The sequence below is a fragment of the Vicugna pacos genome, chromosome 4 (assembly GCF_048564905.1).
Source record: "Vicugna pacos chromosome 4, VicPac4, whole genome shotgun sequence".
In the NCBI taxonomy this organism is placed as follows: domain Eukaryota; kingdom Metazoa; phylum Chordata; class Mammalia; order Artiodactyla; family Camelidae; genus Vicugna; species Vicugna pacos.
The window spans coordinates 35443560-35515356 of record NC_132990.1 but is presented as its reverse complement, the minus strand read 5'-3'; the positions used below and the strand labels follow the sequence as shown (position 1 = coordinate 35515356).

The 71797-nt window shown below is 43.5% G+C and overlaps 1 protein-coding gene across 8 annotated transcripts; it reads left to right on the top strand.

Annotated features, from left to right (window-relative positions):
• The first annotated feature begins 12714 nt into the window (after nucleotides 1–12714).
• On the top strand, nucleotides 12715–53574 carry DMRT2 (doublesex and mab-3 related transcription factor 2). 8 transcript variants are annotated; one of them, XM_072959556.1, is made up of 7 exons: nucleotides 12757–12790; nucleotides 13357–13461; nucleotides 47013–47157; nucleotides 47897–48465; nucleotides 50064–50166; nucleotides 51775–51855; nucleotides 52241–53574. In XM_072959556.1, the coding sequence occupies exons 4-6, from the start codon at nucleotides 47941–47943 to the stop codon at nucleotides 51828–51830; spliced, it is 684 nt and encodes a 227-aa protein (XP_072815657.1). In that variant the 5' UTR covers nucleotides 12757–12790; nucleotides 13357–13461; nucleotides 47013–47157; nucleotides 47897–47940; the 3' UTR covers nucleotides 51831–51855; nucleotides 52241–53574. The 8 variants fall into 8 exon arrangements, with proteins under 8 accessions (XP_072815652.1, XP_072815654.1, XP_072815656.1 ...); XM_072959550.1 differs by lacking the exon at nucleotides 51775–51855; XM_072959552.1 differs by lacking the exons at nucleotides 47013–47157; nucleotides 47897–48465; nucleotides 51775–51855 and adding exons at nucleotides 19062–19231; nucleotides 19606–19723 and having other exon boundaries at nucleotides 12773–12790.
• The last annotated feature ends 18223 nt before the right edge of the window (nucleotides 53575–71797 follow it).

Genomic DNA, 71797 nt, shown 5'->3' with positions numbered 1-71797 from the left:
TTCGTTCACGCCCTAGGGCTAGTGCGGGGAGCTTTAGTGTCACTGTTAATGCTTAGACTGAGTATACATTTGGGATCAGAAATGTCTGTTTCTGGAGTTTCTGGAAACTCCTGGTTGGTAAAGGACCAGATATTAGCATAAGTGTATTACCCTTCCCCCTCAGGGGAGTGCTGCTTAAAGTGTCGCCGGTTGTCGGTGCTGCCAGTTTTTCAGTTGTTCTGTGCTTTTCTGGTTTAGTAGTGACACCTTGAAACAGGCTTGGCCCTGGAGCTTTGAGAGAGAGCAACAGACCCTCCCCTCCCACCAGCTTTAGCAAACTGGAATTGACGTACAGCATTGCTAAAGATGGACAGTGTGATGACTTGATATATGCACATTATTGCAAGATGATTACCATAGTAAGGCTAGTCACTCCATCCGTCACTTCACACTTTTGTGTGTGTGTGTGGTGAGAACATTTAAAACCTGCTCTCTTAGCCGCTTTCAAGTACACAATATGGTTCCGTGAAGTATAATCACTGTCTGCACATTAGATCCCCAAAATTCACTCATCTTATAAATGGAAGTCTCTACAACTCTGACCAACATCTACCCATTTACTCCACCCCTCAGCCCCTGGCATCCACCAAGCTACTCTCTGTTTCTATCAGTTTGGCTTCTTTAGATTCCACGTGTAAGTGAGATCATGTAATACTTGTCTTTTTGTGGCTGGCTTATTTCTCTCAATAAGTAACATGTTCTTTATTGATTTGCCCATTGACTGGCCCGGGCTGTGTCCACATCTGGTGAATGATGCTGCAGTGTGCGTGGAGTACAGGTGTCTCTTTGAGTTAGTGTTTTCCTTCGGGTGTGTTCCCAGGAGTAGAATTGCTGGATCCTATGGTAGTTGTATTTTTAATTTTTTGAGGACCCTCCATACTGTTGTCCATGGCGGCTACACCAGTTTTCATTCCCACTAACAGTGCACAAGGGCTTCCTTTTCTTCAGTCTCGCCAGCACTTGCTCGTTAGCTCTTGTCGTTTTGGTAACAGTCATTCTAACAGGTGTGAGGTGATAGCTCGTTGTGAAATAGCAACACTTGATGATGGGGAAAGCAAAAGTAGTCTCACAGATGTATTGAGAAGCAAGGCCTTTGTTAGCCAGGCTCTTGGCTGTGGTTGAAATGAACAGTAGAGCAACCTGGAAAGGCGACAGGTATCAGGGAAAACGGGCGGTGATTCTGGACCTCTGGTTTAGGCGCTTACAGGTAATTGACTGGCTTCTGAGAGCCTAGGAACATCTAAACTGCATGAAAAGAAGAGGACCGGGGAAGGGGTACGCAGTGTAGCGGTCACATGTTGTGGGCTTTGCTCTTCAGGGACTCGTGTTCCAAGGTCCCCAGGTTGCCCTGTGGCTGGATCGGTGGGAGGTATTGGGAGGGGATGTGTCTCAGGAACATTTGTTGGGTGCCCAGAAAACAGACGCTGACTGCATTTGAACTGACATCTTTGAAAAATGAACTTGATTTCGCTGCATACTGTTTCAGTGATTCATTCTTTATATGTGCATTTACTCAGCAGAAGTGAGTTGAAAATAAGATGGATGCTAAATTTATATGTTAATTTTAATACTGAAGCTATCCTGTATTTGAAGAATAAGATCAGTGCTTCAATTTCATTTCTTATGTGGTGCTGAGCGTTGTCATTACTGGGAAGAAAAATCATTTCTGAATGCATCCTCCCCAAATTCCAATCTTAGAGGGCAGAGGAGTCTTGGAAGAGGCAATTTTGTCTTTTGCAGATGGTCTCTTCAGTGATGGGTTCATTGTCCCCACAGTATCATTTACAATTTCAGGGTGAAGGGTGGAAAGCAAGGATAGTGGTTTTTCCTTCAAGTACAATGGGGTTTATTTACTATCGGATTCTGAGAGCTTGCTGGGGTGGTTAGGCTGTGTCAGGAGATTCATATATCCCATCGGCAAAGCCACTGGACTTAAGCAAAAGTACACTCAGCAGTTGTTCAGAAAAGTTATCCCTCCAGAGGACTTGAGTCACTGCTTGGTGGTTTTAGATGTGACCTCATACTTACACTGTGATTTAAGTGAAAGATTCCAGAGGCCTGTGGAAGGTTGTGTTGGGGGAAGATGGAATCGCTTGTCTTCCAGCCAAATATGGTGGAACCAGAAGCGTGCCGGCTTCTCCCGAGGGAGGGCAGGTGAGCTCGGCTTGGGACCTGGGGTGATACAAGTGGGCTCTGTGTGCACCAGCAGACCACTGGCTCTCCATGCAGGGCCTGGCCTTCCTCACAGGCTCTGCCTTTGAGGGGGCACTGGGCGACACTGGCTGCTGTGGCTGGTTGTGTATTTTGTGTTTTGCAACAAGGGGCTCAGCCAAGAGGGCACGTGGGAGCTCAGATCCAGAATGAGTGTTCTTTCCTAATTTGCCAGACCAGGAAAGGTGCTGTTTTGGGAGATGCCTTTTTCTGTTCTGCACAAAGCTGTAGTAAAGCGTGGCAGGGACTTTGGGGAAAGAGAGAGAGAAGGAAACAGGGAATGAGTTGCAAAAGAACAGCTCGAAGTATACAAAGAATTGGTGACCAGTCTTTGCCGCCCCATCTCCTCAACCTGTCCTCTTTGACAAAATAGGAAGTCGTTTCAGTTCACTGAGTGTCCAGAAAAATCTCACTCCCTGGAGTTGAGATTAGAAATATGATGTTGGATGTTGGAAGGAAGGGGGAGAACTAGCCTTTGGTGAATGCTTCCCGCTGGCATTTGTTGTTTCTGGCCGCCATTCTGATCTCATTGTGTCTCTAAGGACTGTCCCTGCACCAAAACCAGCTCAGGCCACCAGCCACCAGGCAGACAGAGGTCATATGGGGCTGCCTGAGTAGACAACAGTATACGGAAAACAGAGCTGGTGAAGGAATCAGAACGCCCACAGCAAATACTGACATACGCGGTTTCCTCCCTCCCAGAGAGCTCTGTGAACCCGCCCGCCAGACATCTCCAACACAGCAATAGCCGTGATTCACTGCACACCCTGAGCTTTCAAGAAACATCGTGTCTAATGTGGTTTAGTATGAAAGATATTTTTTATTATATAGAGAGTCCTGGGAATTGGCGGCTGGGCTTGATGCATACAGAACTCCCTATTAAATGGAGTATTTGATTTGCCGAAGTACCCTGTGTGCATCTCTCAGCAACATGTTCTATAAATCCATGTTTATACCCGTAGACAAAATCTTGTTAATCCAACACTGACTTACTCAAATTAGCAATTCAAAGCACCTGTTAGATGGTATTATTGTAAAAGCTCTGTCTAGAGCCAATCCAAAAGCAACAGAAATCAACGCTACCCAGACTCCAGCATTTTCCAAAAATGGTTTGACTCAGGAGCAATCGGTTATAAAGCCCTGACACTGTGCTGGCCATTCTTCTACAAGATTCCTGCTATTCACTCACTTCATTACTGTTCCCCTGTGCTAGATGAGGAAGCAGAGAAGTGACCTGCCCGAGGGCACTACCCGGAAGTGCTGGCTTCGGGTTTCAGTCTCAGCAGTTCAGGTTCATTCTTTGGGCTTGGAATTCACAGCGTGTTTTAGAGGTCTTGTGCCTTTCTTTGCTCAGCCCCCTGGTTTTTCCTGGGGTCTGGAGATGCCTCCCTTAGAGGTGGGAAATGCAGATGGGGCTGCAGAATCCTGGGGATTCAAGCACCCAGAACCCTCGCTGCCCTCCCTGTCAGCCATCCTGTCAGTACAGTGGGACAGGCGATGTCCTGCGGCTGACATGAGTGAATGTTCTTCCCGGCTCTGCTGCCCCCTGGAGGTCTGTGGAGGTAAAGTGGATGAAGTCAGCATTTTCCCTCTGCTCTTGGGTCATAATCCCTTGGCTAAACAAGAAAGGTGTGAGTCTGTATCAGAGGCATCTTTGCTAAGTTCTGTTTAACTCGCGTTCTAGGATCTCTCCTCCAGGACAGTTGTGACTGTGGACTAAGGCATTCACACCCCCAGCCCTGAGACACTGGACCTGCAGGGGACTCCTGAGACACCCCAGCCTATTAAGGAGTGAACTTACCGCTGAGTGAGTTTCCATGTTGCTGGTGTTTGTGCTGTTGACTAGAGATTCCCCAAGAAGGGATCACAGGTAAACGGTCAGTAAAATGGCTCCCGAATTATAATCGCATATGAGTTCTCTAAAGTCACCAGGAACGAGATAATTTAAAATCACATCTCTATTGAACCTTCTAGACAAATAATAGAAAACCAGAAAGATAATTTAATGCAAAGTTTCTCCGAGTGTTGTCTGTGAATCACTGGATTTGGAATGCCCTGAGATGTCAGTAGGCAATCTAGATCCCAGATTTCTCCTCAAACCTTCTCAATTGAAACCTCTGGGAGGGGACATCCCCCTCCCCCAAGAGAATCTACAGTGGCAACAAGAATCACCAAAAGCCACTCCTGTCTGGAGAGCAGCCTTCTAGACCCTAGTCCAGCCCTCCAGAGAGAGAGAGGAGAAGACAGAGTTTACTGGTCATAATATGTGAGAAGAGACTGCCCGTCTTTCCATGACCCACCTGGGTGAAGGAAATACTCTCTTAGGGTATCTGCACATGTGAACTTTCCACATCACTGTGGTGGGGCTCCAGGTGGGGCGTGGTCAGTACTAATGCTCAGAAGTAACTCACCCAAACAGGGCTGGAGGTGAGGGGACAGTTACTTACCTTTCATGGTTATGTATTGGTTTGATCAGTTACAAGAAAAATGTCTCAAGGGGAATTTCCCCCCGCTGAACTTGGAATTAGACCCACTCAGTAAGGGTTTTGAAATGTAGGTGGAGGACACCATTGCCTTACAGGGGGTTCCTTGTGAGGGAGGGAAGGCGTGGGGGAGGAGGCAGTGGAGATGGAGGTTCAGGGGCAGGGCAGGGCTTCCACCAGGTTTCCTTGTGCATTTCAGACCCCACTCAATGGTGGGAGGTCCATGGTCTGTGCATAAGTTTGGGGGTGGGGGTGTCTGGGACCTCCGCTTGGCTTCTTGGCCAACAGGAATAGCCACCACGGCTCCACCTGCAGCAGGGTGGGGAAGGGGATCAGTATATGCCACCCTCAAATATGCCACTTTGGCATAAGGATTATTTTGAGCTGAAAGCAACTGAGAATCAACAGATGCGGGAAGAGTTCTCTGCCCTCCTCATATCTGCCTGAAAGCGGAGACTAAATTTCCCCTTGAAGAAGGCACCTGCCCTGTACCAGGGAGGCAAGAGCAACTCTTACCATTGACAATGGGGAGTCAACACTAAGGTGAGTCTGCATAAACAGCCCTTACTACAACAGCCCTATCTTCCAACAGCCCCCGCCGTGTCCCCTACACTTTATTGCCTTTTGAAGCTCAAACCCTTTCCTTTGTTAAAAAGGTATGTAAGCCCCTAAGTCTAACCACTTCTTTGAGTTTCACTTTTTTCTGTGAACCCATACACGTGTAAATATTTTAAAGATTGTGTGCCTTTTCTCCTGTTAATCCATCTTTCATTATTTTAATTTGCAGGTCCCCAGTGACTTAACATAAGAGCTTAGAGGAAAAGCTTTTCCTTCCTGACGATGGACAGTGTCAGACAGTGAAGTCTGCAAGAAGGAGGACTGTGGTTTCTGAGCTGGCCTCCTTCTCACAGGGAGTGGGGGGATGGTCCCCAAGTAACCCCAGCAGAGCTCCACTTGCCACCAGCTCCCACCAGGTCCTATGGGCAGGAGGAGTGTTCAGAGGGTGTTGGAGGTGGGCAGTCCTCCCGGAAGAGACAGGAATGGATTACGGATGCTGGGGGTAGCCTGCAGAGAATCAACCCGTGGTCAGTGGCCTGGGCCCGCAGTGGGTCAGACGGATGGGAGAGTAACGCGTCTTCCCATTGTGGCCTGAGGCCTGCCCCAGAGGGAAACCAGCTGGCGTAGGGGTACCTGACCTGACAGCCACTTCCAGTGTTGGGGCCCCACTTGCCCAAGGAGTGCCTCTCTCTGTGACGGGATTAAGTTCATTCCTCCCCGCCCTGCCCCAGGCAGCCATTCACCCTGCAGAGCTTTGGTGACTTGCTCTGAGCCTAGTTGGCTTCCAACACTGTTGGCGTCCAGATTTCCTGGCCAGCTGAAGCTGAATTAAGGCGAGCTCACTGTTGAGCTGCCTTGGTCAGGAGCCAGGTATATTACACCAGTTGAACTTGAATCTCATATAAACAGTGAGTAATTTTTTAGTGTGTGTCCTAGGCAATATTTGTTATCAGGATCTGTGTATATGTATGTGTATATGTGTTAAATATTTGTAGAGGATGTATAAATACATTGCAGGCAATATTACATAAATACTGCCTGGGACATACTTATATTCTTCAATATAAGTATCACCTACACATACTTATGTTTAAAAATTACTCATTTTTTATCTGGAGTCCAATTTAACTGGGTATCTTGTGTTTTCATTTGCTAAATCTGGCAACCCTGCCAGGAGAAGGATGCTTTCGTGGCCATGGCCGGGGGCAGACCCCTGCAGTCAAGGAAACAGGAGAGGTGAGGTTCTATGTTGGGCTGGAGACCTCATCCAGCCCTCAGATGTATTTTGTTTGACCAATACAGTGTTTTTATTTTCATTTTCAAATCATTGCCAGCATTTAAAAATTGGGAGGACTCACCTTTAACAAGGCTTTGGGGCTATTCTGGAAACAGTGAGAGATCTGGCTTCCAATATTGCATGAAAACAAGTTAGTTGGACCTGTCTTATCGCATTCATCTGTGCCTGGTTCCTGCAGCTGAGTTTGAGACCGGCTCATCCAGAGCATTTAGTTTCTTAAATCTCGCGCCAGCACGGGGAGGCATCTCTTTGGTCCTGAAAACCCAGAGTGACCGCTGACCCTGACCAGGTGCGTCTGAGGCGTGGGGGCTGCTTATCCCTCAGCCTCCACTTTGACCTGGAAACTTGCTCCTTGGAAGGGCTTAGGTGTGACATGCGCCAGTGTTGGAGACTCCAAGTCTGTTTCTGTCTCTAAAGCAAGAGGGAAGCAAATCCATGTGTCCCAACTTTTTTTTTTTGTACCAGAAGTGTTTTATCAACCTCAGGTCACTGTGGAAACCTCATGTCTGAAAGATCTTGTTTACCCGAGCAAATGACATATACTACAAACAGCCTGTGAATTCTGGCCAGCCTGAAAGCGAACCAGTGTCACCACACCTCATCGATCAAATTCCCTCTACAAGCAAAAACATTCCATGAGCTCATGTAACTGAAAACACGTCCAGATCCCCTAGGCTACCTGTAGAGCCCCTAGGGGTTGGGGCCGTATCAGTCAGCTTAGTCCAGGCTGTGCTGAAGGAACACGTAAAGTCCAAAAGGCCGGCGGCTTCCCACGTGAAAGTTCAAGTCCATGCGAAATGTGCTCTGAGGGTTCCAACACAAGGGTTCAATTTCCTTCTCTCTCGTGGCTCCACCATCTCAACACGTGGCTTCTGTGGCAGGAGGAGAGATTGTTGGCGGGCTTTTCAGGGCCCCTCCTCTGTTCACATTTCGTGGGCAGGATCTAGTCTCAGGCCTCACTTAAGAGCAAGGGCCTGGGAATTACGGTTTTCTGTGTGCTTGGGAAGGAGCAGAAAAATGCATAGGATGAGCCCTAAGGGACGCCCCCAGGGACACAGGATGACCTATGGGGCCCCATTCAGCCCCCAGGTCCTACATCCTGTCCTTCCGAGCTGACCTAGGGTGTGGTTTGTAGATACAGCCGCTCACACTGTGTGATGACTGACAGCCGTCAAGCAGTACAGATGCTCCAGGTCCTCTGATCTTTACGTATCTCCAGTCCCATCTTTTTCTTCCTGGTAATGGTAGCTAAACTTCATGTTAATTCTTATTGTGTGCGTGAACTGACCGATTTATCCTCACGACAGCCCTACCAGGCAGATGCTTTTTTCTCTATTTGTATTTTATTTCTTTACGGGTATATGTTTCATTGATTTAAAAAACAGGCACTGTCTGGATTTGAACTGACATATCTGAAAAATGAACTTGATTCCACCGCGCTCTGTTTCGGTGGTTCCTTCTTTGTATGTGCATTTACCCAGCAGAAGGCCTCAAGTCACTGGAGTCGCTTGCTCGGATCACACAGCAGGTTGGTGAGGACTTGGGGAGGACCGGACCCTTTCCCCCCCAGGTTGCATCACAGAGCCTGGCCCCCGCTGCTTTCGCCTTTGCTGGCACTAGAATCACTAGGCTTTGGGGCTGGGGCAGGTCCAGCTTGCTTCCAGGATCCCCTCCTCAGGGTCTCAGAGACCTTTACATCTGGAAACTCCATTCTGAGTGAAGAGGAAACTGGCATTAGTTTGCCCAGCTATAGTGACAAGGCTTTGATTTAAAATGGATTAAATGTCACCCCTACAGGGGGCTTGAACTGGGTTTTGTTCTTTACACGGCCCAGTGGCCCACATTCCAGCAGACACATTTGCCTGCTGTCTGAGGCTCTGGCCCAGCCCAGCCCTGAATCCAAATAACTACTGTTTCCCTTTAAACTTGATTTCAAAGTCAACTGATTCCTTTTGTTGTTGTTGTTGTTAGGAAATTGTTTTTAATCTTTACTTTTTGAATAGGTCATACATTTACAGAGTTTAAAAGTCAAGAGAAAAATCTCCCTCCTCCTGGCTACCTGAAGGTGACGTCTTAATGTGTTGGGCATCCTTCCAGAAATATTTTATGCACACACAAGCAGAGGTATTGTTTTTTCCTTTCCTGCAGCAATGATTGCATACTATATACACAGTTGCTTTATTTTGCTTTTTCCCCTCACTTAATATGTCTTGGAGATAGTTTGATATAATTATAGAAATGATTTCTTCATTTACAAAAAGTTACATGGTATTCTGTTGTGTGTAGCTGTCCATTTAGGGTTCCCTTTGGACAGGTGTTTACGCTTTCCTATCACCTGCTATCACAAGTGATGTGGCAATGAGTAAACTTAGACAAATGTGGATGGAGGTGGGAGCAGGCGTAAGTTGGATAGATTCATAGAAGAGGAATTCCTGGGTCAAAAAGCATATGCATGTATAATTTTACTTGATGCTGCAAATGGTCCCCCTATAGGTGTTGTTCCAGGTTATACTCCCGCTAGTAACCTCTGAGAATTATCCATTTCCCTGTGTCTTCAGTAAAATGTGTTTCATATTATCCTGATTTTCCACAACCTGAAAATCTCTGTTTTAATGTGCATTCTTTTATTATGAATGAGAGCAAGCATCTTTTGTAGGTTTTAGATTCTCCTGTATCAACCAGTATATCTTTCTTGGTGTTCTGGGGGAACACTTGGCTTTAAACAGGCCCCTGACCTGCACTCAAAGCTGGCAGGACTCGTTGCTGCCAGTAACCCAGATTCATAGGTGAATGTCTTGGGGAACAAGCTGCTTGCAGTGCGTTCCCCTGAAAGTGCTTGTGGGTGCAGAGTCCAGTCGTATCCAGGCTGAGGGCGCCATGTGTCCTGAGATGGATAAACAGAATGCAGTGCAGTTTGATAAGGGGAGTGTTTGGGCCTATTAACACCGATGGAGCTCTGGTGTTGGCCTGGGGAGTGCCCCATCAAAGCCGAAAATCTCACTGACCTACTGAATTTTCTTTTGTCCCACTGAGTATCTCGGAAGTGGGCATACCTTTTTACTTTTTGATTATTAAAAAAAATCTTTTTATTATGAAACAAAAAATGCAGATCTAGAGAGTAGCAAAGTGAACCCCAGTGTGTAAATCACCAAGATTAAACTGTTATGAAGATTATGCCGATTTTAGGGCATATAGTTTCATTTGACCCTCATATACCTCAGTAAACACCTCTAAAAAATGGACGTCTTCCTACATAACTGGCATGACACTGTCATCTCTGACAAAATTAACAGTAACTCCTTGGTATCATCAAATACCCAGTTCTTGCAAAAATTCCCCAACTGTCTCACATCTCTCTCCCTTTACTGTTGGTTGGTTTGATTCAGGGTACACACACTGCATTTGGTTTTGTGTTTCTTAAAGACTGTATTTCAGAGAAGACCCTCTCTCCCTGTGTGAAGAAACAAAGTCCACTGCCATCCACTTGGCAGAATGTCATCTGTTCTAAATTTGCATATCTGCTGCCTGTGGAGTCCTTTAATTTGTTCCTGTATCCCCTATATTTCCGGTAAAGTGGAAGCTAGTTCTTGAAGCTTATTTGCTATGGGTTCAGATATTTGGGTGAGTCCATAGGATGTCCTGGGACCTCTTACTGTGTCATTTCAGAGGGCACATAGTGGGTCTTCTTTCCACTAAGCAAGATCAGTGGCATCAGGTGATGTCAGCAGACCTCTGCATTGACCATTCCCTTCCATCTTCCCCTCAGCCTTCCACATAATGGTCTTATCTACCAACTGTGCTGCCTGAATCAGTTAATTCATTAGGGGTTGAAAGATGGCGATTTTCAAGTTCTGTCATTTCTTTCACATTTATTAGCTAGATGTTTTTTAATATAAAGAAAACCAGGGCTATTTGGTCTCTCTGAAATTGTTTGTTCCATTCTTAAAATGGCCAATGATTTTCTCAAGTTTTTTTTTTTTTTTTGCTTCTTAACTAGTCTATCCTTTTCCACTTGAGAAGGAACAATAACTAAACAGAAAAGAGGACCATCTCATCCTCAGACTATGAAACTAGCCTAGGAGGGAGCTTTCTTCTCTGCTTTACTCATTACTATTGAATGTTCAGCCCCAACTGTGTGTGTAATTTCATAATTACTAGTTGATTCTTTCAAACTGCTGGTCTTACCCTTTCTCCCCGCCTTGTGTCTTCGTCTCAGGATCTGTCTCCTTGAATAAACAGAAGTCTTGAGATATAAGCATGTAGACTGAAATATCATCACCAAGTATTCTTTTAGACTGAAGGCCAACACTTCTTGTTTAGATTATACACTGCAGTGACTATCAGTCTTATACACTTTAGTGAGAATTAATGCAGCCAGCTTGCTTTCCATCTCACAGATTAGTTTATTGAGGGAAAAATAAATTTGGGAGTTAGTGAGGAGAAACAGTCCAGGAAGGAAGCAGTGAACAGAGGGAGTTTAGTTACTGATAGCAGGCCACAGCCTAGGTGATTGTGAGAAGGTTGAGCTTGGAGTTAATAGAGGCAGCTGAGGGCATTGCTGGCTATAAAGAAGTACCAGGAAGGAGAGAAAGAGAAAAAGATGTGCCAGGGAGTTTGCTGCTCGGGAATGGGTTAGGTGCCCCTGTTATGGGTACTTAGAGTGCCTATTCTTCCCCTGCCTCGCTGCATCATGAAATATGTTTTGGCTGCAAGTCACAGAATGCCAGATTAAGAAGGATCACTATGTGGACATGGGCATTGGTGAATGATTATTGACTGACAGGTAATAATAGCACAGTGTTTAAGTTCACAGGACTTCATCACTTGGACAAGCTGCTTTAATCGCTTCAGCCCTCAGTTTCCCCACCTGTAAAATGGGGATAGTAATAAGGCTAGAAGGCAGTTATATGAAGATAAGTGAAAAATGCACTTAAAGCACTAAACACATTTCCATTGACATAAACCCTCAATGCATAATAACTTTGAAAAAGAGTTTAAAAACAAAAGATAGAAGAGTTTTTTGTTTTCCACTTCACAAAGGATTCTACTAGTGTTTGTAAGAAGAGGTTTCATTGTCATTAATCCAGTGGGCACACAACTCCTCCCGGGATCCTTCTGTCGGGTAAACAAGAGTGACCTGGATGCCCCTTAGACATTGCTAGATTGTTCCAGATGTCAAAGGTTCCTGGCCAGATGACAAGCAGCTTCTAGCAGCCCTGACTTTTCACTCCTATCGTTTTCATTCCACCTGTCTGAGGATTGTTCCCTCAAGTAGGGCTGAAACAAAATCCACCCCGCACCGTTAGGCGACACGGTATGTTCCTCGATCCAATAGCTCCATCTTGTGGTGAAATGACGCTAACACAGTTTGGCACCCATCCCAGGTTTTGTGTCAGATTTACCAAGTGCGGTCTTAAAGAGTTCCTTTTTATGACATCACCTTGACTTTAATACTTAACAGAGAAAGTGGTCAGGTGCCTAGGCGCCACTGGCTCTGGAGATGACGGCCACATTGCAACCCGTTCTTCTCTCTCTCATACCGTATGCTTTATTTCAAGAGAAGCTGTAATTCTGAAATTTTTTGTGGAACTTCCAAAATTTTAAATGTTGGTAACAAATTTGCATTTTGTAGAAAATACCGAGTGAACAAAACAAAATACATGATTGTTTCACATCTGTTTGATGTAGAACATCTGGATGAAATTGCCCATGTTAGGCATGAACAAGATGAAAAGAAATGACACGGCAAATGTATAAAATACTACAGAAAAGAAAGGGAATGAGAGAGGCAGAACATGTAAAGATAGATGAACAACTCAGTCTAGGAGGGAAAAAAATGCCCAAAGGAAAAGGGAACTCAGAAATGAGGTCACGCAGTGGCTAGAAAATGAAGCCATTACACTTACAACTGAGATTTGAGCTCTGTTTGAGCCCAGCTTTTAAAACCCGTCAACGGATCAACCACAGTGGAATTCATGCTCTTACAAGCTGACCTTTGGGCGCCAGCGCCTCCCTTCTGAGCGTCAGCCAAGCTGGGAGGGACTCGCTCCAGGTAACGAGCCGCTGAGAGCCAACCAATCGGCGACAGCCTCGCCCGGTGACGTCATCCACACACGCCCCTGAGCGCCCGCTTCCCCCAGCGCGTAGGTGCGCTCGCCAGCCCGGTCCGCTGGGGGAGACCCTGAAAAAGCGATCACTCCAGGTTTGTTTCTTTATTTCAGATATTGAGTGGTGGTCTCATATCCTTTGACGAATTCAGGAATGACCATGTCGAAGTGGAGTAAAGATATCGGTGGTGAAAAGTGAATGATATAAACCGGAACAGAGGATAGAACAACCATGAGGTTGTGATTATTGAACAGGACGTAAAAGTTATAAGATGACGAAGTAAAATAAAATGAACGACAACAAAAACAGAAGGGGGAGGGGCGAGGGGAGGTGGAAGGAAATTTAAGAGTTTAATTTCCTGAATTTTTTAACCTGATATCATTAAGCAATATCTAAAACTCAACCAAGGTGTTGAAAAGTAATTCTACTCTATTAGTCTTCCCCGCTAATGTCTTTAAAAATTATTTTTGTTATAAGGTAATTTAAATGTGTACTGACACGACTAGATATTATCTTCATAACCCTCATAGTTCATATGCAAAGTATATACCAACAAAACCAGTCAAATCCAGATGAGCAACAATTTGAAAATAGATTCTGAGTATAACAGACCTACCGAAAAGAGCATAGATCACTGTGTAGCAAAATGATTTTTCACAGGATAAACACGCTCATTGTCAGCACCTGAATCAAGACTTAAAACATTGGCGGTACCTCAGAGCCACTTCCTTTTCGACCTTCCCATCGTCAGCTTCCCCAACAAAGGTAACCCCAAATCTACTTTCTCACACTAGTTTTGTTTTGCCTTTTTTTGAACTTTATAAATAATGGAACCATACAGTGCGCCCTCTTTTGTGACTGGCTTTTTTCACTCAATATTACATCTGTGACGTTCATCCATGGTGTTGCATGTGGTTGTAGTTTATCTTCATTTTAACAATATTCTATTGTTTGAATAATACCGCAGTTTATCCATGCTACGGTTAATGGACATTGGAGCTATTTCTGGATTTTGGCCACTAGGAACAGTGCTTCTGTGAACGTTCTTACACATGTCTTTTGGTGAACATCTGTACACTTATTTGTTACGTATATTCCTAGAAGTGGAGTTGCTCGGGCAGAGAATACATATGTTCAGTTTAAGTAGATGCTGCCAAACTGTTATCCAAAGGAGTTGTAGCAATTTATACTCCCACCAGCAATGCATGAAAGTTGCAGATGTTCCGTATTCTTGCCAACAGTTGGTACTGTCAGTCTTTTTTATTTTAACTATTCTGGTGGGTGTTCAGTGATTACCTCACCGTAATTTTATGTGCATTTCCCTGACTGCTAATGATGCCGAGCACTTTTTCACATGTTTATTAACCATTTGGGTATTCTCTTTCATGCAGTGTCTATTCACAGTTTTTTCATTACTGTTGGATTATCTGTCTTTTTCTTACTGATTTGTAGAAGTTTTTGTATATTGTGAATTCAGGTCTATTGTTGGATGTATTAATAACAGAAGCTCTTAATTTTAGTGAAATCCAAGGTTATGAAGGTATTCTCCTATGATTCCATCGAGGGGCTTTATTGTTTTACATTTCATATTTAGATTTGCAGTTCATCTGGAATTGATTTTTGTGTATGGGATGAGGTAGGGGTCAAGACTGATTTTTTCCCTCAAATAGGTTTCCAGTTGACCCGGTGTCTCTTACTGAAAAGACCATCTTCCCTTCACTGTCTTGAGTTCTATCACAAATCACATGCCTGTGTGAAGGTTTGTTTCTGGACTATTTTAGGTCCTTGGGTCAATCTGTTTATCCCTCTGTTGGTATTATATTGTTTTAATTATTGTAGCTTTACAGTCTTGACATCTTGCCATAGAATTCCTTTAGTTTCCTTCTTTGAGGCTTTATTGACTTTTCATGGTCATTTGTGTTTCCATATAAATTTTAGCTTTAGATTGTCAGTGTTGGGGTTTTGATTGTGAATAGATTGAATCTATAGATCATGTTGGGGAGAACTGATACCTTTACAATATTGTGTCTTCCAGCTCATTTATGTAAGTCTTTTCTAATTACACTCAGTAATATTTTGTAGTTTTCTCTATAAAGGTCTTGCATGTCTTTGGATGGATTTATTCCAGACATTTGATGTTTTGATGCTATTATAAATAGTACAGTTTTAAATATTTCATTTGAAATACTTCCTTAGTGATATATAGAAATACAACTGGTTTTTGTAGCTTTCTAACTAAATTCACTTATTACTAGTTTATCTGTTGATTCTTTGTTTTTTTTTTGTTACTTGTTTGTTTGTTGTTTAACTTCCATGATCATGTGATCTAATTCTGGCCAGCAGATGGGCTAAGTGTGGATTACTTTATCCAATTTGAATTTGAGCTAATTAGGTTTATTTGTGTGTTAGTGAGAACTGGCCATTTCCATTGTCCTTAATTCTAGAGGAGATGCTTTTAGGGCTCCTAACAAAACCTGCGGTATTTCACAGGGCCTCTCCTCCTAAACCCCAGTTTTGTCTCCCCAGCTCCAAAAACCCTGTTTAGCTTCTCAGCCTCTTGGTCACCAGTTAGTTTTGTACTGGAGAATTCCTGAGGGGAAAGGAGCTGAATGTCAGGGTCTCCCTCCATGCCCCCTTCCTCCTGGCACCTTGGCTCAAGTAATCACCACATCCTTTCCATTACTATTTTTAAAATTATAGCCATCTTAGTGGATGTGTGGTGGTGTTTCATTGTGACTTTGATTTTCATTTATTTAATGGCTAATTATATTGAGCACCTTTTCATGTGCTTTTTGGTTATTTGTATATCTTCTTTGAAGAAATATCTACTCAGATCCTCTATTTTAAAATTGTGTCGTCTTTTTATCATTGAGTTGTAGGAGTTCTTTCTGTGTTCTGGATACTGTCTCTTGAACAGATATGCAGTTTGCAAACACCCTCTCCCATTCTGTGGGCTGTCTCTTCTTGACAGTATTATTTGCAGCACAACAGTTTTTAGTTTTGATGAAGTCCAATTTATTTATCTTTCCTTTTATTGCTTGTGCTTTTGGTGTTGTATCGAAGAAGGCTTTGCCTCCTGCAAGGTCACAGGAGGCTTACTCCTGTTTTCTCCTTAGAGTTTTATAGTTTTACCTCTGCATTTAGGTCTCTGATCCATTTTGAGTTAACTTTTGTGTAAGGAAGGGGCCCGCCTTCGTTCTTCTGCACGCGGATACCCAGTTGTCCCAGTGCTGTGTGTCCCACATCTTCTAAATAGTCCCTTCATCATGTATTCCTCAGTGACCCCAGGACCCTCAATACTGTGTGGCCTCATGCTTACCTACAGACTGCTGATTCCTGGGATGCCTCCCTCATGCTGCTGTTGGTTCTTAACCATTTCCTCCCCGGGATGTGGAGTAGATTAGAGATTACTTCACTCAAGAATGTTGGGCTCTGCTGCCTTCATGACTTAGTACAAGGAAGGCATATAAGAGTTTGGTATAGAATATATATAATTTCTTGGAAGGCTGGGGTGGGCAGAGGTCAGGCTACTACATTACGAAAGAGACCCAGAGCGCAGCCCCACTGCGTTGGCTATGGTGGAAGAAAGCTGGTGGTCTGGTGGAACCCCTGCAGCGTTGCTCTTTCTACCCAAGCCCTACCGTCCGAGCTGTTCCCCTAGTGGGGGGCCTGATGGGGTGCTGACTCTTGCCACTATGGTCATTAAAGCAAAATGACTTCTTTCCCCAAAAGGAACATCATAAATGCAACCAAGTGCCTGAAGATTTCCTGGGTGTCTAGTGCTCACCCACCAGGAGACCTGCTTGTTAATACTCTTTAGAACTTTCCATGTCACTTTGAGCATGGATACTTCTGTTTCTTCTGGAAAGTGGGGGCTTTTAGTATCTGTCTTGAAGCATAGATGAAAATACCACGACTCTCCTGAAATTTGGGATGAATTCTTTAATCTGGACACTGTTAATGAAGTGTATCAAGATATCCGGATGGTAACCTGATGACTATATAGAACTCTCTTCCTGCGATTTTTTCCTGTCCCACGTTCAACAGTCACTTACAATTGTAAATGGCTTTTCTTCTGGAAGAGTTACAAAAACACTTTATGGTTAGGAAGGACCTCATCCACCCTTATAACTATACTCTCCTCGTGTTAAAAAAGCAGAAAACGTTTTGTTTTCATGTGCCTATTGGCCGTTTATATATCTTCATTGGAGAATTGCTTATTTAGGTCTTCTGCCCCTTTTTAGATACTGTATAGTATTGGGAACCATATTCAATATCTTGTAGTAACCTATAATGAAGAAGAATATGAATACAAATGTGTGTAAGTATATATATGACTGAAACATTACGCTGTACACCAGAAATTGACACAGCATTGTAAACTGACTATACTTCAATTAAAAAAAAAAAAAAAAAAGCAGAAAGCGGAACCAGCACTAGCAGGGATTGTTTCGCCAGCAGAGGGCAGACTTTCCGGCAAGGATCGTTGATATTCTGAAGGCTCAGAGCTGAGGCAGACAGTCCACTGAGTAGTGGAGCCGGTGGGATCAAATGTTGCTTTGTCTCTGAAGAATACCAAAAGAAAAATAAGAAGAAATTGAGATAAATCATTTGTAACAAGTTGAAAAAATGTGGCTGAAAAACTGTACCTTTCACTGAATTATTCTGTTTCTAGCATCTTACCTGATCTTGAACTGCCAGTGGAATTTCATATTTATTCAGTTACTGATTCAGTCAACAGATATTTATTGCGTGCCTCCTGTGTGCCAGGCGTGGTGCCTGGGCTAGTAGGGAACAAGAGTCCAGCTGCCATGGAGTTTATAGTCTGGTGGGGGATATCTGGGAATAGATATAAATCTGGAAATAAATATAAATACAGATAAAAATAGACTGCATATTGATAACTATCATGAAGAAAAGCAAAGGACTAGGATTAGGATAGCAGAGTCTGATAAATTGGGGGAAGGTTTTTCTGAGTGTGATGGTTAATTTTATGTGTCTACATAACTGGGCTAAGGGATGCCCAGATAGCAGGTAAAGCAGTATTTCTGGGTGTGTCTGTGAGGTGTTTCTGGAAGAGATTAGCATTTGAATTGGTGAATTGAGCCCTCCTTATGTGGATGGGCATCACCCAGTCTCTTGAAGGCCTGAGTTAGAACAAAAATGCAGAGGAAGGGTAAATTTATGCTCTCTCTGCTTGATCTGAGACACCCATCTCCTGCTTTTGGACAGGAGCAGTCATGTTCTTGGGCTTTCAGACTCAGGCTTCCGCCATCAACCCCCCGCTCCCAGGCTTTAGGATGTAGCTTAAATGACACCACCAGCTTTCTTGCTTCTCCAGCTCGCAGACAGCAGATCATGGGACTTTTTGGCCTCCACAACCACATGAGCCAATTCCTGTAACACATCTCCTCTCATATATATGTGTATCTTACTGGTCCTGGTCCTCTGGAGAACTCTGATTGTTGCATGACTGTGTGACAGACTTGAAGCGGTTATAGTGGGAGGAAAAATGTACTAGGAGAGGGAATGGCAGGTGCTAAGGGCTTGGGGTTGGAATGAACTGGATGCATTTGGAGAAGTGAAGAAGCTAGTGTGCCTGAGTGAACATGCAGAGAGTGATGGCCTGAGACTAAAAGGCTTAGTGCGATGTGGTAAATGTTCTGACTGTTTATCCTGAGTGCAGTGGGAAACCATTCTCGGGCTTTCAGTAGGGGACTGATGCAATCAGGTTTTGTATGCACATCCTGAGTGTCTCTATGAAGACAGTAAACTCTTCAAAGCAGGGCCAGAGCCTTACGTTTGTTTATCTGCTTCAGACCCAGCACTGCGCTGTGCATATCACAGGGGCCCGGCTGGGTGTGTTGTGATGGTGATTCACGTAGGAATTCATTTACCTTGAAGCTTAAAAGTTTGCTTGGTTGCATTACATCAAAATAGAATATCTATGTTCCCTGTGACACAGTCTGGGAAAACTAGGGTTATTTTAGTGTACTAAAAGGATAGGTGCCTTTCTCATCATATGTATACACACATATATGTAATATATATATGTGTGTGTGTATGTGTATGTATATGTATATACATATGTATAAAGTTTTTTCAAGTGAGACCATTTCTTACTGCTGGAAATCCATAAATAATTTATTACTTTTTCTAATCCTTCTCTATTTCTAGTTGAAGACTGTTTCTTTTTTCAATTCATCTAAAAAAATTGTCCAGCTAATAAGTAGGTTCAAAGGCAGACAAAAGGAGCTTCCACAGGTTATGAGAAAATGCTGGGCTCTTGAAAGACCTCCACAGATATAAAAACATAAATCTCAAGAAAGCTCTTTTGAAATGTCATTGACCTTCTTTTCTCATAGGAAATCCGGGCCCAGAGAGAAATGAACTCACGTTAGAGTTCATCTGGACCTGCTTACTCAAACCAGGCAGTGTGAGGATGGTGGAGGAGGATGAACCCAGCAGAAGCAAATCCATTTGGAGTTTTATAGTTTCCCATTTAAAAAAAAAACAAAACCTCTTGAGCTTTCTGGTAAGACAAATGTATTTACGCAACATTCAGCACCTGGAAAATATTATTCACTGATGACAATCTAACAAGTTATCTATTAGCCTGCATTGGCATGGCAGACTTAATGCAGGAACAGAAGTCGTCATTTGGTTCTGAGGCAGTAGAGCCCCTAACAGGACGTAAAGCTATCAGGGATGTTTTCACATTGTGAAGCCTGCGGTCTTAGCAGGCTGGGGAAGGTTGCTTCTTAGCATCACTTCTGGTTGCTGTCATTTGTATTTAAGAAAATATGCATTCATTCATTTAGTCACTCATTTTCTCTCTCCCTTCTCTCCTCTTCCCTCCTGCTCCCCCTTCCTCCCTCCCTCCCTCCCTTCCTTCTTTCCATGCAGCAGATACATTCTGTTCCTAATGTAGAGGGTATGCTGAGGTGGACACACAGAAGCTTAAGCAGGTCCTGCCTTTCTGGAGTAGCTGTGACTCAGACCCACGGGAAATAGAAGTTCCCAGGAGGTACTCCAGCTTATTAGTTTGCTTTGGGAAGGGGCTGACTCACGCACGGCTTGTTTAGGAAGATTTCCGAGGTCAGGCAGTTTTTTTTGGGTATCAGTAATGTTGCCTGGTACCGGGGTTCGCCTCCCTTGATCCCTCCCAAGAGGAGCTTTGTATGCTCCTGTAAGGGCACTGAGAGTTTATTTTCTCATCTTCCTGCTTAGTCCCCTCTGCACACAGAGGAGTCTCCAGGCACCACCTCTCTCACATGGGCTGTTTTCTGTATCCTGGGGACCTGTGGGCCCTTCCTGTCTCATGTTTGTCCTTGAGTGTTTTTTTTTTTTTTGGTTCCCCTTCTTGGATGCACTAGTTTGGAACTCAATATGTTGGCCCAGGTATGTGTCTTCTTTTCCCAGGATACAAATATACTTTCTGATAACCTCCAGCAGAGGCAAGGCATGGGGAAGGGCTTTCAGAGGTTATTTGAATCTGTTCTCCTGCCCCCAGAAAAGAATTCCCTATAAGCAGATGCCCGTTCTTTTTCAGAAAATCTTCTCAGGAAAATCTGTCTGTCCCTGTTGGGCGGTCCCCCAGCCCCATCTGCTATCCAGAACTACTCTTACTTCTGTCTCTGTTCCTCAGACGTCGCTTTTATTCTGGGAATTTAAAGTCTCTGGGACCAAAACATGATCTGCTCCAAGAGGCAGTGTAGCAAAGTGGTTAAGGAAGCAGACTCCTGGATCGACACTGTGTCCAAATCCTGGTCCTGCCATGTACCAGCTCAGACACTCACTAGGCAGGGCATCCTCTCTGTACCTCAGTCTTCTCGACGATGCGGTATGTGCCTCAGAGGCTCCTGAGAGCATTCCATACCCGAAGGGTCTAGAAAGGGCCCTGACAAAGAATAAACATAAGTTTACTCCATTGTTATGTCACCTTGGACAATAGGAAAAATCTTTTCTTAGACTAAATTCTCATTAGCAATTAGCAACTTTATTTTATATTTCTCACTTGGTAAGAAGTTTCTGATAAGGAAAATAAATCCATATTCTTCAAGCTGAAGAGATACATAGACTGAAAACCACTGACTTTCTTACGTCCCTTCCCAGTCAGTCACCACCAGCCCCAGCCGTGTGCAACCACTGCCCTCCCTCCTGTCACTGTACCTCCCATTTGTCTTTCTAGAGTGTCATATAAATAGAAGCAGACAGTGTGGCCTCTTCTGTGTCTGATTTTGTTTGCTCAGGGTTTGTTTTCCAGGTTCAACTAGGTAGTCCCGTGTATTAGTTCATTTCTTTGTAGTGCGGGGTAGTAGTCCACGGTGGGGACATAGCCAGATCGCACCTTGTTCATCCGTTCGCCTGTTGATGGACATTTGTTTTATTCCCCGTTTGGGCTATTATAAGTAAGGTTGCTCTGAGCATTCACGTAGATGTCTTTATGCAGACACGTGTTTTCATTTCTCTTGACTAAATACCCAGGAGTGGAATTGCTGGCTCCTATGGCCAGTGGACGTTTTACTTCGTAAGCAACTTCCAAGATGTTTTCCAAAATGTTACCATTTTTCATCCTCATCAGCAATATATGAGAGTTCCAGTGACTCCAGATTGCCAACACTTGGCATTTAAATTTTTTTTTACCTACTCTAATCGCTACGTAAGGCTTATGGTTCATTATGGTTTTTGTTTGCATTTCACTGATGACCAGCCATGTGAGGCGTCATTTCATGTGCTTATTAAGAATCTGTATATCTTCTTTGGTGAAGTGTCTGTTAAAATCTTTTACTCATTTCTTCTTTTTGTTGGATTGTTTGCCTTTTTGTTATTGAATTGCAGGAGTTCTTTATATATTTTAGTTACAAGTCCATTGTCAAATATCTGTATATGATTATTTTCTTCCAAGATTACTTTTAACACTTGTACTCCTTCCAAGCTGTATCAGGTATTGATCAAGAGTTAAACTACCCTCAAGTAGTCCTAAACCAGGGGATCTCTTAAAGAAATGCTAGTTAATTGCTTGCCCCTGCCACCTAGTATTTCTTCCATTCTTGGAGCTAAATGTTTACATTTGGAGTTGAAAAGACACCCTGTGTGAGCCTGGAAACAGCATTCCATCTAATGCTGTCAGAAAAAACAGCTGTCAGGCCCAGCACTCCCAAATCTGCAAGATGGAACAAACAGATGTTTTGTCCATCACAGGAGGGGGTCTATCACATTTCTGAAAAGTTGTCTCTTTCTTCTGTTGCATCCTGGCTTTTATTAGTGAGCAGTCTGACCAGATGGGCCATCCCTGGCCTCTTTGATTCTCTTCCAATCAAGAGTGAAGTTACCCACAATGGGCAAAGTACATCCCATAGGGTTGGAGGATGGATGCTGGAGGCCACTCTGGCCTCACAGGAGGAGGACCCAGGAGGCATTTATCTAGACCAGGAAGATAAACCTCTGAGCCAAAAGCACATGAAGGAGAAAGGGGTGGTTTAGGCAATTGGACCACTTCTCATTTCTGTCATTCTCTAATAGGTAGGAAAATAATAAAAATACTGTCTAATGTTAATCGAGTACTTAACTAGTTGCCCAACACTGTGCTAAACAGTTCACCCAGATCTTCTCCTTGAATCTTCATAAGAACCCAAAGAGGGAGGCACTTTTATTATCCTCATTTCAGAGAAGGAAACTGGGGCTTAGAGAGATTCTATAACCAACCATGGCAGGGCTGGGACATTAACTCAGATTTGACACCAGACCTGTGCTTTGAGATACCTCAGAAAACCTTTTCCCTTACAGACAGGTGTTATCTTTGTTGTTGGCTTACACTGTCATTTTCCTTCCTGGCTGCCTTTTCTTTGCTGGTCCCACAAGTTCCCAGAGGAAGGCATGGGGCCCATTGCTTTTCTGACTCCTTTGCTTAGGATAGAATTCCTGATCTGGTGGGACCTGTACGTGCTGACTTACTGACTGATCCGTTGCAGTTTGTACTGTGAACACAGCTCACAGAACCAAATCCCTCACCCCCAGCCATGCTAAGGATCTAGATCCTGGCTTCTTTGTGATAGTGAGAGAGAAGGCTGACCCCTGACGTTCTACAGATACATTCCAAGAACTTCATGAAAGTCCCATATATATCACTATCTTTCCTTCTTCCATAGAATGCATTCTAGATTTTGAGATGAGAGCCACACAGCTGAGCCAAGGTGCACACAATGGGTGCTCAGCTGGACTCACTCATGTAATTAATGGGCTCCTATCTGCACATCAGCCAATGCAGTGAGTCTGACTCAAGTTTGTGCCCCAGAAAAATCATGTGTCAACACATCCTGTTCTTCAAGTTTGCCCACAGAGAGCTGGAACCATGAATGTTACAAGTTGGAATGCCAAGAGTCCATACTACTGAATCCAAGATAGCCCTTGATTTCTGTGCTAAATAACTCTATCCACATCCTTGGATCTTAAATTAAAGAAGGAATTAGAAAAGGTCTTTTCAAAAGTAAAAGAGGGAAATACCCAAATTCATATGGGAGCAGAAGCTCAGGAAGGCGTCGCCTGGGGCCCTAGACACCTCTCAGCAGAACCGCAGGGAGGCTGTGCTCTTCAGCAGTGAGAATCATGGAGGAGAAAGAGGGGACAGACCAGGGAAGGACAGTGCTCATGTGCATGCACACAAGTTCACTCTGCAGCCAGCCTTGGGGGCAGGATGGGGAGTGTGTGTCCGTGGCCATTGCAGTGGGAGGTCAGTCCTCTCTGTGCTCTGTGCCCTGGCCTGGCCCTGGCCTGAGGAAAAGGCTTTGAATATGAGGAAGCCCACTTTGGGAGTGCCGCTCAGTAGCTGGGATTGTGGGAATCTGCTAGGCTCTTGGGTAGCTCAGCTTGAGGCTTTTGATCACTGGTCACACCAAAAGCTGCTCCCAAGTTCCTTTACCAGCCCTAGGCAGTGGAGAGTTTTATTATGGTTTAGATTAGCTTAGTGGTTCTAAGACTTTTCAGGAGAATAAAAGCACAATTATTTCCTTAAAAGAATTAGGCCAGTACCTAGTACCTGTTTATTTTTGACTTTGAAGAAGAGGAGGAGGGGGAGAGGTAGAGTTTGATTCTGGGAAGGAACGCGGCACCCGCAGCCCGTTAAGGCAGAACGTGACGTCAGCAACGCGCGTTGTCTGAGCCCTGATCCTAACAGCGCCTACAGGGTCCCCCATCTCTCAGCTTTAGTTTCTCCAAACTGCTTTCAGGAAGGGCTCTGCATATCAGCCACTTACCCATGTGTACTCTTGGGGGGTTAGTCTCTTTCTAAGGAGGCAGGGTGGTGTAGTGGTTCATGTACTAGCGCCAGCCTGCCTGAGTCCAAATCCCTTAATAAATGAGTACATTTCTTAGCCGTCTTCCCCTTGTTACTCTTCCTAGATTGCTTCCAACTTCTTCCCATGGTACATAAATGCCATCACATATACACTTGTATATGGGATTTTTCCTGTGGATTAGTTTATTCCCAGAAGTGGGCTCGCTGGGTCAGAAGGCATTCCATTAGTGTGTAAACTTGACAAGTTACTCGGTATCTCGGTGCTTACGTTTCCTGGGGTGTAAAGTGGGATCGGTCATATGAGTACTTTCCTCGCAGGTTTGTTGTGAGAATTAAATATTACCATACGTAAAACACTTGGAAGAATTATCTGGCATATAGCAAGTATTATACTTAATACTTGATTTATTGTTATTATCTCTGCTGGGTATCAATTTTAAGCCTTATCTCTAATTGTGAAATGAAGGGTTATCCCCTATTGAAAAAAAATCTTAGTTTTTAGGGAATGATGGAAAAGTGGCTTTAGAGGAAGGCATCTTAGCTGATACCTTGATTGGTAGCCAGGGGCTGCCCTCTTTGCCAGGGAGATGGGTGCTGCTCACGGAAGAGCTCTCTTTGGCCAGCCCAGGGAACTGAGCAGCGCAGGGTCCCGAGGCAGGTCAGCTTCCTTGACCACATCACACTCAGTGTTCTCGGACTCTCCTGCTGGCCAGTAAGAGGGGCCTCCAGCGACCTGGGGGTGTGTTTGAGAAAAGGAGTCCCATTAGGGAATAAGGCTGTTTCATCACATGCTTCTGCCTGTCACTTATGCTGCCCCCAAGACCCTGGTGTCACATAAACATTTATAGGGCTCTTTGAAGACAAGTGGTTGCTCAGGTCTGGGAGTGCCATACACTTAAGTTCAAGTTCTTAAAAAAATTTTTTTTTAATTATTATATTTTTTTGTAGGGGGAGGGTGGTAATTAGGTTTATTTATTTATTTATTTTTAATAGAGGTACTGGGGATTGAACCCAGAATCTTGTGCACGCTAAACACGCACTCTACCACTGAGCCATACCCTCCCCCTTAAGTTCAGTTTCTTAAAGCAGTGGACTGAGAATTCTGCGCAACTGGGAACCCTTGCGTTGCTGTCTGCCATGATTTTCCCAAGGCTCACATCCAGATGCCCTAAATAGTTGAGTGGACCTCAGGGACAGTTGCCATCAGTTTCCTTGATTTCACATTGAGCATTTTATTTAAACTTTCAAAATTTCATTTTATTTTATTTTTATTTATTTTCAGCTTTATTAAGATATATTTACATACAGCACTGCTTAAGTTTAAAGTGTACAGTGTATTCATTGAAACACTTAGTGTGAAATGATTACCACCTTAGCATTAGCTAACACCTCTATCACGTCACATGTCTTTTTTTGTGGTGAGAATATTGAAGATTTACTACTCTCTTAGCAAATTTCAAGTATATAATACAGTATTATTAACTGTAATCACCATACTGTACATCAGATCCCCAGAACTCAATTCATTTTATAACTAGAAGTTGGCACCCTTTCACCACCATCTCCCCATTTCCCTCACCCACAGCCCCGGATAACCACCATTCTACTATTTCAATGAGTTCGGATTTTTTTTTAGATTCTGCATATAAGTGAGATCATACAGTATTTGTCTTTCTCTGTCTTATTTCACGTAGCATAATGCCCTTAGGGTTTATCCATGTCGTCACAGCTGGCAGAATTTCCTGCTTTCTCATGGCTGAATAACATTCCATTGTGTGTATACCACATAATCGTTATCCATTCATCTGCCACTGGACACTTAGGTTGTTTCCATGTCTTGGTTATTGTGAATAATGCTGTAAAGAACAGGGGGGTGCAGATATCTTTTTGAGTTAGCACTTTCATTTTCTTCAGATAAATACCCAAAAGTGAAATTGCTGGATTGTATGGTAGTTCTGTTTTTAATTTTTTGAGGAACCTCCATACTGTATTCCTCAGCAGCTGCACCAGCTTCCATTCCCACTAACAGTGCACAGTGGTTCCCTTTCCTCTACCTTCTGGACAGCACTTGTTATTGTTGTCTTTCTGATGATAACCATTCTAACAGTACCCCGGGCATTTATCTCCCTGATGATTTGGTAGTGATTTACATGATTATACATGGTCCAGGCTCTGCATGGTCCACCAAAGACTGACATTTCTTGATTTAGAGGGAACAAATCTAAATGTATATTTTATCTCACTTACCTATTACTGATTTCCCTTAGAATTTGACACTGGAAAGGATTCACTGGCACATGGAAGGTGATTAATAAATGCGTGTTGAATAAATGATGGATGAACGTACCGTAGTTTACTTGGCTGTTCCTATCGTTGGGCTTTTAGGTTGCTTCCTTTTTAGAAAATTATAGATAATGGTACCTTGAATATATTTGTGTGTGTAGCTTTTTTTGCTTTGGGATTATTTCCTCTTTTTAAAGTGGTATTTCTGAATCAAAGGGTATGAATAATTTTATGGCTCTTGATATGTATTTCTAAACTTCTTTGTCCAAGGTTTGTACCAGTTTCCCAGCAGTGCCTGAGTGCGAGTTTCACACTACCCTTACTGACTTTGGGTATTTGCATAAAATGTTTTGCTACTTTTTTAGATGAATAAGAGTACTCTATATTTTAATTTTGCATTTTTAAAATTTCCAGTGAGGCTGACAATTTTTCTGTTTTTGATTACTAGTTGAATTTATTATTCTGTGAATTCTGTTCACTACTGTGTTCTGTTATCCAAGAAATAAGATTCATACCTAATAAAGTTACTAGCCGTTTGTCCTATTCACTATAAATGTTTTCCCTAGTCTATTTTTTTCTTTCCTCTTTCTTTCTCCTTCCTTACCCTCCTTTCTTTTTTCCTTCTATTGTTTTAATATTCAAGTCGTCAAATCTGTTGATCTTTTCCTTGACTTCTTTATTTATAAGCCACAAGAATGTGAATACTAGTAGCAGAGGGGAAACATAAGCGCCTAATACACAATGTGGGAAATTTTCTCTAATTTTGTGTTGTGGCTAGTTTATACCTCACTCCATACTTACTTTGGGAATTTTTCAGTTGTATGTTTAGTTCATAGCGTGAAGGGGATGATATAGTTTCAACACTTTTGGCATCATGCCTTTGTTATATGGGATTTAGCTCACTTTCTTCCTCCCTCCACACCCCCTTTGTGAAAACGGCAGGAGAGGAGAGAGGCAGTTGATTTGAGTGTTGGAGGAGGGGAGATTATCACAGTGAAATGCGCCTCACGACCTACCAAGTGAAAAATGTGAAAAGGAGGAAGGCTGGAGTCAGTGTTACTTGGCTCATGCAAAGCTGGCTTTTAGGGTTGAGTTAGGGGGTCTGTGTGTGGTGGGAATGTTTGTGTTGGCACCAGTGTGCAAACGCATTACACAAAGGGAAGAAAATGAGCCATTAAACGAGATGCCATTGCTAGGTCAGGCTTCCCCTGTATCCAAAAGTGAGAATATTGGGGCTTCAAAATCCTAGTTCCGTGCAAGATCTGTAGAGCTGCCTCCCCAGGGTTTCCCACCTGTGCTTACCGTGGCGGCCGTGTGCGGGGCGGGGACCGTGCTAGTTGTTACGTAACCAAACAGAGCGCGGGCCCCAGCTCGCCAGTGCTGGGAACTCCCCTCCGGGCAGTTCACGTGGGAATGAGGGGGCCAGAAAAATTCTCTTTCTCAGTGGGTGAGTCCTACTTTCCCTTGTGTTATTTTAAACATTACACTGTCATTGCCCTATGATCTGACTATAGCGTGTGGCTTGTGCGATGGATTTTAGCAAAAAACAATTACTTGATAAACCAGCACATTTGACCTAAAAAGCCATTGAGATTGAGCCATTCCCCCTTCTCCTTTCATGCAGTGAATACAGCGCACTTAGAGCAGTTAGTAACTGTGATGAGAGGTGAATGTGAGAAGTTACATCATTTTGATGTCAGTGCAGTGTGACACTCAGAATGGGACACAGCAGATGAACTTAGTGCTTCACTTAAGGTTCAGTCATGTCTGACGCCGAGTGGCCCCTGTCGTTACCAATGAATGTTAGTGCTGTCCAGGCATATGTGTATGATTAACTACGGAAAAACAAGCAAATGGGCAAATCTGAATGCCCGATGGAAGGACAGCTGCCCTTCAGGGGTTTCTCCTTGTGGCTGGAGACCTCAGCAAGTGATCATTTTTGATTCCTGCCTCTTTAATGGATGTACCTTTAGCCCTACCTGGTCTTTATCTGTTTGAGCTGGTCCACAGAAGGCCCTGGGGTTAGGGGTGCCTTAATGACTGATAGAGGGAGCAGCAAGGGAAGAATGGATGCTCTCCTGCTCTTCCTTGCTTGAGGGCAGCCGGGGTTGCTTGTAGATCCTGAGAAGCCCTTCTGAGATTGTATGTTCGTTTAGGAAGGGCCTGGGGTCTTCCTGGTCTGGTCTTTATCTAGAGGCAATGTTGGCTCTGACCTCTTAGAATTGACAATATAACAGCCAACATTTAATGGATTCTAGATGCCATACTGAAGCCCTTAGGGTACTGTTTCTCCTAGTGTGAGCTCTGAACCAACCATATCATCAGCACCTGGGAATTTGTTAGAAATGTGCATTCTCTGGCCCCAGCTGAGACCAACTGAATCGGAAGGTTTGGGGGTGAGGCTCAGCCGACTCTGTCTCAGCTGGCCGTGTAGGGGGTCCTGATGCACACTGAAGTTTGAGTATCTCTGTTTTAGACATTATTTCATCCACACAATATCCCTATGGAGTATAACCTATTTTAAAAAGTCTTAATTTTGTAGACGGGGAAAGACAAAGGAATTCACCCAAGATTTCACACCAGCAGAGCTGGGATTTGAACCAGATACACTGACCTAGGGCCCGAGATCTTAAGCATGACACTGAGATGTGGGGACAATAACAGAAGGGAGAGGAGAAGGACAAACTTGGCAGATAATGAGAAACAAGGATGATTTTCGTTTAGTTTATATCTATCCAGCTTATGACAGGGTGCTGGAGCCTGTTCCTGCCAGCTTGTGAGAACCAGTTGTGAACTTCTCTTCCCAGCTCTGAGTTCAGTGAAATCAGATTGGCTGCTCAGAATTTGTTATGGTGGGAATATTTACACCCCAGAAACTATTAGGCATTGCAAATCGTGTGTGTGTGTGTGTGTGTGTGTGTATAGTTTATATTTCTTAGTTGATACTACATACCAATTATACAGGCTAACTTAAAGCAAGCACCATTCATGGATTTATTAATATTTGAGCCACAGCTCTGTTTCCTCATGTCTACAAAATTGCTTTGATAGCATTAAAACTCTGGAACCTTAGAGTGAAAAGGGAAGTTGGCATTTATCTTCTCAAAGTCCTTGGAGTTTAAAAAAAACAGTAATATCACCTGCCTCGGAGGAGCTCCAGGATTTGAGACATCTTTTGGGCCTTTTTGGTATCCATCGGGGCTGAGGTGGGGGTAGATACAGCTGGTCCAGGCCTGAGAGGCAGCAGCTGGTGGAAAATCTGGTGAGAAGGAGGGCAGAATGGGAGTTCCCTTCCCTGTGGCCTGGCAAGGGTGTGGGAGAGATGGGGTTGAGGGTTCCCTGCTTCTGGAACAGGGTAATGAATTGAAATGTCAACACAGAGCCTTCTGTGAACTTCTGTCTCAGAGGGATTCATGTAGGAACAACTGAGGATTTGAGATTTCAGGGTTTCCAGGCCAGGCGGCCGGGGCTTTCTGTAGTTTCCCGCCAGCCTATCATTCCATCTCTGTCTTAGGTGACGGCTTACACCACTCACTGGCCGATAGGGTGTCCCTCTCCCCAGACGGTATCAGGAATGAATTAGCATGTTTCCCTCTTGTAAGTGATCCTCTTTTTGAGTAAACATCCCCTGGGTTTCTGTGATGTGTAACTAATGGAGTGCTAAACTCTCAGGGCTGGTTTAAGACTCAGAGCACACACGTGTTGCCAATCCATCATGCTCCTAATACTAATTAACATAGCAGGGACACAATAAAGCCACAGATCCTACACACATTACCCGGCTCGGGTTACGCTCTCATAACAATCTCGCTATTGACCCAAGGAGAGCACACGTTGGGAAAAGGAGCTCCGGCCCCTTCTCCCCGGGCTAGGCCTGCCCACCAAATACAGAATGCCGCTGTGCATCATTATGACTGTGGTGGCCACCATCCCCTTGGTGTTTCAGCTTCAGGGATGGTGCCCGAGTTCACAGGGCTGGGGGGTGGGGCTCCCCAGCTGTGCCTGATGGGGGGCTGTTTCTCTAACGCCCTGGCTACTGTTCAGACTAGGATTTTGGGCCCCACCTGGTTCACAACTCTTAAGCAGGCCTCTCAGGAAGATTTTCTGAGGACTGAAAACTGGCTTACCTGCACACTGCCAAAAGCACTTACCCCTCACCTCAAAATCAGCCAAACAGATAGGCATCTCGATCTTGATTGGGGTGTTAGTTGCACGGGTGCACACCTCTATCAAAAATCATTGGATTGGACACTTAATGCCAATGCATTTCACTGTAAATAAATTCTCCCTCCTTTAAGAAGTTCTAAAAATTACCCTGCAGCTTCCTGTCTGAATGACTCAGGAGTTTGAGTGTCTCACAGTCCAAAGAAGACACAGAAACAGATGCCAAAGTTAGCAGAATAGGCGTCTCTAACCTTGTCAAATCTTGTGATCATTATTCTCTAATAACATTATTCTCATTAATTTAAATGATTTCGGTTGTGAACTTAGAAAATAAATTATTCAAAAAAATAAAAGGAAGGACACGTTCAAAGCCCATCATGATGGAGCCTCATAAAATATTACAAATTCCTGCTTCAGAGAGGCCTCTCGTAAAGGGGTGATTGATCCAAGGGAAACATGATAAAGCGTTTGGAGTCTGGTGCTGAAACGCTCAGCAAACACATTCTGTGTGATCTAGCGTCCAGCTAAGCCTCCCTTTCCTCAGTTTCCATGATTTAGGGACCGCTGCGCTGGGCTGGGCTGGGCTGGGCTGGGCTGGGGGAAGTGGAGCCGCTGGAACACACAGGGCCCCCGCCCCTGTTCCAATCAGGGTGGCTCAGAATGTAACCATTTTACCTCCAGGCCTTGTGGGAAGCTTGCTTTTGTTTTTTCCCCTAATGATAAGTCTTCATTAGAAAATAAATAAATAATTAAAACGCGTGCATTTTTCAACAATGATTTGGGTGAAAACAGTATTCTGGGAAATTTTATTTTATTGTTATTTATTTTATTTTATTTTTAAAATGTTTTAATTTTTGATATACAATGTTATATTAGTTTTTGGTATATAGCATAGGGATTCAGTTATACACATGCACACACATATATATACACACACATATTCTTTCTCATTACGGTTACTACAAGCCATTGAATATAGTTCCCTGTGCTATATAGTAGGACCTTGTTGTTTATCTATTCTGTACATAGTAGTTTGTATCCACCAATCCCAAACTCCTAATTTATCCCTCACTCTCCTCTTCCCCCCCATTCTGGGCCCCATAACCATAAGTTTGTTTTCTATGTCTGAGTCTCTTGTAGAAAGGTTCTTAAACTAAAATATGTTTGAAAACCATGAGCAAATGATCCCAGCTCTCAGTTTAATGTTTTTATCATTCTATAAGTGGGCTATATTAGGTAATAGTTCCATGATACCACATTATTATGTGAGATGTCCTTTATTATCTTTACAGAGTCAGCAAATCTTTTCATGTTGAAGTATGCCTAACATATAATATACAAAAAGTAATAGTTACGCATACTATAAGATGCTGTATTTTTAAAAGCCACATATACTTAGTTGCATGAGATACATGATAAATATGCATAATCTACAATATTATATTTTAAAAATTATGTATGACAAGTTATTCCATAAAAATAGGAGAAAAAGTAAAAATAATTTTGAGTTGTAGTGCATGGAGAGAGAAAGATGACCTAAAAATGGTTTGTTTGTGTCTCTCCCTGCCGAAGTATTTTTAAAGACCAGATTATTGGTAGATGATGGCTTCTTTTTCACATATTCTCAGCCTAGGGATTTGCTTATTTAACTGTGGAACAAGTAGGCAAGTGAAGAGAATAATAAGACAAAAACAAACAAACAGTGTCACATAGTCAGGTTCAAGAAATATCAGAGGAGGAAGCTAAAAGCTCATAATGGAGACAGTAGACAGTCAAATAAACAAACTATTAGATTAAGGAGGGTGGTGTTAGCACACTGGTCATTTGATAATTGGCTAATTGTTGATGGCTTTGCTCCACCTGTAGGATTACACTAAATTATAACTTCATTACCCATGATATGCTTGCTAAACCATCTGATAATTAAATTTATCCTTCCTTTTAAATATTAGCATTATTAGGTAAGTTAATACATAATGTTATAAAGACTGGGCTTTCTGTTGAGATCTCATTCTGAATACTCTGATGGTTAAGCAGAGAATTGATGAATTTTTACCTACTAAATATCAATTTTGATGTTTCTTGCAATTTCATTTCCTTTTTTGGGTCAGGTACGACACCTTTTGCTAACGTGATATTCTCCCACGTAACTCTTGTAAAGTGTGCTGTGTCATCTGCGCATCCATGGTAGTCATTGCTAAGCCATCACTCCGCTCTTTGCTGCTCAGCCTCAGAATCATTTGCACAGTGCAGTGCTCTTGGCAGCCACAAACTGGCAATCTGAGTTAGTGCTGGAACCGAAACCCATTTGCCCTCCTGCCTCTGACCACTGCTGCTTTCTGATTCTGGGATCCATTTTCCCAGTGGGTCTCTCTCTTTATAGTGACAACACTCCCTACTCATTTTTTGCTTATTAAAGTATGCTTCACGAACTCCTCCTTTCACATGTGCAGATCCAAATATGGAGCCTAGAAGTGCATCTGATAGACACATGTCTTATGATTCTGAAATGAAACAGAAAAAAAGAGAATTTGTTAGATATTTATTTATCAAGTAAGCCTTTCAGTTACTAAGTCAGAGCTGGACCAAGTTCCTGGATATCATGGCTCTACCAGACTATTTGAGCCCCTAGGTCAGTGATTCTTAATCTTTGATGGCCTTCAAAGTGCCTGGTTTCTACTTGAGATGTGCTGCTTCAGCACCTGCAGGGATGCTGGCCCAGGCACTTCTTTGCAGGAGACGGAAAGCAGAATTTTGCAGGTGGTTACTATCTGTTCTGGAAGTTGAAAACATCTACCCTCGGGATATGTGCAGTATTTGCCCCTTTGGGTCTTGTTGAGGCCAAAGGAGTAGCTTCAGTAACAGGACACTCGGGCCTGGATGCTGTGGAATTCTAAGTACTGGACTCTTGCTCTCAAGCCTCCACACACCTTAGTTCCACGAGAGAATTGCTAGTAATATGTTAACAGCAGTTAACTTACCATTTATTGACGCATAGTGTCACTTGCCAACAGTCTATATCCAGTTCTCAAGCGTTAGCGATACTAAAAGCACTCATATAGGTAACATTGGCCATTTATATATAAGTTGTCTGGACTCAAGTATAATGTATGTTTGACACTTCTGCAGTTTCCACCAACAGTGGTTGAAGGAATGGACTCTGGAGTTAGATCTGCCTAATTTTGAATTCCAGGCCCACCAATAATCGATCATATGTGTCTCCATGGGAAAAACTTTAAAACTCTGCACATCTGCAAAATGGGCATATTGCTCAACTCAGAGAAACAGATAATCTATAAATGCATCTAGCCTAGGTGGGTGCTTATAAATGTAGCAGCAATTTTATTTCACACAGATAGTCCGAGTGTTCATCTAATTTTAGTCACTGGCATTCATGCTAAAGATAGAAATTGCGTTAATGCTTTACACTTCCGTTTACGTTCCCCGTCTTCCTCAGAGTGAAAGCCCAGGTCCTCTAGGTGCTGTGTGATGTGTCCCTCCTGCCTCTCACTCGCTCACCGCCATTGTCTCCCTCACTGACTCTGATACAGCTGCATTTGTGCCATTTCTTGTTCATTAAAACACCAGGCACATTTACCTCAGGGCCTTTGCATGTGTCACTTTCTCTGGTTGGAATGTTCTTCCATCAGATATGAACACCTCTTTGGGTCTCTGCTCAAATGTTTCTGATCAGTGAAGCTACTCTATATAAAATAGCACCCATTCCAGACACTCCTTATTCTTCTTACTTAGGTTTTTTGTTTGTTTGCTTGGCAGTTACTACCATTTGTCATATTATGTACTTTCCTGTTTGTTTGTAATTGTCTGCTTTCCTTCCATAAGGCCAGGGGATTTTGTCTGTTTTGTTCACTGCTGCATCTCCAGAGCTTAGAACTGGGCTTACCACATAAGGACTTAGTAAGTGTCTGTTAAATTAATAAACGAAAGACCTTTATTTGCCACTCAGAAACTAATGACTTAATCATTTAAGTAACAAATATCCACTGACCACATACCTTCTGTAAGGTATTGTTCTAGGTGCTGTTGGAAACAAAGAGTTTTAAGATATGGTCCCTCCTCTTAAGGAGCTTACAGCCTAGATTTGGAAATATGAGCTACCAAAATGATAAAAAAGAAATAAGACAATACAAAAATAACTAAAAATATAAGGTAGAGAATAAAGAGCATAGATATTGAGATAAATCAGAAGTCAAAGGAGAAAGGCAATCTTTGCATAGGGTAGGCGGAGAAGGTTTCTCATAAAATGTGAACAAATCCTTAAGAAATGGTAGATTGTGATTGGTGGGGTACTGAGGGGCAGGCAGCAGTGAACAGATGTGGAGGAGTAGTCAGTAAAGACCTGCAGGTTCACTAGAGGGCATTGGGCAGCCCGGTGTGGGTGGGTTCTCAAAGACAAAAGTGGGAATTGAGATTGTGGACAGCTTTGCAAGCTGTTCAGGAGTTAGGGCTGGTGGCACGGGACTAGGGCACTGAGGAGGGAGTGACAGCATTGGAGGCTGGGCCACAGTGATGTCTTCAGATGATGCATCTGCTCATGTAAAGGAGGACTGAACCTGGAGTTGTTTGCCAATAGAGGAGGCTGTGGAGACAGGCCAGGCTCAGGGCATGGGAGATGGAGCCACACATCAGACAGGAAGGCTGGCCTTGAAAATCAACTCTTGATTACACAGAGGCTGATTAGAGAGCTTGGGGATTATCCAGACCTGTTGTGGCATTTTATCTTTCTTATATTAATCGTTAGTTTTGTGGTGATTTCATGGCTCATTGGCACCTTTAACCAGATAAGGGTGAAACCTAGTCTTTTAAAACTTTTCTCAACCCCCCATTTCGAAATTGGTTTGCTGGAGACTTGGATCCAGAGCTTTTATAAATATTTAAAAAATAAACATTATGAGCATGAATGTTAATGTTTTATAAACATTAATTACATCAGGCTGCCTATTGGTCAAGATTACTTCACATTACCTGCCCATCCCCAGAGTGCCCAGAGGACTCTCTCCTATAAACTGTTTCACTGTCTTACTACAGTGCTCTCAAGTGTGTTTTGCTTAGAAACTGCTCCACTGGCAAGGTGTAATACCAGAGTCAAACAAATGTTTGGCTAGTCTCTGAGGTCATGTCAGGTCAATGGACTACTGCTTGCGCCTGTGAGAATGATCTATTTGTGTCTGTTTTGAGACATGGCCTGCTCCCGCTTCCCCAAACCAAAGTGATCGAGGCAGAGCACTTTGAGTGTGAATTTCTTAGCTTGTTGCCTCAACTTTTTGGGTGTTAATAGCCTATGTGATGGACGTGACTTTAATTTCTCAAACATATTAGAATATTCTAGTTATGATTTGGACTCTTGGAGAGCTATCAAATATAGAATTATGGTTCTTACAATTTCATTGACAGTTGAATAAAAAACTCTTTGCATAAAAAGGAAGGAAGCCCCTTCAACGTTTTGAACCTAAGTAAGAATGAAAAAAATGCATTCACAGAAAAAGCCCATTAAGATCTGCTTTCCAGGAGGCAATGAATGGTGCAGTATTCTGTGTAGCTTTCCCTTCCATTCTGATTTTGCTGTAAGTGGCTGTCCCAAACTTTAGAACTTCAGCATGGCTCTCCTGAAGCTTAGTAGGGCTGACTTGGATTGAGATTAATTATCTCTTTGTTGGATGAGGTAGGACTGGGACTCAGGTACCTGGGGATGGTTATCAAATAACATAAGCATAAAGCAGGCAGAATCACATGAAAAATCTCTTGCCTGTCACTCCTGAACTCTATTGCACATGATAAATTGTACTCCCAAGTTTCTTTGTTAGAGTATTATAATTATTGAGTAATTTAAAGGTAGCCTCTTCTGGCTGTTTTCATTTAAAGGTTTGCAAGCAATTAATAAGAAATAGAAATGAAATAGGTGGCACCACTGAGTTAAGTCTCTTTCCCCAAACCAGGCACCACCGACTTTGTACTTTTCATAGCAATTTGATTAATTTTATAGGTTTTAGAGAAATTAATTTTACAACAGAAGTAAAAGCTAAATTTTACTTATAAAGAACTTTTAAATTCTATTTCTGTAATTTGTACTGAGTATGAGACATTTGGTTAATAAAACTTTAGTGCTTTACAAACACAGACACAGACAAACTAGGGGTAATCTCATTATGATGTAAATTGATCAACATTTCTAGATAAAATTCCACACCTAGTATCTTCCCAGAAAATTTATATGTAACGTAGATTTTTAAGTGAATGTTCTAAAATTTCCTGAAACTTATTTTATTTTTCTGTGTACTAAATGGAGTAATTAATTTCTTTTGCTTTTTTTTTGAATAGAGGAGTTGTTAAAAGCTTTTTGCTTTTTTCCCCCTTTGCTTTGTTTTTTAAATAGAGGAGTTGTTAAATCCAATATATATACCCTTATAGCAATAAATGTTCATGGAACTTAGAAAAATGGAAATCTGTCGTGTTGTAGAATCTGTGATCTAAAATGGCTTTAAAAACACTTTTGCTTTTACTGAGTATTTGGTAACTTCCAAAAGACTCGAGTCTTTCTCATCACAGGCTAAATGCATGGATTTTTCTCTTTCACTTTTTAACTATCAACATGCTCAATGCTAGGTTTAAAAACCAGTGTTACGTGTTCTGTCCCTGAAATAACTAAGAGTTGGTTTTCTCAAACTTTGTTTGAAAAAAGTCACTGGTTGAGCTGAGTTTATGCTTGAAAAATTTCACCCCAGAAGGATAATATTTTTGGAAAGGAGAGAAAACAGGGCTTTGAATGGAAGCGTGTGTGTAACTGAAGAGGAGGGCGAGGCAGTTGTAACTGACAGGTCCCTTCTGTGGTGCAGAAGCCACCATTACAGTAACATTAAGCTGCACTCAGTTAGGCAGTTTCTCTACTTGTGTCTTGACTTGAAAACATTTGAAATTCAGGAACTGTGATCCTGTAACCAGAAAGGAACATTAAAACGTGTTAAGTGAGGAAGTCCACTGATCTTTAAACTGTTTCATCTTTAGTCAGGAACAGACATATCAGAAAGATTTTAAGAAAATGTTTCAAAACACCAACAATCCACAGGGACAAACTGAAAAAAAAAAAAGGAAAACAGTACATTGAAATTCTGCATCTGGTTGACATTTAAATAAAGCTGCCAGAGTACAAACAAATTTCAGGACGACAACTCTAGCGACATATTTTTAAAAGAGAGTGCAGAAAAAAAAGTTTGGCTGAGCAAATCTTAACACCACATGTAAGGGAACCATCAATATTTATTACATTATAGATTTGCCAAATGATGCGGAGCATCTGGGAATACTAGCAAGAATGCCATAACTGGAACTTGATGATGTGCTTTCATATATTGGACTGTGTGCTGAGGCCAGTTCTAGTTCTTTTGGAAAAGATAAGCCAAGTCTATTGACTTGCAGCTCTTAAGTAGATGAAAGTTAAGTGTACAGATGTCTGCATGCACTGGGCAAACTGGGATGAAGGAAAACCATAGAAAAAGAAACAATGACAACAAAAATCCCTGTTCTTTGAGCTTCTGTTCTTGAGGTCTGTCAGTGTAAATAAGAGGTAGGTGAAGATGTCTTAGGCTGGGCTCAAGATGTTTCCTGGGCAAAGAGTAAAATTCTCTGAGTGTGGAGGAGTCCAACAGGGTCATAGATCTAAAACCAAAGCTGAGGTTAAACTCTCTGCTAAAGTAACTAAATCTAGGCCCTTACAGTGTAAGAATTCTAAACCTTTTGGAGCAGTAATTAATTACTGTGTGTTTAAGGTGGTTAGAAAAGCAGGCTACACTAGAAAGGCAGGAATTCAGTTTCTAGACTCTAGAATCTAGAGCCATGGTTCACTTCTGCCACTTCTGTCTCTGGTTCCAGTCCACTGGCATCAAGCCAAGTGCTCAAATAATGAATACTTTGCTGGAATGATTTATCACAAAGTTGTGAATTCTAGAAGGTATCAGATCTGAGGCCCAAGAAATACATCCAGTTCATATAATTAAATCTTACCTACTCAGTCAATGGGGCTGCAGCTTTAATTGACAGAAATGCAGTGGGCTTTTTGGAGTATTCTGAGGAAGGAGGGGCAGAAAGAATGGCCCATGACAACTGTTAAATCCAGCTCATGGATATATAGATATCGTATATCCATATGGGTGTATGAATAGCATGGATATTATACTGTTGGAGTATTCTAATGGATATTATACTATTTGGCCAGATTTTGTGTATTGTTTAACATTTCTATTATTAAAAGTGTAAGAAAAAGAAAGAAAGAGAAAAGAGCTCAGCTGGATACCATCTGACTGAGATAAGAGAGTTAAAGATGAACCTGTTCTTTCCTGCACAATAGCACAAAGTTTCTTTGGAAGAAAAATGAAAAGCCTTTGGGTTAACCTGTTTATTTAGCAAGGTTTTATTCTTTCTGCATCCCTCCTGCTTTTCAAAGTGAGAATAATATTTCCTTCTCAACGCTTCTGCAGGGATAAAGAAATCTACAGAAGCATCCCAAAGCTTTGTTCCCTGTTGGCCAACACTGAAGTTTTTATTTGGCTAATGAAGGAACAAAATGGCAGCTTCATTTGAGAGAATAGTATTGCTTGAACAACCGTTAATACAACAGCACAATGTTTCCCTCAGTGGCCTTTCACAGCCATCATCTTATTTGATCTTGCCAACTTGCTTCCCAGGGCATGATGTTCCTGATTTGACAAACAAAGACCTCATTAATACCTTATGCTCAAAATACCTTATGATTTTCAAAGAATTCCAGTTTTTTTTCTATTTTGAACTTAGAAGTATGAGTCAGAACCCCCCAGAGAAGCACAAGACCCCCCCCAATCTCCCTTTCCTCGGCTGATGACCCTTCAGACTTCCAAATCGATCACTGTTCGCTACGCACCACCGACTCCACCTGGAAAAGAGGGTGGGAGGGCGCGAGGATTTCACTCTGCAGGTGCGCGGTGCTGCTGGGGTTCCCGCGGGGCCCCGCGCCTCTGGGTCTCAGTTGGGTCCGTCCCACAGCGCCCCCGCGCGGCCTCTTGCGGCAGGGAGGACGCACCCACTACAAGTTGGGGGAAGCTGGGTCCTTGGGCAGCGGCCCCGCGCCGGGGGTCTTGGCATTTGGCAGTGCAATCCGCTGGGGACCACTAGACGCTGTGGGAGGATCAAAGCATTCTTGCGTGGCCTGAAGCACCGGGGTTGCAGTTTTGTTAGCCTGGCCTTACATCACCAATAAATTTTCTGCAAAAGAAGGGGCAGGGGTGGAGGGCTAAGGGGCGCTTGGTGGCCAGGAAGTGGGGACAGGAGTTTCTTGAACCTGCGCTCCCGCCGCGCTAAATCAGTGTGAAGCAAGTGACATCTCCCCTCAGTCTTCCCCTCTTCAAACTGAACTGCTTATCTCCGTTGTTTAGCACACCCGCCTGCTCTCTGGGGTCAGCCTTTTCAAAGAGTATTTCCATTTGGCTCTTAAAGTTTATGTAGCACTTTGTTATAGGGGGCGCGCCCTCAAATTGGGCTTTCGTCTCTCCCTGTCCCTTCTCTCCCCTCCCCACGCACCTCCATGGAAAAACCTTCACACTAGCCTTTCCCATTTTCTCACTCCACCCCAAAGTATTTAAATAGTATGGGAAGGAACTTAAGAAGTGATCTGATTCAACTTCAAGACTTTCAGTTTGCAGAGTAGACAATTGAAGCCTCAAGGAGTGATGGTGAGTAAATTGGCCCAAGGTTGAGGGATACTTTAGTTGGTAAAAGCAGGGCTAGAACAGGAGAATCCCTGGAGAGTCTTACTACTTTTTTTCACTACTTATTTCATAGACAGAAAGAATCCCTGAACTGTCTCAAGCAGGTCAAATACTTTATAGAAGTGTCTGTGTTTTTGCCAGTTGGCTTCAAGACCAGAGCTTATACTTCAGTCACTTGGATATATGGATGGGTCACTTACTATCCATATTAAAGTGAAGACAGAGCCAAGTACAGTTTGATCCTCTCTTCTCAGCCACTTCCCTCCCCACCCCCAATCCATCACGACATGCATCTGTACTGTGCATGTCACACTGTTGGAATCTTCTACTAGGTTGGGGTAAAGCTTGACCATAGGGATGCTTCTGGTAGAAATTGGGAGGAATTCCTCCTGCCAACAAGGACACTTTTCAGAGAAACTGCTGTTGGCTAACAGCAAAGGAAATATTTTGTCCTTCTCCAGAGCCCAAACTCAGACCCCAGAGGGACCATATCATACAGGACAGAGCTGGGGAGGCCTGTTTGAGTCCCCTGGTAATTTTTTTTTTTTACTTAAAAATCCAGCCATATAGACCTAATATAGAAGCCACAGGATCAGGGAACCTTGGTGATATATGAGAACCCTCTTTGTCACTTGAATGGATCCCCATTGGGTCTGGGCTCTGGGGAACTGCATCTTTTGTGAAACTACTCCACGTCCCCACCTTTTACTAGTTGACACTTTTTGGTTTTGTTATCACATTTTGGACTAGGATTTTGATTAGATAGGATCAATAACAGAAGTATGCGGGAACAGAAATGTCACCAAGATGTCGAAATCAACACCAAAGTTTGTTTCTAATTCTTTTTCCTCCCTCCTCTTTCTGTCCTTCTTGGACTTCTTCATGTCCTTGAACTTACTACCTGAATTACAGGAGTTAACATTTGTTATAGTTGTTAATATTTGAGAGAGAACTTGGACACCACTGAATTTTACTCCTCACTTTAGTCAAAGAACTTGAGGCCCAGAAAGGTGAAAAGATTGCCCAGTGGCTCCTCCACACAGATGAATTAAATTTTCACCATAGTGCCACAACACAAGCACATTGTTTTCCTCTTCCTCTCTTAATTCCTCTCTACTTGGTAGTAGGACTGTGGTATGGAGTGATTTAAGTGTGGATAAAATCTGCCCCCTGGAAATGTTAAGCCCCAATGTGGGATGGGAGTAGGGGTGGACAACTCCCAGGATTAAGGGTTTACTGTCTGGGTTAATCATGAGGCCCTCTGGGGGCTGCAGGGGGGCCCTGAGCAGGAGCTCTGTGTGTGCTTGGCTTCCTGATGTGGCAGCAAGCCCCACGCCCTCTGATGGCTGCCTTTCATAGCAAGGACACTGTTCCTGGGGTGGAACCCTGGTCCCCCTACAACCCTGAGTCTCTATCTCCCCTGACAGCCATTTGGAATGGGTATTGAGAAGTTAAGGAGGCCTGCAGTTGCCTCATCTCATAGCTGCTACTTGACCCCCAAGTGAATTGAGCCACATTCCCCAGAATGGAGGATGCAAGCTGCCCAGGGTTTGGGGCAGGCCGGCTGGCAGATCCTTCTACGTGCTAGTGCTGTAGGATTGCATCACAAACCAGGCATCTGATTCCACATTGCGCTGCAAAGGGCACATTTTTGTTTGATGAATTGTGTGAAGACACTGAGGTGGAGGGAATAGTTACTGTGGCCCCTTGGGTCCCACGCAGTCACTATGGAGCTGTCCCCCTAGCAAGCCCCGTGAACTTCTCTGAGATCCATTTTCCTCCCCATTTGTAAAATGAGGGGGAGTGGACTAAGCGCGTCCCTTTCTGTCACATATGCCTGTGATTTAAAGCCTGCTTCCCACGGAGGCGGGATGAGATCCCAGATCGCATTGTCTTTTTTTGTTCAGCTTCTCTGTTTTTGGACACGCAGAACAGGGAAAGGGAGAATTCTAAAGCCTCTCGAAGAACAGTTATCTTCTGCAAACTGCCTAATCCTCCCCACCCCCTCGTCCCCATTGCTTATGACAGGTCGTATATTTGATTACGCAAAGCAAATTGGGAAATCGTATCTCCGCAATCCCATCTGGGATTATTTATTTCGCCGCGTCCGCAGCCGGTCAAAATTGTGAGACGATACAATGTTAAAAGGAGTTTACCGCGCGAGGAGGTGGACTGAGTTCTTTTTCTGAAGAAACCAGAGCCATAACCGGTTACAGCTCCAAAAGTCATTCATCAGTGCAGCGCTGCGTCAGGTGATGTAGCGAGGCGATTCAGACTGGCGGTGGAGGGCAGGCCTCATGTCCAGGCCTCCGCAGCTGGAAAGTCGGGCGGGGTCGGAGGAAATTGGCCTCGAAGCTCCCAGCCTCCCGCTCTTTGCAAGCCAGTTCGTTGGGTTAAAATGGTAAAACTAATACAACAACAACAACAATAACACCACCACCACCACCACCACCCCCAAATACTGAATGTTCAGTGTGGGCGGGTCACCGAGCCAGGGGGTCTCCGCACATCATATCCTTTAAGGTTAACTCCATTTTGCAGTTGTGGAAAGTGAGGCACCGAGGGAGTAAGGATCCTCCTCGCTATCCCCCAGCCAAGGAGCAGCAGATCGGGCATTTTAAGCCCCCGTGTGCCAGGCCGAAACGCGGGCGCTCGGCCTCCAAGCCATATTGCACTCGCGGAGCCTGGGCCCCAAAACCCGCCCAGGGCCCGCTCCACGCGGGGCCTCAGTGATCGCGGCGGGAGGTGGCCGGGCTGGGCTGGAGAAGCTAAGCGCCCTGGAGTCGGACCCCAGCCGGTGTGGCCACGCGGAGGGAGGCGGCGGGGGCCGACCGGCTGGGATTCTTAGCAAGGAATTGATGGGTCAGCTCGGGCCAACTTGAAACCAGCTCCCCACCACTTTATTTTTTTTTGAGAATAAAAAAGAAAGTCCCACCCTTCCCTCGCCTCATTTAGGGAGAGGAGAGGAGACAGGAAGAGAAGTAAGGAGGGAAGGAGGGAGGGGGAGAGAGAGACAGAGAGAAACAGAAACTCCTCCCCTGTACCCGTTTTCCTGCCTTTTTTTTTTCCTTCAGGTTCCCACGCTTGACTCGCTAAATGGGGGGGGGGGGGGGTTCCGCACCGCACGTGTCCGAGCTGCACGAGAAAGGGAAGGGGTGTAGAGTGAGAGAGGTTTGGGGGAAAGGGGGAGGGAGGCAGAGGGAGAAAAGGGGACCCCCCCCCCCCCGCCCCGGCCCCGCGCCAGCCTGCTCAGAGAGAAGCAGCCCCGCGGCCGCCCCCATCAAGCGGGACTGGCAGAGTCAACCGCGGCCCCGCTGCCTCGTAATTTACAAGAGGGACGCTGAATTGCACTTTGTAATTTGGTGTAGGTTTACAAGCCAAAAGGACTTCTGTTTCCTCACCTAACAGGTCCTCAATCACCTCCTGACCCCTTTTAGGAGAGGGACCTGGAAAAAGGAGCTATATTCCTTGCGCCCTCCCAAGCTTTTTGTCAAGCTTGGGAGGCAGAGGTGGCCGTCCGTCTGTCCTGTGGCCGCACGGGCTGCAGCCGCTGTATAAAAGAAACGTTTTTTGAGCTCCTACTATGTGAAGACATTCTATCTTCATTATTACCGAATCTTCACAACGACAGGCCAAGAAGGGCCATTCTCCCCATTTTGCAGATGAGGCAACTGAGATGCAGGGAAATAATTGTCCAAGATCCAGTAGTGGGTGGAACAACCATCTTGGTGCCCAGGATCTCCGAGACTCCTAATGCCTCTGAATATTTAGTTTACTAACCGGTTTGTGCAGTCGTAGACCCCATCCCCACCCAGATAATTTCTCCCCTAGTGTTAGAGTTCCTCAGACTTCCTGAAACTTGTCCTGAGATTAAAAACCTCTCTTCCCCCTACCCCCCACCATCTCACCTCTCAGCATTTGGTGGGATCGTGATTTCCTGTGGGTATTCAGGGCCAGAGAATGGAGTGTAATTCAGCTGGATCACTACTACAGCTGCATGTCCCCAAGTATGCAGGTGGTGTGCAGGGAGAATGGGACTAGCGTGGGTGGCACCTGGAAATGGGCAGGGAAGTCTTGAAGAAGCAGTGGAGATGTAGTTTAGATTTCTGATGAGGGGGGCAGGTGTTCAGTGGAAGGAACAGTCCTTGGCTCACCCACCTGGAACCAGGAAGCCCCATACCTCCAGTAAGTTCATGCTTTCCCCGCCTTGAGCCATTCACTGCACAGAAGGTGGGCCTGGCTCTGACTTCTGAGGGCCTTGCTGGCTCCTTGTGCTTCTGGGAGCCTCCTCCACCCTTCTCAGGTGCCCACCTCCTCCCAACTCCTATACCCTGTCCTGGCTTCAGCCCCCACGGTTTACTGTACACAAATCCCACTTGTTTCCTCCTTATATAGCAGCTTTACAATTCCAACTAGTTCAAGAGCTGCCTATCTTGTTTGTTTTCTGTTTAGGAAACAGCTGCTCCTACCCCCTTTCTCCTTCTGTTCCCACCTATTTCCCCTTCTCAACCTAGTTACACCAAATTAGCAAACTTATTATTTTTGTGCCCTTCACCCTTCCCTTTTCCTACTGGTAACCACTAGTTTAGCAAACATTTTTTCTTGATTTTGTTTCTTAATATTCAAAATAACTAGCGAGGACTAATGATTTCATGTTTTCTGCCGCCTCCCCCCCCCCAAGAAATAAATAGAATAAAAACCCAGTCTGCCAGTGTCTTGCACACGCAGCTGGCAGTGGTGGGGGCTTGTAGTTTGTTTACAAGTCCCTGGGCAGAAGCACTGAAATGTCCATTTGCAAAGGCAGAAATGTAACTAGCACGGGGAGACAGAGGACAGCTGGAAGCGCCAGGTATTAAAATCAGAAGGAGTGCAGGTAAATAAAATAAAAACCACAAACTTTTATCAGTTTTTCTATCTTGCAAAGTTTGAGACTTCATAGCAGAGGCTGACCTAGGACCAAGGTGCTTACCAGTCTATAGCCCTCCCACTGCGTGACTCAGGCTTCCTCTTTGAACCTCAGTTCCGTCATTGGAAAAACGGGGATAATAACACACTTCTGCTTTGGTCAAGAATTCAAACGCTGTAACATAGATTAACAAATGCCCATTGATGAGTATAAGAAACTATGCAAAAGGTAAAACTCACTGGTGTTATTAGGTGGTGCCAAATGGGACAAACGAACAAGTCTGCTTGACTCTTTGTCCCGCGTCTGAGCGCGCACAGTTCCTAAGCCGCCCTCAGAGAAGGTCGGAGCAACTCAGCCCCCGACAGGAATAAACGGACCTGTTTCTCTATTCACTGGACATCGAAAGCAGCTCTGGGGAGAAGAACCCGCACAAAGGGAAATCCCAGTGCCTGGTAACTTAGGGAAGAACTTTCTACATCGACAAGGCTTTGGAATGTCTTGCGCGTCAGGCAGATTGCATTACTTTCACAGTAGTAATTCCTAAGCTGCCTTGTTCCCACCTATCTGAGCTTGGTTAACTTCTAACTTTCAGTAATTTCCTTCCTTTAGCAAATATCTATTGCGACCCTACTATGTGCTCAATGCATTGGTACTCAATTTTCTAATCTGACTCCTATACCGATCCTAAGAGGCATTGATTATTTAAAGGTGTAACTAGAAAAGCGTCTGAGTTTAAATTTATTTCAAAAAATGAAATGCAGCATTGAATTAGAAGGCTAATTCCTTCTTTCAGTAAGCTGGAAACGTAACTGTTATTAAACATTTACGTTAAGAGATTTTTGAGGGAGATAGTAGAAAGTCCCCCCCCCCTTATAAATACATTGATGCCTACTAAAAAGTTCTCTTTAAAAAGAGATTCATTTAAAAGATGTGAGTGAATAAATAGCACTTAAATCTCTTAATGGCATATATTTCTACTCTCCCCCAGATCAACTCACAGTAATTCAGATAGCAGAAAAATATGTGACTAGGTGACTTGGTGACCTGCCTGTCTCACGGGCATGGTGAAAGTTAACGGCAACCACTTTGCACTTTGAGGATGAGTGGCGCTTGCCACAAAAGTATCTACAGGTCCTAAATCCGCTAACCCGGTGCCGTGGTGCAAGGTAACCGTTGATTTATTTTTGAAAGAGAAAGTAGGATATCCCCGTGCGCTTCCCTTATTTCCGCACCCCCCTTTGGGTTAATGATTGAGTCGCAGGTCGACTGGTGATGCTGATGACGTTGCCTTTCTGATCTCTGCCTATTCGTCTGCTACCTTTCTTGAGGACGGCACGATTCGGAAGAATATGTCTCTGCTTTTTTCCTAGCCCGCAAGATAAATGGCGTCTTCGCTCCCGCAAGCGCCGTCACACTTCGGTTTTAACCTCGGGACAGACGACCCGGCTGCACAGAAGGCAGCGCAGGAGGATTCTAGCGGAGCGTGGCGGGAGGGGCGCGGCGTGGGGGGCGCGGCCGCCGCCAGGAGGCGGGGAGCGCCGAGCCGAAGCACTCTGGCCAATCAGCGTTCAGACCGCCTGATAACCGGCCAATCAGCGGGCGCAGGGCTCGGGGGCCCGAGCGGATAATACTAGGAAAGGGAGCCGCGACTGGCGACTGCAGCGAGGGGCGCTGCGCCGCACGCAGCTACGTGCGCCTGCCCGCCCTGGGAGCCCAAGATCTGACTTGCTCAAGGTGGCCCAACCTTCCCGCCCAGCTAGGGTCAAAGGAAGATGAAAACAGCCTCAGGGAGGCGAAGCGCCCGGGGTTGCGGAGAACAGACCGGAATTTTGTAGTCTGGGATGTGCGGAGCGAAGTCGCTGAGGATTTGACTTACCTTCTCCATCCCTCTTCTCCCCTACTCCTCATCCAGTGGGCTCCGGGCCTCCAGCTGCCAGCCCCCGGTTTCGTGGCATGGTGTGACGGCCGTGATTTTTGTTTGCAAGCACAGCTAGCAGCAAGGTCCCAGGGCTGGATATCTTTTACCTCGGCTGCTTAGCCCGGGCCTCAGAGTCTTGGTGAGTGCTGTGATGTTGTGGGGGTGTCAGGGAGGGCGAAGACCGTGAATCACCTTTCCTTATGTTTTCTATTTAACTTGCATGTCTTGTCTTAAAGTGCAAATCATGACCGATATACACAGAGCTCACGCGGCTTAGCGCTACGTGGCCGGCTGAAGCATTGCTAATGCTGGACGGCAACTGCAACTTTGTGCCTAGTGTCCCTACGGGGCTCCAATGGCAGCAGAACAACTTTGGGTTTTCGTTGATTAAACCTGGGGTGTGCTGGGGTGGTACTTCGATGGATCTGAAGGGGCCTTTGTGATCAGAAGGAAAAGAATTCTTCTATCGACATTTTAATATTCATCATGGCCAAACTAGTTGGGTCTGGGAAGTCCAACGAGTGACCTAGGCCAGTCTAGTTGGACACAATACTTTTGTATGGGTGATCATTGCATTACCCAGGGACTTGCCCTCAAAGCGTTTGTAAAGCCAGAAAGGGCTGTAGTTAAAGGTCAGGTGTTCACAGAGCACTTAGAATTAATAGATTAAAAACCTTACTGGGTTGTGGATCCATGGGGGTGGGGGAGGGCAAGATACAAGAAACGGCATGTGTGGTCTGCATGTGAAGGACATGCAGAGAACTGGGCTCCTCAAGGGGTCGGACGGAGGTGGGCAGACCAGGAGCTCTGGGACCAAGGCCTGGGGACGATGCCTGACGGCGGTCGGTGGCTCTTTGGGTCTTTTCGTGTCTCTCCAGAACGCAGGCGACTGAGCGTAGGCCCGGACGAAGGGTGGTGCGCCATGGCGGGCCGGCAGACAGGTCCCGCCATGGACTGGGAGATCGACGTGGAGAGCCTGGAGCTGGAGGAAGACGGTCGCGGGACGCCGTCGCCAACGCCGCCAGGGCCCAGCCCGCCCCCCGCCGATGGGGACGGCGAGGAGGACGACGACGCAGAGGAGGATGACGACGACGATGCGGAGGACGAGGGCGACGGCGAGGAGGCGGGAGCGTCCCTCGGGGTGCCGGGCAGGCCGGAGCAGCCGGGTTTCCTGGCGCATAGGCCTCCTCCCGCGCCGCAGGCTTTGCAGGCGCCGGCCGGGGCCCCGGAGCGCGGCGCGAACGCGGGCGGCGCTGCGGAGCCGCGCAAGCTGAGCCGCACGCCCAAGTGCGCGCGCTGCCGCAACCACGGTGTAGTGTCCTGCCTCAAGGGCCATAAGCGCTTCTGCCGCTGGCGGGATTGCCAGTGCGCCAACTGCCTGCTGGTGGTGGAGCGGCAGCGCGTCATGGCCGCTCAGGTGGCGCTCCGGAGGCAGCAGGCCACCGAGGTGCGTACCCGTCGGCCGGCTCTTGCCCCGCTGAGGTGCCTGGGGCCGCCATGGGGGTCCGGAGTCCGAGGGGCAGGCTCCGCACACACCCGGGGCCCGGGCTTTGAGGTCCCTGGCACGTCCTCGGAAGGATGGTGAGGACACCTCTCTGGCCACGCTGGCCTGCAGAGGTCCAGGGTCCTAGGAGGGAGGAAGCCCTGGCCATCGCTGGGGAACTTGGCAGAAAAGATTGTGTATTGAGAAGCAGGCAGAGAGGCCCTGAAAGTGGTTAGTCTCATTTCGACATCACGAGAAAGATGTTTTATTTCTAGTTTTTATATTTAACATTTATTTTGGTGGTGTTCCGGGGAGGAGGACAGCGGTGGATGAAGTGCACGACGTCCACTGCGATGCTCGTCGCTGTATTGCCCGCGCTGAACGCGAGAAAGAGCCACGCAGCACGTAGTGCTCACGGCGCTTCCGCTGTCACGGGCCGTTTAGGAGAGAGAGAACGTGCTGCCTGTTTTACAGATGAGACCGAAAGTGTCGTGGGAAGTTAGCTTCTGGCCGTGAGAACTACCGAAGAACCGGTGGACGGATCTCTGCCGTTTCCCACGGTGGAGCTACTGCTGTGAGGAGAGCCTGGGTTTTCTTTAAGGGAGAGGCTCCTCCTGAACCTCGGACTGTCTCTGCAGAAGAGCGGTCAGAACGAGGAAGGCCGCGCGGGACACCTCCCAGATTCGGGGTGTGGGAGGATTTTTGATTTTAGTTTTCGGTGAGAAGGGGCTCGGGAGTGGGTCACCGTACACACGGGAGGCAGTGACCTTAATGGGAAGCCTCCCAAGGGCTCGGAGAGCGCAGGGCACTGAATGCCTGAGGCGGTCCTGGGCCTTGGGCCTCGGCGTCCTCCCATGTGCGGCGTGTTGCACTGTGGGCTCTGCGTTCCCTCAGGCTCCCTGAGGCCTGCTGGTTGGGATGCGGGCGTAGGATGGCGGTGCTGGAGGGAGCAAAGGTGGGGTCCTCTTGTCCTGCGTCACCTGCGGGCTCCGAGGGTTTTGTTTGCCTTCAGGTGCCCCATTGTCTCAGTGAAGGATAGTGAGTTTTTAGCCAGACCTGAAAAGTTTTGAGTTTTCTCGCTCAACTCCCTGCACCCTGTCCCATCCTTCCTACTTCGGGGAGAAACCAGCCCCAGGTCATAGGCCACTTTCGGATCTCAGGCACCTTGGGCTCTAGCCTGGGCTCTGAGGACGCAGCGGTCCGAGGCACATCTCTCTTTCACGGCTAGGCACCTACCCTCTCGTCCACTGTGGGTTTCATCTCCCAGGATGTCTCCCCGCTTCTGGCTGCAGGCTGGATCTGGGGTAACTCTAGAAAAGCGACCCCAGAGAAAGCTGGGTTGCTGCTCACCAGTTGGAGGCTTTGGACAGGTCATTGTTCTGGAATTAAGGGATGCTGACGTTAGTTCGTTTAGAATCATTTTCACATGGGATAGGAAAATAAATACATTTAGACCAGGGAGAGTTGCTGATGTCTCTTCCTTCTCCCATCTCTCCTGTTTTTGTTTTTTTTTTTTTCGTTTCTTTTCAGGGCATTATTGATTATGTTTCTTGTACTTACAGGACAAGAAAGGTCTTTCTGGGAAACAGAATAATTTCGAGCGCAAAGCCGTCTATCAGAGGCAAGTCAGGGCACCCAGTTTGCTGGCCAAAAGCATTTTAGAAGGTAAAGCAATGCAAAATTATCCTTTGACCTTTTAAACCATGTTCTGAGGAATTCTCTTTATTCAGGCATGTGGTGTTTTCACTAACCTGTGAAGGAGCAATCTGAAGGAAAAATACATCTTACTGTAAAGTTTTGCTTTAGGAGGGAAATCAGGATGTGGGAAAATAAATCTTAACCTCCTGAGGTTTTTGTCATAGGTAATTTTGTCTTCTGCTTTGTAGTTAATGGGTTAACATGAAGTGCATGTGAAATTTGCCCTAGTGTGAGGGATGTGCAGATACACTGCCAAGTGATCCCAGAGCAGATGTCCTGGAAGGAAATAAATTAAAAAAAAATCTTTAGTTGTATTTGGAGCTCAGTAGAGTGAGTCAAGTAAGGAGTTTAACAGCTACCCACACTAGTAAAGGCTTCTAGTCTGGGCAATCCAGCCTTTAATCCCACTCTTTTTCATTGTACTGTTTTCCTCTCTGGATTATCTTCTTAAATTGCAGTTATTCAGCACTTCATTTTACTATTTTTTAGTTGAGATTGTAGAATCTGGAAAAGGTTTTGAATCACACAAGAGAAGTGGAGGTTGAACTTGAAAAGAATGAAGCCTCTCTCCGTGTGTTTGCTTTCTTAAAGCCTAGGATGCATTAGTTTTTCTTAAAATATTACTGGTTTTTAAAAGCATCTCTGTATGGGTATGGAATTTATTTATTGACCTATAAATAATATATTGACTAAATTCCACCATTGAAAGAAAACGAAAGTTTATATTTGTGGTAGTCACTGCTGCTTCATAAGATTCAGGTAGAAAAGCAGTTTTTTTTTTAAAGTAGACATTTGAATTTTGTTTTCTTGTTTTATGGCTTCTGAATTGAGTATTTTCTAGACAGGTTTTAAAGTTTGTTCATGTCTTACCCTGTGCTGTGTGTACTTCCGAACTTAGGATGGTTTCTTATGCATTCAAAATGAATTTGGTTACAAACTGGGTAAACAGATTTATAACCATAGGGACCACAGTGGTAAATTGAAATTGCGCCAAAGCAACTTGAGAAGTGGGAGGACTAAATGGAATAGAAAATAAGTAAATAACTTCCTGGCAAAAATTTACCATAGAAATGGGAACATTAATTTTCAAATTTTATTTTATTTGCAAATGAGTATGATGGGTTTGTCACTATGTAAACACAAACATCACAATGGATTCTTCAAACAAATTTGATAGTGCTGAATGCTTGAGGATGATGAAATACTCAAAGTATTTTATGCCACCAGGAATTGTATTTATGTTACACTAATCTTTGTCTTTGACTTTGTCCCTATTCATAAAGTGTATGATGATTTAATCTGTGTTCTAGTGATTGCTTGTTCAACCATTTTTGTATCTGGCCAACATAATTAGTACTTGTGAAAAATGTTTTAGACCAGTTATTTTCAATGTAGCAGGGTATCTCCCACCTTTGCTGGTTTGTACTAAGAGTCAGAAGTAGGGGTAGGGGCCTGGTTAAATTGTTCACTGCAGAGTCTGACTAGTTAAAGCTCTTTTCAATTTTCTGTACTTCTCTGTTTCCTTAAGTCTTTTCTCTTTTTCTCCTCACTAATCTGCTTTCTCTTTTTTCCTAGTTCTCCTTGGATTTTTCTACAACTGTAACAATGTATACATAATGAGCCATCTTTAGAAAATAAAAGTGACGTCAGCTCTAGGTATAGATGTCTTTTTTAATAATGGAAAAAGATGACATGGATAGTGTTAAACTTGATTGAAATAAGATGAGCAGCCTTATCCCTTAATGTATAGGATCCTGGGAAGAATATTAAAATTTCAGCCAGTAAACTAATGCCTGTCAAAGAAAACAAACAAATACGTAACAACAAAAACAACAATAACAAAAAATTACATTATGGATATCCTTCCCCCAAAAGGATCTATTTGAAATTGAACCCATACTTTTGTTCCTGTATGAAAATAACAGTGATATGGAACTGTAAATAACTGTTCTGCCAGTCTGCAGTGTTTCTTTTGCCTTCTGGATTTCCAGGTTTTTCCTCATTAGATGTTAATCTCTTTCATGTGCAATGCTTATTTTAGGCTACCGCCCTCTTCCAGCAGAGACTTATATGGGAGGGAGTTTACCGCTCCCTCCCCCAGTAAGTGACCGGATGAGGAAGAGGCGGGCCTTTGCAGATAAAGAGTTGGAGAACATCATGCTGGAGAGAGAATATAAAGAGAGGGAGATGTTGGAAGCATCCCAAGCTGCTGCCTTGTTCCTGCCCAACCGCATGGTACATGGTCCTGAGTACAACTCCTACAAAAGTGCCTACGGTCCCAGCCCGGTGGAACCACCAGGCAAAGACTTCTGCAACTTTCTCCCCACCTGCCTTGATTTAACCATGCAGTATTCGGGGTCTGGGAATATGGAACTAATTTCTTCCAACGTCAGTGTGGCCACGACTTACAGACAATATCCCCTGTCCTCGAGATTTTTAGTTTGGCCCAAGTGTGGCCCCATTAGTGACACCCTCCTCTACCAGCAATGCCTGCTAAATGCTACCACGTCAGTTCAGGCCCTGAAGCCTGGGGCCAGCTGGGACTTGAAGGGAGTACGACTCCAGGATGGACTTGGAGCAGAACACGATCTGATGCCACCAAAATTGGAGGGCTCTCTGGTGCTACCTCACACTCTTGAGGGCCAGACCCCTAGAAATGACCTTCAGGGTCACCTAGCTGTCCCCGAAAGGTCTGCATTCTCCCCACCCCGACGGAATTTCTCGCCGATTGTTGACGCGGACTCCCTGGCAGCTCAAGGGCACGTCTTAACCAAGATCAGCAAAGAAAGCACCAAGCACCCTCTACCACTTAAACATAATCCATTCCACTCATTATTCCAGCAAACTCTTAATGACAAATCAGGTCCTGAATTGAAAACATCATCTGTCAAAGACGCCTTTGAAGAAGCCCCTAAGAAACCCAGAGAGTGTTTAGTCAAGGAGAACCAGAAGTACACATTTACAATAGATAGATGCGCCAAAGACCTTTTCGTAGCCAAACAAGTTGGAACAAAACTCTCAGTGAATGAACCCCTGTCATTTTCTGTTGAGTCTATTCTTAAGAGGCCTTCATCTGCCATCACTCACGTCTCCCAGTGAAAGGCTGCTTAAATGGAAAGCTGGATTTTCTGCAGTCTCAGAGGATTCTTAACCAGTCACTAATTTTTTTTTTAAAGAAAAAGATGTTTGTATCAAGAAATTTCTAATGTAAATGATGGTGATTTAAAAAAATTCTATTTGTATGCATGTACTTTCCCTCAGCACATAAATATATTTAAACTTAAGATGGAAATTGCTTATGTGCAAATTGTCAAGTTTCAGGTTTTACCTAGCATTTCAAAAAGCAATAAAATTGACACTGTCTTCTAAAAGACCGAGTATTTGCTGAAGTAAATAGTTTCTTTGTCTAGGTGAAAAAGCTAGTGTCCATGAAATGTGTTCTTTATTTTTCTATGTTCTGTGTATTTTCAAGGGCTCTTAATGGTTGCTGGGGGCCACAGGAGAATGCGTATAATGCTTTAGTTGTGCATTTTGGAGGCTATTTAAAATTAGCTATTCAAGACTGAGGCAAAAGTAACTCTAAGGAGAACATATGGAAGATTATTATGTTTATAGAATCTTCATTTCATGTGATTGGACAAAGCTGAATTAATCTGAAGAGCAATCAAGTGTGATATCATTTATATGATGACGTGGGTTCTTGGAAGGGATCTCTCAACTCTCTGGGTCCCAGTTCCTTCCCCAATGGGGTTGTGTGTGCGGGACCTCAGGCTGCCTTTCCAGGTTGAACGTTGATCCTATGACTTTCAGGTGGCTGGGGGCCACAGAGCAGGTTCTCTTCTAAGGTGCAGTCAGTTCAAACCATGATGGTACGTGATTGAACCCCCTTTCAGCTCCTTGTTACTTTGCTATTTTCTAGGGACTGGTGACGGCAGGCATTTATGGGAGTCTCAGCTTTATGTGCGTCACATTTTCACCAGCATCAAAGGTTTTCAGCGTCACTCTCTTCCAAGAGAAAAACATTGACTGTTCCAATTGCTTCAGTGGACAGTTGCTGAAACCTGCAGATGTTTTGTCAGAGTGTAAGGGTGGCTTCTTGATTCTTAAAACTTTCCCCTCGGTTTTAAGTTCATTATCATCCTATTCTGCTCAACAAGATGTTAACTGTTGTTCTATACGATTGACAGAGTGAGAGTAAGACATGTATCAAAGTGTGAAATTCATCCCTGAAGATCTCACCTGTGGACCTCGAATCAAATTATAAGATGTTATAGTCATTTCAGCACAGAAGATAATGAGCCAAATTTCCCGCCTATAAGTTTGCCATGAAGTGAAGTTTTACTTCCAGCTCTCCTCTTGTCTGGGTAACAAGACCACTAGGTGGGCATGTGGAATGTGCCAAGAAATTTAGCGGTTTGAAGAGTTTCTTTCTTGCTCTGGAAAAGATTACAAATTATTTTAAAATGATCTTTTTGCTACTGATGAGCTCATGTAAGTCTCAAGGGGTTCTCTGAGTTGTTGTTTAAAATTAGCATCAATTTCAAAAACAACAAGCCAAACTGTAGACTGATTTTCAGTTTGTACTTGTAAAGTAATACTTGGTTTTGTTGAGTCAAATTTAGTTATTTTTACTATTGCAAAAGCCAGAGTGAATGGAAATTTGCCAGAGAAAGCGGGCAGAGAGCCCAATAACTGTTGAAGATTATCATTAAGTGGAAAAATATTTTCCAGCCACGAAGCCCTGGGGTCAGAGACAGAACCTCCCTGCAGTGCCCCTCTGCCCCTACTGCACAGCGCCCCGCCCCAGTCATCTTTGTTTTACCTATATAGTTATTAATTTTTATTTTTCTATCAGGAATTTATTTTTTATGTTAAGTGTAAACTTAGCATTGTACCTAATTACTGTAGAGGTAATGAGGGAAAACGCATTAGAATAAACCTACATAAAAAATCCCATTGACAAGGCTTTAACAATCCAAACATAGATTTGTCTCTTTTTCTTACTCTATTTTAGTATTTGGAATACATACATTTGTCAACATTTTTACCCTTTTGTGTTCAGTGAACACTTTGTATGTCTTTTCTGTCCTCTCTATATGTCATTTTAATCTCATTAAGTGAATCCAGTTGGCTGTGGGTGTTAGTGGTTTTTCTCACATTACCAGTGACCAGAGTTTTTATTGTTTTTGAACATTTATGAGGGTCAGTACTTTCCTTGGCGAATTTATTATCATGCCGTGCATTAGTTCTGCTCTAATGATGAATTCTTGGAACTGCAGACCTACCAAATCTACCATCAGCCCCTCAGTGAGAGCGTTGTGCTTGCTTCTTTGCTGCTTTTACTTATTCTGCTTTCATAAAAGCTACTATTTGGCTATTTACAGTCTTCAAAGAACACTGTCAGTGACATACTGGATGAAAATTGTGGTGTAAGAATTTTTTATGTTCAAGACAATAGATGGATTTGGCTTTAATCATTCTCAAGAACTTAATAGTAAAACACGGACCTTTCCCTCAGTTTGACTCACAGTACAATAATGCAGCTTTAATAACATGTTTTCCTTCCGTCTCAACTGATCAAGCAGTTCTGAATAGTTTACAACAGTGCGTCTTTACCTTTATGGACAATGAATCACCTGGGAATCTTGGTAAGTGCAGATTCTGATTCCGTAGGTCTGGGATGGGCCTGAGCTTCTGCATTTCTAACAAACTCCCAAGGGGATGTGGCGGCTGCTGCTCTTCAGACCAGGCTTTGAGTAGCAAATGTTTACACCATTTCTGTTACTTTAACGCACATTTAATACACTTGTGGATTTTGGCCTCTAATGCAATAGAGTTATTGTGAATAATTTAATATACATAAATAATTTAAAAAACATTTCCCTCCAAACCCATAGAATGTACACCACCAAGAGTGAACCCTAATGTAAACCATGGACTTGGGGTGACTATGATGTGACAAGGAAGATTCATCAGTTATAACTTACATCCCACTCGGGTGGGGATATCTATCGATAATGGGGAGGCTCTGCCTGTGTGGGGTAGGGGAACATGGGAAATCTCTGTACTTTCAATTTTTCTGTGAACCTAAAACTATTCTAAAAAAAGTAAAGTCAGTTAAAGAGTTCCCTTTCTCTCTAGCCCTTTGGTGGCATAAGTAGGAGAAGACCTAGGCAAAGTCATGAAGTCAACAAGTTGCTTCTCTTCTCTCTTATTTTAAACTTAGAAGTTGTTGAGTTTGGTTAAAAATAACATATTTCTCTTTTTTTTAAACTGAAGTATAGTCAGTTACAATGTGTCAGTTTCTGGTGTACAGCACAATGTCCCAGTCATGCATATACACATATATTCATTTTCATTAAAGTTCATTGTAAAATATTGAATATAGTTCTCTGTGCGATACAGAAGAAATTTGCTTTTTATCTATTTTTATATATAGTGGTTAACCTTTGCAAATCTCAAACTCCTAAATTTATCCCTTCCCACCCCCTTTCCCCTGGTAACCATAAAATTATTTACTGTGTCTGCAAGTCTGTTTCTATTTTGTAGATTAGTTCATAGTGTCACTTTTCTTCTTTTTCTTTCTTTCTTTTTTTTTTTTTTTTTTTAGATTCTACATATGAGTGATGTCATGTGGTATTTTTCTTTCTCTTTCTGGTTTACTTAGAATGATGATCTCTAGGTCCATCCATGTTGCTGCAAATGGCATTATTTTATTCTTTTTTTATTGCTGAGTTGTATTCCATTGTATAAACATATCACAATTTCTTTATCCAGTCATCTGTTGATGAACATTTAGGTTGTGTCCATCTCTTGGCTATTGTATATAGTGCTGCTATGAATGTCGGGGTGTATGTATCTTTTCAAATTAGAGTTCTCTCTGGGTATATACCTAGGAGTAGGATTGCTGTATCATATGGTAAGTCTGTTTTTAGTTTTTTGAGGAATCTCCATACTGTTTTACATAATGGCTTCACCAAACTACATCAGAAAAGGTGCTTGAAATAATTTCTACCCTCTTAAATTTGTTGAGGCTTCTTTTGTGCCTGAGTATATGATCTATCCTAGAGAATGTTCCATGTGCACTTGAATAGAATATATATTCTGTTTTTTGGGGATGTAATGTCCTAAAAATATCAAGTCCAACTGTTTAATTGTGTCATTTAGTATCTCTGTTACCTTATTGATTTTCTTTCTGGATGATGTTAATGAGGTGTAAAAACTCTCTTACTGTGATTGTGTTCCCATCAATTTCTCCCTTTATGTCTGTTAATTGTGATAAAATACACATAACGTAAAATTCACTGTCTTAACTGTTTTCAACTATTCAGTGGTATTTAAGTATTTTCATATTATGTGCAACCATAACCACTATCCACTTCTAGAACTCTTTTCATCTTGCAAAACTGAAATTGTTACCCACTAAAGCATAACTTCTTCTTCCCCGAGCCCTTGGCAACCACCATTCTACTTTCTGTTTCTAATAATTTGTACCCTAGGTACCTCATGTAAGTGGAATCACACTGTATTTGTCCCTTTGTGCCTGGCTTATTTCACTTAGAATATTGTCTTCAAGGTTCATTCATGTTGTAGCATATATCAGACTTTCCTTCTTTTAAAAAGACAGTAATATTCCATTGCATGTGTATGCCACATTTTGTTTATCCCTTCATCTGCTGATGGACACTTGGGTTGCTCCTACCTTTTGGCTACTGTGAATAATGCTGCTGTGACTGTAGGTGAACAAATATCTCTTCACTTAGTCCTCACTTCCTGATTTCACCTTCTTCCCATGTTCAGGAACTCAGTTTTCTTATGTAACATGCATCCCATATTGTTTCCCCTTCCCTCAGGGTATGAACCACCTCCATTCCTCACCAAAGCAACACTCCTCTGCCCAGGGGGGCTCCCGTATCAGTTGTGAAGTTTGTAATGTGAATTTAAGTGAGTGTCTTAAATCATCATCTTCATTTAAAAGCTTAATTCTAATTATGGAATGAAAGACTTGCATTAACTTGTATTAAGAAACTTTCTGGAATTCGTTTTGGAAATTCTCAGTAGTGCTGAAGAGCAAAGAAATGGCTGAAGGTCAAGATGAAGTAAGAAGGAAAGTCCACAATTCCCTGTAGAGTAATAGAGACATCACTTTGTCTCAAGGCTGGATTTTCAGTCGGGACTAGAACTTTTACTGGCCCTCCTGATTTTATTTATTTTTGGATTAGCTTTCTTTGTGCCTATTCTAGGCCTGTAAACTTATTTCCTTTTGGGGTCCAATTTGTAGGGTGTTAGTTCTTTAGAGGCCTGGATTCTGCAATTTATAAACTTTGACTTGTGGTACACACTTATGTTTATTTTAATTATTGTGCCACACACTTATGTTTATTTTAATTATTGTGCCAAGCTCTTATCATACTCTACTACCCTCAGTTATATTGTTTTTTAACTTACTATGTCTAAACACATTTAGAGCATGCTGGACAGAGACACCTGGAAGTAGATTGACATCCGGTGCAATGGTAAGTGTATCGTAATAATTAAAATGTGTTCATTGGCTGCTCGTTTACAGAGCAGCACTTTCACGTTTATCTCTTTTGTTCCTCATATGAATTCTATATAAAATTGGCAAGTGGCCATGTGAGGAGTTGAATCTACATCTTTGTGTGTGTGTGTGTGTGTGTGTGTACAAATTTGGGGATTCCCCACCAATATGCATGACTTGATATGGCTTTATCTCTAAGACTTTGTATGTAAATGCTAAGTGCATCCTATGATTATATTATATATGATACATTAGATATGCAGAATGTTGCCTGTATTTTATGCAGAAACATTTGCATATCTGTCCTAATTTCATAAGGTAACACACACACACACAGACACACACACACACATACACTATCTTAGGGTGTTGTGAGAACAACTGGGAAAAAGAATGAGAAAAAGCCTCCTGGGAAGCACAGCAGACCGACAGTCCCAGCTGTCACTCCTTTGGCTCCACCATTCATACCAAAGTTACATTTTCCCCAGGCTGCTTCCAGCAAATGACTGAGTAGAGCAGAGTTGCTAGAATGGAACCACTTCTCTGCAGGCATCTTTGGCTGGGGAACTCCCCATTCACGTATTTTGTTATGCATGTTTGAGAGGCCTAAAAACTAATACCTCCATTATATGCCTGAGGTTCAAGCAATAAATAAGACAAAGGATTTGGCATTTAGAGATTAGAATATACCTTACTTACCTTTATTACTAATTATGAATGTTTGAAATTGACATATCCAGGAGCAAGGCAACATCTTGGATTGCTCTCTAAAACTAATTCCCAGAATTCATCTCAAATACTAAACTCCAGAATTAAATAGACTTACCCACCAAGAAACGGCCCTGGCCGACCATACATCCCCTGCGTGCAGAGAGTGACTGTCTCCATTCTTCGCATGCGAGTTGACTTTTGATAGAAAGGGGAGAGGAATATGCAGAGCTATCCCTGCCCCTTTCCCTTTGCCCAAATCATCAATCAGGTAAGTTACCCTCACTCCTCCCTTTGATTTAATATATATTTTATTATTTTCCTTGTTTTAAATTGAGATCAATCCAAAGACCACCTGTTTGTCGGTTTGGTGAGTACATTAGTTTAAGTCATTGCTGAAGATGCAAACTAGCAGACAGGGAATGGTGTGATTACTTTATGGGTGCCAGCTAGACTGAAGACTATGTGAATTTTTTTAAAGAGAATTAAAAACTGGAGAAATGACTTCACTTTCTCTAGTTGGAACTAAGACATTAAACATTAAGTATAACATGCTGACAAGCACAAAAGTATCCTTTCACTGATGAGTAAGTACATCATTTGATACTATTAAGTAGCATGGCCCAGTGGGACTCTCCTTCTTTCAGTCATTACCAGATTGTTTTCATGGAATAGCGTCAAAAAAAGTTATTATAGGTAGGTACCTGAGATGTGAAGCTATCAAGCCAAACCAATATCATTTCGGCTTTTGATAGGGTTACTAGAGAGTTATCAGGAAATTGAGACAAGGATGGTGAGATGTCTCAATTCAGCAAGGGATTTAACAAAGGCTTTCAGGGTAGGACATTTTAGTGTGGAAAACAGACGTTAGGTGGGTCTGTGGCTGTCTGAAGAGCTACTTTCAAAAGGCATTGTGTAATAAATCAGTGCTAATTTTGAGGAAGGTCGTGAGGCTTATGGCTCATCAGTCTTTGTTTTGGACTATATCCTGGTTAGCAAATTAAGACATAAAAGGTGTGTTATCAACTTGCACATGACATTACATTGGGAGGTCTGCTTACTATTGGTGGTGGTGGAATAGGCTTATACTGGGGCTATATAGATCAAAGGGAAAATCTGATATCTGGATTTTGAAAACAGCTGTCACCCAATTATAAAATAATATGTTGAGGGAGATTTGACTTGACATTAGTTTATGTGAAAGTGATATGGAAGGCAAAGGGGATCAGAAAGCTTAAAAAGAGCCAAGAATGAGTCATGGCTATAAGAAATTGCTAATGCAAACTTCCATTCCATTAATAGAATTTCCAGATCAATGGGAATGCTAATTAACTACAGTGTATTTTCTCCTGCCCCTCAACCCCCAATCAGATCACCTCTGGTCACGTTCTGGGCATTGCATTTTTAATGGGGATGTTGATGGACTTAGTTCGATAGGAGGAATGGAACCAAGGACGAGGATGGTGAAAGGTCTTCAAGGCTTGTCTACTCCTGTAGACAATTAAGGGCATTGGAATGATGACCTGGAGAAGAGATATCTTAAGGGAAGAGGGCTTGATTTGTGTCTTCGTGTATTTGTAGTGGTATCATTTCAAAGAAGGAATTAAGGTCCCTTGGGAGTTTCTAGAAGAAAACAGTCACTGCTAAGAAGGAGATGTTACAGGGGATGAGATACAGCTTGATAAAAGGGGGACCATCTTTCAGTTTGGGTTATCCACAAGTGGACTGATCTGCCTGATGAACAAGTGCATTTGGAGGTTTTCATGTGGAACATAGAAACCTTACATGGGCATGAGACTGAATTATTAAACAGAGGCTCTGTTTCTCTTTGCATCCCAGGTCGTAGTACACAACTGTTATCAAGAATCTTTGTTGAGTGAGGAGAATATTTTTCAACTCTAATAATTCCTGATTTTGTGACAAATGACTAGTGGGAAAGATTAGATGAGGTATTCTTTTCCCTCGCATCTACACTCTTAAAAAAATCCCAACACAGTTTGCTATTTTAATTGAAAAGGTACACAATTCACTTAATATCTTAATCAGACAGCACTGTGAATAAGAACATTGCACCTTTATTCTGCATAATCTTAATCTGAGGAGTGAAATTCTCAAAAATGCCTAGATTGCCCAAGTTCCCTAACGTTGTTGGTTTTTCCGATCATGATGTTTCCTGAGGTTTTGTGGCATGGAAAGTCCTATTGTATATAAGCAACTGGTGTGCTTTTGAATGAAATTAATTTTATATGAAATCTTGGGATTATATTAAGATTATTGTCTGTATGCTAATAAATAATGAATTCCAAAAATGGCTTCTCTGTTTTAGCTACCTTAATAGCTGGTCAGTTTTGATTAAAAATTTTAGTTAATATGGCTAAAAACCCAAAAAGATTTAATTGAGATTATTGATTTAGATAAAGCATGAATCTGTTTAAGCAGAATGAAGTAGAACTTCAGTTCTCTTTGCTATTGTTTAGATCAATCCATAATTCTGATCCTTAGACTAAAGTTACATTTGCATTTAATTCAACAAAAATTTATTAAGCACTTACTGTGGGCTGGGTAATATTGAGCTCTGAGTGGTATAGACTGCTAAGATATGGCTTTCACAAATTCGTAATCTGGGAGGTTAACATGGGTTCCTTTTGTCTCTATTATACTTTGTGATTGCAGACAGCCCTTCTGCTTCCCAATTTCCTCTGCCTCCTTCTTGGAGAGAGTCCATGGTTATTTCCTGTCATTTCAGGCATGGCTTGTTTGGATGTGAATCAGTTTTCTTTCACTCTCCCTCTCTCTCTTTTTTATTTCAATCAGAGCTTTTAAAATGAAACTTGTAGTTTCAGGAGTTCCTTGTAGGAAAGTAGTGATTTTGGCCTTCATTACCCTGGTTTGCTTTGAAACCCAGGCTGGGTGACAATAACCATGAAATCAACAAAGGACCATCATTCTCCAACCCATACACTAAAACAATGAAGGATCCAGTGTTATTCACAGGCCAGAAAGCACCTAAACGCTTGCTGTTGCTAAATGATGACTTTGCATGGACTGCTGGTAAAATTCCAGTGAAAAACAGACACAAAGTACCCAGCACTGTCTTCTGAGATAATGCATTTGAAGACTCAGGGCAGGCAGAGTGCAGAGCTGGTACAGCTGCGTGCCTGTGTGATTGATTTTTCATGGAATTCACTTCAGTTTAATGAACAGCTACTGAGAACTTTTTGTGTGCCAAATACATACTAGTAAGTGGGCCATGTTATTTAGTTTCTTTTAAGTAGATCCCCTCCACCCCAGGACTGCCTAAGTTATTAAAAAAAAAGTTTATTTTAAGGAGAGATAAAGAAGTGAGGAAGATGGAAACCTCGACACTTAGCAGGTCTCTCAAAGACTGGAAAATGGTCTGGGCACCAGAAAGTGGTTCAGCCCAAGTCTAGCAAACTTACTTCCTTGTTGTGCCCTTGTATGACCGGGGGAAAGTACCAGAAACTGCTAGTTGCTTCTTTAATATCTACTCTCCTCTTCTTTAGTAAGAGCCCTGGTTTTACTTGGACTGGTGACATGCCCAGCTTAAAGACTGCATTTCCAGCCTGGTTGGCATCTAGGTATAGCCAAGAGGCACATGGACAGCCATGGGTGGACTTCAGGAAATCTCTCTAAGGGCGGCTGAAACATCAAGGAGGAGCACATTTGGACTTTTTTCTCTTTTGCCTTCTTTCTTCCTGGGATCTGGAACTCCAGTAGCATCTTATGACCTTGAAGTTGGCAGCCATGTTCAAAGGAGGTTGGAGTAGAGAAGTCAGAAAAGACTAGATGCCTGTTCATTTTGAGGATCTGCTATACCAGCTCTGGATTGTTTTACTTTGGTCGTTCATCCTTTATGGGAGATAATAACTGTTTACATGCATAAGCCTTGTCTCTGGCTCTGAGTGTAATTCCTCCTGAGCAAGGGGGACTCCTCTGTTCTGATGAACCATCTTTTGTTTGTGTCACCTTTCCCTCTAGTCCCCACTCTTTTCTCTATTTTCCTTCCCATGGTGACTTCTCTTTACTGTTACCTCTGTGTTCATCTTCTGGCTTCTTTCTCTGCCATATTATTCCCTCATATTGTAAGTAAGTCCCTTCTTCAAACCTAAGAGTGGGGTTTGATGGGTTCAGTTCATTCCTGTGTCTTCTTTCAGCCAAGACTTATGGGCCAGTCCCTGCACTTGGTCTCTGTGGGGAGTCACATGGTATAAGCTATGGTGAAGCCCCTTCTGAGACCCCTCACTGGAAGCCTGGACGTAGTGGGCCCTTGGAATATAGTAAGTTCTTCTCCCAAATTAGTCTCAAAGAAGAATGAGACATGCTCCCTGCACTCTAAGGGCTCAGCGCCTACTAAAGGAGACGCTTCCATATGCTTAGTGCTTATTTTTCCTCAAAAATCCATTTCTAACTGTAAGTCAGATGATAATAATGATAAAAATAGCTAACATATATTATGTTCTTCGTTTTTGTCTGACACTGTGCATGCATTATTTCATCTAATCCATGCAAAGTTTAACTTGTGAAATAGGTATGATTGTCATCCTCATTTTACATGTAAGAACACGGGCTTCGAGAAGTGAAGCAACTTGCCCAGGATCATTGCTCTGGGGCCATGACCATGGAGAGAAAAGCCCCAGGTCATTGGAATTTCAGAGACTGTTCTAACCAGTGTCTTCTGCGACCTCCTTCCAGAAATGGAAAACGACTCCTTGTCCTGGCTGCATCTTGGTGTAGGAGGAAGGACAGTGAGGTGGGAAATCAGAGTTCTGACCCACTGCTTCCTCTCTCTGTCCTTGTGCTTCTCTAGGTCTCAGATTATTTTCCATCTGTAAAACAAGAGTAGATGAAATGGGCCTGAAAGGCAGAACAGGCTGTTGAAAGACAGCGTTTGAGTCCTGGCTGGTCCACGTGCTTGTCATGTGGCAGGAAGCACCAACAGAACCACTGAGCTGTGGTGGCTCTGGCCCGTCTGTTCAGCATGGGCTCCATCTGTAGCCTTAATCCTCTGCGAAGAGACTCTTTAAAATCCACTTTATGTAGAATAAAGCTAAACTGTCCAGGGGGACACCTGAAGCATGAACCAAACGATGTGTTTTAAGAAGCTTACCCTGATGCCGAAAAGCCTCCAACAGGAAACAGGCATGGCTCGTAGTCACTAAGTCAGCTCTAGTCTACCTTTTATATGGCATTTCCCCTCCTTTCCTCACTCACTTAAATGGCCAATATTCTTAATGTGAACCTGTTCCCTTAGATTACTTCCAGGAGGCAGCATGGCAAACTGGAATGTACATAGGCTTGGAGTCAGGTTAAAGCTGGATTTAAGATTTAGCTCTTCTTTGGGACGTCATCTCATTTTGAGCTTCCTTTTTTTCTTCTGTGCAATGGAAACAATAAACAGCACCTCTTAACAGAATTGTTAAGAGGATTAAATAATATAATGTCTGTAAAGGGCCTTGATCCATAATCAAGTCACTTTCTCCACCTTTGACCCATGGTATTCTCTAGAAGGTACTTCCTTTTCACCAACAGCCTGTAACTTCAAATAGCCTGCAAGGAGAATTGCATGGTTTTAAAGACTAATTATTAAGGTGGAAAAATTTAGCCTCAAGATTCCACAGAACTGCAGACTGTGTCATTGAATTTTTAACATTATAATAAACATAAAATTATTATAAAAACAAACTACAGGCAAGTGGAAATACACTGTAATAAAAACTAGCCATTTTGTACCCACTTGTAATGTGGGCCTCTTTTTTAGATTTCAAATTATTTTAAAAAATAGGTGAAGAAAGCACAAGCTACAAGATTACAAAAGGGCATACAGTACAAAGTAAGCCCCTGAATCCCCTCTCCAGAGTCAATTGCTATTGCTAATTCCTTATATATCTTTCCAGAGACGGTCTATGAACACAGATGCACCTTGCCTTTTTGCTCAGTACTGTATCTTGGAACACATCCCATGCTGGTTCATGCTGAGCTGCATTAATGTGGACTCAGTGTGGACTCTGTCTTGGACAGTCAGCCCTCCTTATTCGTAGATTTTGCATTCGTGGATTTAACCAATGATCTATTTGGCTGAACTCCTGAATGCGAGACCCACAGATACTGAGGGCCAACTGTATTCATTGTACTGCACCATCTTGTATAAAGGACTTGAGCTCCATGGATTTTGTATCCATGGGGACTCCTGGAACCAGTTCTCCCCCACTCCCTACCCCCATGGATACAGAGGGAGTGGGGGAGAACTGGTTCCAGGAGTCCCCATGGATACAAGATTTCATGGTGCAGATGAAGGCACTGTGGCCCACAGGAGTGTGAATTGTTCAGGGTTGCAGATCCCTCGAATTTCATTCCTGTGAGCTTTCCCTGTCACCAGGCTGTGTATGAGTGTAGGTGTGTGCACACACGTATGTGAGCATATTGGCCAGTAAATTAGCTAACAGCTAGTGCTTACGTACGATGTGCTAACGTTCATTTAAAAGTCCCAACAAACATTACAGATACAAAGATACAAAGGAGGAGAGTGAGGCTTGAGTAAAGAATTTGCCCAAGGTTTCTGGTTTTCTCCAACTCTGAAATCCACAGCCTCTTCTCTCTCTCTCTGTCTCGGAAGCGACAGGATTAAGAAAGTGGAGACAGACGATGAGAAGTGGTATAAAGTGAGTAGATTTTGATTAAGCACAAAATACTTACAGTAAAACAAATGACTGTTGAATCTTGAGGGAAAGGCACGTGGCGTTGTATGGGCAGAGGTGAGTGTGGCTGGGAAGGCTGGTCCTTAGGAAATAAGGGTCAAAGCTGCTTGCAGATGTGGTGAGGATGTTATAGCGTCGTGATGCAGGCCCAGTCATGTAGGTGTTCTCGAAATGACACTGCTAACTGACTTGGCGTCCATAAGGACCAAACCCGGCAGCCAACCTGGCCAGCATCTTGCTTCCTTCTCTTAAACCATGGAATGTGCTGCCCGGTTTCATCGTGGCTCTTCAGCTTGTTGTGAAACCTTCCCTCTTTTCCCCAGGACAGTGGGGGACAAAGTCATCTGAGCCATCCTCACTCACAATGAAACATCATGCATTTCTCATCTTTGTTATAGGTTCTGCCTCCTGTAGGGGCTGCTCTGCAACCCTGGATGCACACTGGATCCTAAGGCTGTGCCCATGACAGAGTGGATTAGGAAGAGTGGATGACGTGGTAATGTGGCCACGGCCATGGCCACTGTGGCCGGCAACCTCTGGCCGGGCTCTGCCGTTCTCTGACAAGTTGGAAAGTGCTCTCTGCTCACAGGTAGTGTCATGAATATTTCCTCCCTATTTTACAATGAAAACGTATGTGTGTAATTTTTTGTTTTCTTCCCTCTCTCATTCCCTTACCACGTAACATTAAACGTATTAATTTTATATCACAGTATTTAAGTATTGTAACTGTATATCATCATCTCTAAGCGTTGGGATATCAAGAAGAGGAACCATCACTTAAGGACTTTACCTCTTCTTCTGAGGAGGGGGTTAGTGTGATTTCAGCGTACACAGGACAGTTATATCCTGTTAGGCAGAATTATGACCTTCTTATTGTTTGATTTCAAGATTAAGCATGATTTAAGGAGATGCGAGTGGGTGCCAAATTGACAAGAGGTTAATTTTCTGTGTCAACTTGGCTAGGCCACAGGGTGCCCCAATTCAATGTCATTTCTGGGTACGTCTATGAGAGTGTTTGCCAATGAGATTAGCATTTGAATGGGTGGGCTCAGTAAAGCAGATGGCCCTCCCCAGTGTGGGTGGGCCTCCTCCAGTCCAATGGGGGCCTGAATTGGACAAAAGGTAGAGGAAGGAGGAGGGTGCCGCCGTTTTCCTGCCTCACTGCGGGACCTGGGGAGAGCTCATCTTCTCTGGCCCTGGACTGGAATTTACATTGGTTCCCCCGCTTCTCAGGGCTTTGGACTCAGACTAAATGACACCGCTGGTTATACTGAGTCCCTAGCTTGCAGGTGGCGGATAGCAGGACTTTTCAACCTCGGTGATCTTATGAGCCCATTCCTCATTGCTCACAAGTTTTGCTGCTTTCTGCCACCATTGAAAGGTTATTGGGTTGGAGTTTATAAATGTAGCACAGAGCTCTGCTTGCCTTGGTTCGTCTGCTGCCAGGTAGTGATCTTCAGTTATGGTCTCACAGATCAGACAGCTGCTAGGGAAACATGGACTGACAGGATTTTACATTCAACTGAGGGAACTAGGGGGAAATTTTTCAGAAACCTCTCACTGGGATATACACAGTTTCTGTATAATTTTGTGCAAGCTACAAGCATTCTATGCTTTTTTTGTTCCTGTCCCTAAAGTGGAAATACTTACATACATGTCACACAGATTTAAATGAGGTCCTATTTTGTGAGCACTCAATAAATATAAATTAGCTTTGAATAATTACTATTTTCCATGTTTGTAGTTTTCCAAAAGTGGATTTCTCTGGTAGCTATATTCTAAGTTCTAACCTGCCTTTTCTATTTATGGAAGAATCTTTTCAGCTTGCAGCCCATCTTTGCGAACAAGGGAGAGTTTTATAATGTGCATGTCCATAACCAACAGGCTCCCCGCTCACTCCCGGACAGACTGACCTTTAAACACGACCTATTTTCCCGAGGCTATACTATTTTAAAACACTTAACCTGAACCCAGCATTCTTTCTGAGAAAACATAGAATGCAGTTTTTCCATAATTCACCACTAGAAAACCCTGGATGTTTAGGAAACAGAGAACAGCTCCAATTTTTCAGTACCCAACTTTCCACTAATGAATTAATGATTGCAAATGGGTTACAGTCAAGGTGAAGCCTGTTAAGGATGAGAATGCCAGGTATTAGGTACTGCCAAATCAAGACAGGATAGAAATGAACCTCTTTCCTGACTCCTACTGTAATCTTTAGGTCTTTTATTCATGGGAAACCTAAACCCAAATAATACAGAATAAACTAGGACCCTGAAATGAAGGCAGGGGCAGGGGTATGAGGAAGGCGTATTCATGATTCATTCATGCTTCTTCTCAAAATTCAATCTGTATTGAACAATTCTGAATGTGCATTCTGCAGATTTAGGGCAACTTTACTTTCTACCATGGTGTAGATTGGAATTTCAGGTTTGCAGAAATACCACTGCCCTCCGTGATATGAGCCTGGGGGAAGACGATCTGTGCACCGACTCTTGTTTGTAGGATTCTGTACTGAGCGGTGTTAGAATGCTTGGTGTTGCAAGTTGTAGAAATCCAACCCTTAAGCATTTAGTTTAAGCAGAAATGCAGGATTTTTGGAATACAAGGGCTTCTTATATAATTACAAAAGGTAAAATCTCAGAAAAAGCAAGGACACATTCAGGCTTCAGGAACAACTGGAATGAAGACATTTATCTGTATGCAAGATTCTCTCAGGTCAGTCATCTGTCATGGCTTCTTGCTACATTTATCCTCCATTCTCTCTCATTGCAGACCAGGTCCCTCACAAGCATCATACTTCATAGCTTTTACCCCTGAGAATGTGGAAATCTTGCCCTTGTCCCAGTTTAAAGTCCCGGGAAGGAACTCTGATTGGCCAGGCTTGGGTAAAGTACCATCCTTGGACCAGTCAACCCTAGCCAGGCAGATGAGGACACATGGCCTAGGCAAGGCTACTCGAGACCAGAAAAGAGACTCCTGAGTCAAGTGGACCCCCATTTGGTACCTACCACACTTTGCTGGTCCTTGGTCTCTTTAGGTGACCAGGCATCTCTGCATTTCCTGAAAAAACTCTATACACCTGCTGTGCTCCTGTGTTGATGTCCAGGTACAGGTATCTGGAGGAATTCTGGGTGAAAAGACCTTCTTGGCCATAAGATAAACTATAGGAAATGTGTAGAGAAATTTCTTGAGTCATGCATCCTAAAGGAACATTTCTTAGAGTGAACATGAGCACTTTGACATTTTCTTTCCCCCATGAAAAGACATGTCAAGCCACTAACTCCTTTGTTTGAAAAGACTCACCCCACCTCTCCATCTTTGAGATACTCAGTAGAGGCACTCACTCACTGGTTTTGATATCACAAATAATTTGTTCTTCTGGATGAAAGTGTTTGCTGAGGCAGTAGATTCCCCTGACTGATTCTTTATTTGTGCATTAAAATATAATAGGTCTGCAGTTCTAATCCTGGACCAGAGAGAACATAAAGGGCGTTTGATCTCTGGTTCATGCTGGAGCTCCTCAGGTCTTGGATACATTATTTCTGAATAGGTGCCCTTTGCCCAAAATTCCAGCGAGTACTCCAGGGTCAAAGATAAACTGTGTATCCAGAGATGAAAGGACAGTTGTTTCCCTACAAAGCCTCATAAATCAGTTTTGATATCATGACTGTTTGATTTGATTTGATATTTTTCTGGCACAACCTTGGGGCTGTTTGATGCATTTAACTGAAAATATTTGTATAGGACCCTCGCTTTTCTTTTGTGATGAAAAGTGTTACCTCAGAAAAAGAGCTGATAAATTGAGAGGCAAACTGAAGTGAACATCCACCCAGCATTGGGCTCTGAGAGTCCAACATCTGAATGTACTTAGCGGGGAGGAAACTTAAAAGAAAAAAAAGTCAACCCAACTTTCATTTCTTGCTTCTTTTATCCTTAAGCTCAGCAATAAACTAGCACTCTTTGGTTAAAAAGTCAAGGGAACAGATGTAAATTTCTGGCGCTTCAGCATGTATATTTTAAACGGAGCTCATGAGTTACGAGAGCGCCTCTCCGGGCTCAGTAGGAAGAGCCTCAAGGGGCATGAGCCGCGCTGCTGTCCGTCATCCGGGCGCATCCGAGAAATAGCCGCTCCTGCAGTTGTCTGGATTGGCTTCAGGAGGCTGGCTGTTCATTTCACGGAGGGGTAGTAACTGGTTGAACTGTGTGGAACTGAAACACCAAGATTTGACAGCTGGTGGGTTACAGGGCCCGGAAACGATACTGCTGAAAACTAGGGACAAACATCAGCTGCAGTTTAAAAAGGCAATGACAGTGCAAGATCTCCAGTTCTGTCCCAGAAGACCTGGGTCTTGCTAGTTATATGACCTTAGGGAAGGTGCTTAGTTTTCTGCTCTGAAAACTAGGCATATCTGTGCCTGCTTCGGAGGGCTTTCGGGAGGATGCATAGGATAATAATGTGTGTATTTGCTTTTGCTGCAATGTAGTTTATCTTTTTTTAATTATTAGATGACTCATTACATATAAGAAAGATGGTAAAGTATTAAAGTTTCATTCAACTTTTTTAATTCAAAAGCCGGAAAGGACCTTTGAAGTAGTCTGGTCCCATTTACTCATTCTGAGATGGGCAGTGGCTTTTCCCAGGAGATGACAGGCAGAGTAGGCTGGAAAAGGCACAGGTACTCCTTCTGCTAACCCATACTTCTGCCAGGCTCTCCAGTGCCACCAGGGCAGGTTCCCCAGAGGTGTGTTCAGCACCTGCTACGGTACCTGGCACTCAGTGAAGGTGTGTTCATTGGCAAAGGAAACTTCAGGTTGCCAGGCATGTCACCAGAAGAGATCTTCTTAGCTTTGTGTTTCAGTTTCTAGGCCTTTCTGAAGAGTCAGTGAGTGAAATATTGTGAACTGCTTAATGCATGACACAAGTTACTAGACAGCTTAATATGTGAACTGAACAGAAAAAGGGATATTTTAAGGAAAACTGCTGATTGATGGTCAACAATACAGTCCAAATCCTAATTCATTCTTTAGCAGTCAGCAGATATGTTTTTAGTTGCCTCCTTTACACCTTGGTTTCTGTTACGTTAAATTAAGTTGGGAACACAGGCTAAAGATTTATGGTTGGCAAACATCCCTCAGAACATGCTTAAATAAAGAAACAAGCAGATGATCAAACTATTCTCTTGATGTTCCCAAAATGCCTTTAGAAATTAGTAGTGGTCCATCCCCCTTTCCTAAGAATTAGGATCAATTAGAGACACTGATCCCTCTTCTCAAAAATACCCTTCTGTAAGCTCAGGCCAAGATTCTTGGCCTAGTTTTATGCACAGCTATGCTAGCTTTGGTCCATCTGCAGATGGAATCCACAGAGACTCCCGGACCACTGTTGGCCACGCACCATCCTCTGCATCTACCTATTCCTGCTGTGTAAGGAGGGGTGGCCAGAGGAGGGCACAGGGAGACTCTGAAGGTCTGGCGCATGATGAGGGTGTCAGTTGGGCTTCGGTGTTTTAAAGTGGAAGAACTTCTGTTGAGTTGGTCTGCCCTGTTTGGAAGTAGAACCGGACAGAAACAGGTGGCCCCGCTGGCAGTCTGGTAACTTGGTGCCTGGATAGTGTGTAAATGTGCAGCCCCT

Excerpts from the sequence above, each read along its gene's own strand:
- DMRT2 (XM_072959551.1), top strand. The coding sequence starts at position 47,941 with ATGGCGGGCCGGCAGACAGGTCCCGCCATGGACTGGGAGATCGACGTG. Across the intron at positions 48,466-50,063 it reads GGAGGCAGCAGGCCACCGAG|GACAAGAAAGGTCTTTCTGG; the intron begins GTGCGTACCCGT and ends TTGTACTTACAG. Across the intron at positions 50,167-52,240 it reads GGCCAAAAGCATTTTAGAAG|GCTACCGCCCTCTTCCAGCA; the intron begins GTAAAGCAATGC and ends TGCTTATTTTAG.